Genomic DNA, 72,089 nt, shown 5'->3' on the forward strand with positions numbered 1-72,089 from the left:
CAACGACTGGAATTTGAGAGATGGCATCGAGTTCACCCTTCTCATTGAGAGAAAACAGATGGATGGTATCATCACGAGCGGCAAAGACAATTACATCCTCAGACGAATGTGTCAATTGAATCTACCTCGCAGCACAATCAAGATGCGCCTTGTGCTTAGAAAGCCAATCCATTCCGAGAATAAGATCAATATCCGAGTTACCAAGGACCACTGGAGAGGATAGAAACTTGTAGTCGCCCAACGTGATAGAGACATCGGGAGCAATCAAACTAGAAGTCAAAAGCTTGCCGGGAGAAACAACTTGCATGACTTTGGGCATGACCTCAGTATCAACATTGTGCTTCGATGCAAATGGGCATGACAAGAAAGAATGCGATGCACCAGTATCAAAAAGTACTTTCGCAGGAACATCGTTAACAGGAAGGTTACCCATGATGACATCCGACGAGTCCTCTGCCTGAACTGCATTCATCAAGTTGACCTTGGCGTGCTTGGGGTTATGCTTGACCACAGCTGTACTTGCCGATCTCACAGGAGGAGGAGGAGGGAGATGCCTCTGATTGAAGCATTTGTTGGCATAGTGACCCTTCTGTTGGCACTTGTTGCACGTGACCTCTGAAAGCGGACGGTGATACAGAGCACTCGATCTTGGAGCTTGAGACGAAGTCTTGTTCTAAAAGCCAGGGTTGGGGGGGGGGGAAGATCCACTGCCACCTTTGCTCTTCTGCTGAAAAGGCTGACGGAACGAAGGAGGAGGAAGCCAATACTTCTGCTGCTTGGCCACTTGGGTAGAGGAACAAGGAGTAGCATCTCTGACTCGTTTCTTGGAAGCATCACACTTCAGTTGAGCAGCCTCTTGCTTCAATGCCATGTTGTAGAACTCATCGTACCTCAAGGGCTCAAAGAGAACAAGAGCTAGCTGGATTTCCTCTCTGAGACCACCCCTGAACTAGTATATCATGCTCTTCTCGTCAGGGACGTCCTGCTTAGCAAAGCGGGCGAGCTTCTGAAACAACTTGTTGTAGTCATAGACAGACATAGAGCCTTGCTTCAGGTCGCGGAATTCCTCGCGCTTGCTTTCAACCTCGCTTTGAGGAATATGATGAGCTTTGAAGTCTTGACGGAATTCATCCCAGGTAATCTCACGGCCTCCTCTAGAATTTTTGTACTGCTGAAACCATTCTGCAGCTTGGTCTTTGAGTTGGAAGGAAGCGAACTTGACAAAGTCCTCAGGCCTGACGTTACTGCACTCGAAATGCTTGCACAAGTCCACGAGCCAATCGTCAGCATCAGTTGCCTCAACACAATTGCTGAAAGTCTTTGGCTGGTTAGCAAGGAACTGGTTGAGTGTAGCAAAGCGATTCTGATTGTTGCCTTGGTTGCCTTGGTTCGCTTGGTTGCGCTCTTGAAGAATTTGCATGATCAACTGCGTATTTGCATTGGTAGCGGCCATCACAGCTTGCCATGCCTCCGGAGGAGGAGGTGGTGGTGGCGGATCAGGATTTGGAGTCGTGTGCGTTGGAGGAGCCATCCTGAAGAGGTTGACATCCATTAGCACATTGACAGATAAAATTGAAGCTGAATCAAGCGGGTAGAAATTGCAACATATCGTATTCACATCCGAACGAAATGAACGAATGCATTCCAACTGAAATGATCACATATCCATAAATTGAGAAGCCACTTAGAATTTTACGTAGAGGAATAAAATCAACAAGGTACGGAGCAAGAATGAGTACTCGGTAAAGATCACCCAATCTCAAACCAAATATCCGTGGAAGAAGAACTAGAGCTACAAGAATTCCCACCTATGAAACTCCTGAACCTTTCCGGTTATGCAATCAGGTGTCGGGGATACAGGGGAAGCATAATATCCCACCCAAATCTAGCAAATCCTACATCCAGCTGTATCCATCCTTCAACACATAACCGAGAAAACCTCGGTAATCGTCTACCTCAACCTTCGAAAAGCATCCGTTATACAAGTTATGGCAATACTCTCGAACTCCCGCCCCAGTACTGGGTGGCGTCGAGGTTATCTCACCAACAACTGCATAAAAGAGATTTTCGATGTCGGCGAACTAAACTCAGGTATTCCAGAACTGCAACGATAAAATTGTGACAACAACACCTCGGAGCTCAACTCTCCGGGACACTGCCACAACCCCTAAATGACAGGAGGCACCAAGAACAATGTTCTCGTCACAAATCGACCGGAACGATTTCAAGATACCCGTGTGATCCTAAAAAAAATTTAGTGAAATTTGAGAAGAGAAGAGTCAAAAATCTACGTCAGGATGCCTTACCAGAGCGATGAGGGGACTGGGGAGTAAAAAGAATTCCTAAACTCTCCGATATATAATTCCTAAATGACTCAAAACATTTTTCTAGACTCAACAGTGGCAGCTAATTCGATCAAGCAATGGGGCTCCTAAGGTCGGGGAAGGCTCTGATTACCAACTTGTAACGCCCTCAATGCGGCTATATCTCCTACGTGTCAAAGCACGACTTAGAGGCATAACCGCATTGAAAGCAATGTCACAAGTAAGGTAATCTTCACAACAACCCATGTAAAATAGATAATAAGGGGAAAGGTACGTAGTTGGCTTACACTCGCACACTCGCCACGTCACACAAAGTACATAAATAGCATTACATCATCCAATACAATCATGATCCGACTACGGTACCAAAATAAAAGATCAACCCCAAAAAGCGACATGGTCCCGATCGCCCCAACCGGGCACCACTACTGATCATCAGGGAAAGAAACATAGTAACGGCGGGAGTCTTTGTCGAACTCCCACTTGAGCTCAGGCACATCATCTGGAACGGAATCATCGGGCCCTGCATCTGGTTTGGAAGTAATCTGTGAGCCACGGGGACTCAGCAATCTCGCACCCTCGCGATCAAGACTATTTAAGCTTATAGGTAAGGCAAGGTAATATGTGGAGCTGCAGCAAGCGACTAGCATATATGGTGGCTAACCTGTTCGCAAAAGAGAGCGAGAAGACAAGGCAAAGCACGAACGAGTAACTATAGAATATCCTACGGCAAACATTACTCCAACACCGTGTTCACTTCCCGGACTCCGCCGAGAAGAGACCATCACGGTAACACACACCGTTGATTCATTTTAATTAAGTTAAGGTTCAAGTTATCTACAACCGGACATTAACAAATTCCCATCTGCCATAACCGCGGGCACGGCTTTCGAAAGTTCAAATCCCTGCAGGGGAGTCCCAACTTAGCCCATGACAAGCTCTCACGGTCAACGAAGGATAGACCTTCTCCCGAGACATTCCGATCAGACTCGGTATCTCGGTTCTACAAGACACTTCGACAGGTTAAAACAAATCCAGCAACACCGCCCGAATGTGCCGACAAATCCCGATAGGAGCTGCACATATCTCGTTCTCAGGGCACACTCAGATGAGACATCCTACGAGTAAAACCAACCCTCAAGTTGCCCCGAGGTGGCCCCGCAGTCTACTCGGTCGGACCAACACTCAGAGGAGCACTGGCCCGGGGTTAAATAAGATGACCCTCGGGCTACGGAAACCCAAGGGAAAAAGAGGCTAGGTGGCAAATGGTAAAACCAAGGTTGGGCATTGCTGGAGGAGTTTTATTCAAGGCGAACTGTCAAGGGGTTCCCATTATAACCCAACCGCGTAAGGAACGCAAAATCCGGGAACATAACACCGATATGACGGAAACTAGGGCGGCAAGAGTGGAACAAAACACTAGGCAAAAGGCCGAGCCTTCCACCCTTTACCAAGTATATAGATGCATTAAGATAACAAGATAATATAGTGATATCCCAACAAAAATAATGTTCCAACAAGGAACGATCTCCAATCTTCACCTGCAACTAGCAACGCTATAAGAGGGGCTGAGCAAAGCGGTAACATAGCCAATCAACGGTTTGCTAGGACATGGTGGGTTAGAGGTTTGACATGGCAATTTGGGAGGCATGATAAGCAAGTGGTAGGCATCATAGCATAGGCATAGCAAAAGAGCGAGCATCTAGCAAAGCAAAGATAGAAGTGATTTCGAGGGTATGATCATCTTGCCTGCAAAGTTGTCAGAGTTGACTGGATCCTCGAAAGCAAACTCAACGGGCTCCTCGTTAGCGAACTCGTCTCCTGGCTCTACCCAAACAAGACAAACAAGCAAAAGGAACACAATCAACCACGTGCAAATGCTCGAACAACATGATGCAAACATGGTATGCTATGCGGGATGCGATATGTGGCGATATGTGATGCATATGCAAGATTTGACAAGGAAGGATTGAACCTGGCCTCAACTTGGAAATCCAAGTATGCCACTGGAAAGGTGAGGTTATTTCGTTTGAAATCGATATAAAGAACACCGGAATCGGAGGCACGGTTTGGAAATGGCAAGCAAAACAAATATGGCACCGGTCTGCGATAAACAGCAAGTAGCCATCTAAATGCATCAAGTTAAATATGCTACAGCACCCAAACATGACAACAAAATACATGGAAGGGATCCACTCATGATGCTTGACAAAAGATGAACACTGAGCTACGGCCAATTCATCCATTAACAGGTTCAAACAAGCATGGCAAAAGTGCAATTGATAAACAGGTTTCAGACTTACTGAAATTAACACAAGCCTGGAATTTCAGATCAGGTAGCACACTTTGGAGCACGAAAACTATGTGCTACAGGAACTTAACATGGCAAAGCAAGGCATGACATGGAGCTACTCAAAGAGCTTAACAAAAGTCCCTTAGTGACCTTGAGCCAAAAGGGATCAGAAAATACAATTGCAAGCATGTGAACATGGCAAAAACACAAACAGGTTACAGACTTAGAGAAAAACTGGAACATGCAAATATCTTAACGAGTAGGCATGTTCACGAGCTCGATGCACTCACTACAGAGCAAGGCATGACAATATAAGCATACACCCATCAAGAATACATATTATATAAGCTATACATGGCAAGAACAACAACATAGCATGCACGGATCAACAACAACATCCTCGGCAAAATTGCTAACAAGTAGACAATCTGCCAGGATTCACGAAATAGCAAATGTAGAGCTCGATTGACTCAAGCTAGGGTGCTCCATAATTGCAAACAAATACATGGATGGATAGAGCACCACAATATAATCAAATCATCCTCAAAAGAGGCACGGATCACTAGGAAACAACATGAACATATGGCATATTGATAAAAACAGATCAAGGACTTGGAAAAATTCTAAGTCCCTGAAATCAGCATTAATGAATGCACTATTTTGCAAGCTTGTGCTAGTCACCACACATATCACAAAAATACATGGATAGCACCTCTGTAAAGATGACAAAGCATATAACAAAACTCATGTAGAGCTCAGGAGCATATCATGCACACATTAATCATTGCAAAAATGACAAATAGCTATTTGGTGCAGCAGATCTGACAAATAACTCAAATAGCTCTCTTCCAACAGCATTTCAGGCACCAAGATGGACTCAAATGAAAATGATGCAATGAGATGAAATGATGTACTCTCTGAGACGAACATTTTGATATGCTACACGCCCAAAACGGAGCTACGGATGCGGAGATATAGCATGACAAAGTATGTTAAAAATTCTGGGAGTTAGGAGAAAAAGTCAACCGGGTGGATCTAGGGTTTCACTGTAGCTGACGCGCTCCCGATCCGATGCGCGGCGAATCTCTCCGGAGAAGCTGCGTGGGCCGCCGGAGTTGACGGGGGCGGCCGGATCCGGGCGAGGGGGAGGCGAGGGCGAGGCCGGTCGGCACCGGGTGCGGAACGGTGGCGAGCGGGGCCGGCGGAGGCGACGAGGGGCGTCGGGGCGCGGCGGGTCACCGGCGATGGCGACGGTGGCCGGCGCGGGCTCCTCGCTAGAGCTGGAGGCGACGGGCGGCAAGAGTCTTGCGGAGGCAGCGGGGAAGACCCGCGGGGCAACCGGGCCGGGAGGGCCCCGCCTGGGCCCGGGCGGGCCAGCGGCGCGGAGGCGGCGAAATGGGCACCGCGGGGACACGTGGCATGCCCTTATTGGGCGAGGGCGGCGGCGGTGAAATGTCCGGCCGGAACGGACATTGTCCGGCGGCTGGAGGGGAATTTTTCTAGGGTTTGGAAGAGGAGATCCGAGATTTTCGAGGAGGGGCTATTTATAGGCATAGGTGGAGCTAGGAGAGTCCAAATGAGGTGCGGTTTTCGGCCACGCGATCGTGATCGAACGCTCTAGATGATGGAGAGGGTTTTGGTGGGTTTTGGGCCAAATTGGAGGGGTGTTGGGCTGCAACACACACGAGGCCTTCTCGGTCCCTCGGTTAACCGTTGGAGCATCAAACGAAGTCCAAATGGTACGAAACTTGACACGCGGTCTACCGGTAGTAAACCAAGGACGCTTAGCAAGTCTCGGTCCAATCCGGAAATGTTTAACCCCCACACTCGAAAGGAAGGTAGAAAGGACCACCGGAGGAGATAGGAGCGCCGGAATGCAAAACGGACAACGGGGAAAATGCTCGGATGCATGAGACGAACACGTATGCAAATGCAATGCACATGATGACATGATATGAGATGCATGACAATGACAACAACACAAGGAGACAAAAACCCGAATCCGAGAAAATAAAACAACTTAGCGCCGGAAACCGCAAGAGTTGGAGTACATATAAGGTAAATTACATCCGGGGTGTTACACCGACAACATTATTTCAGCGTATGAATGTCTGCATTTTATGAAGTGAAACAGAGCCAAAAGTAACAGTTTTGCTGCACTGAAACTAGATATGATGAAGGCATATGATCGTGTAGAATGGAGTTACCTTAGATCAATCATGGAGAAGCTGGGCTTCGCTGCACCGTGGGTGCAAGTAATCATGAATATGGTGAGCTCAGTGTCTTTTTCGGTTATGTTTAATGGCGTCAAGTCAGAAGTGCTTCACCCAACACGAGGTATCTGACAGGGAGATCCTATCTCTCCATACCTCTTTCTGTTAGCAGTGGAGGGCCTTTCGTGCGTCTTAAAATCTCAGATTCAGCCGTCCCAGCTCAGTGGCATTAAGGTGGCACCATCGGCTCCGGCGGTGAACCACCTTTTATTCGCGGACGACAGCCTGTTGTTTTTTAGGGCGAGTGTTAATGGAGCGGAAGAGGTTTCAAACCTATTGGATAGATATTGCATGGCTTCGGGGCAGCGCATCAACAGAGATAAGTCCTCAATTTTCTTCAGTAGGGGCTGTCCGGAAATAGTTCGCAATGTTGTTAAGGGATACCTACATGTCCCTAATGAATCTTTGAGTGACAGATATTTGGGCCTGCCCATAGATGTTGGACACTCCAAGAAAGGAACTTTCAAATACTTAAGTGATAGAGTGTGGGACAAGGTTAAAGGATGGATGAGTAAATGTCTCTCGGCTTGTGGAAAGGACGTTCTCATTAAATCAGTGGCCCAGGCAATACTTGTGTTTTCGATGTCTTGCTTTAAGTTGCCAAGGGGTTTGTGTGACCACATTAAGTCAACCATACGGAAATTTTGGTGGGGATGCAAGCAAGGTGAACGGAAACCAGCATGGGTCTCTTGGGACTTGATGACCAGACCAAAGAACTTGGGTGGTCTCGGGTTCAAAGATCTTGAGGTTTTCAATTTAGATCTATTGGCAAGACAGGCTTGGATATTGATGCAAGAACCAGACACCCTAAGTGCAAGGATTTCGAAGGGAGCTTACTTTCCAGAAAGTAATATTCTTGAAGCGGAGTTGGGTTCTAGGCCTTCCCAAATTTGGAGGGCGATCATCGAAGGATGTGATCTGCTCAAGCAAGGGGTAATTAGACGGATTGGCAATGGTCAAAGCACGAACATCTGGACAGACAACTGGATCCCGAAGGAAACTACGCCAATACTGTTTTTTTTCCTGGTGGCGACCACCGAGAATGGTTTCAGAGCTGTTGTCTCCGGCAACAGCAGGGTGCGACGAAGCTTTGGTGAGTTCGGTCTTCTTACCCATAGATGCGAATGCAATACTAAAGATACCCACATGCACTAATAATACAGATGACTTTTGGGCTTGGTACCCGGACAAGAAAGGGAAATTCTCAGTGGCTTCGGCATATAAGTTCTTACTCAAAACGAAACTGCAGCGAGAGGATTGGTTAGAAGGACGATGTGGATCATCTAACACTCACAGGGATGAAAAAACTTGGAGTTCTTTGTGGAAGTTGAAGGTACCGTCTAAAGTTCGTATCTTTTTATGGCGACTTGCACACCACTCATTTCCTACCACTGATGTCCTGAATAAGCGAAATATGTCAGTACAGGATGTTTGCCCGCTTTGTGGGTGTCAAGACTCATGGAGGCATGCCCTCGTCTCTTGCACTATGTCTAGGTGCATATGGGCGCTGACCGACGGCGGTCTTGTCTCTCGCATGACAGCAAATGCAGAACCTAATGCTAGACTTTGGCTTTTTGAGCTCAGCGACGAACTTGATCAGGCGAGCTTCACAAGGATGGCTGTCACTTTGTGGTCAATCTGGTACGCTAGACGCAAGGCAGTGTATGAGTCGTTGTTCCAGAGCCCTCAGCAAACCATTCACTTTGTGGACAATTTTCTTTCTGAACTGGGTCAACTTGAAAGCGGACAGGGACGTAGGGAGGAAAGAGCACCACCTCCGGCTCAGCCTAAACGCTGGCTACCACCACCCAATGGTTCTGTGAAGATTAATGTAGATGCTGCTGTTGTGAGATCACAACGTGGAGGAGCAGTTGCGGCATTGTGCAGAGATCAAACGGGCCAATATTTGGTATCTTCGGTTGTGGTCTTCCGAGGGATCAATGACCCTTTAATCCTGGAGACGTTTGCATGTCGTGAAGCATTACCGCTAGCAGATGACTTGGCCGTTCAAAATATTTGTGTTGCATCAGATTGCCAAGAAGCGGTGAATGATATTACAAAGGGGACAGGAGGTCCAAATGCGGCTATAGTACATGAAATTATAAGCCGTTGTAATAGTTTCAATTCCAGTTCCTTTATTTTTGAACGTAGGAACTTTAATTTTGAGGCTCATAATCCTGTCAAGTTTGCTTGTAACTTAGGCGTAGGTAGGCATGTGTGGTTGGGAAATCCTCATGACCCAAACCTTGTACCTGTGACCATGGTTTTGGATGAATAAATATGGCGAGATCTCTCTCAAAAAAAACCTAGGGCTTGGAGGGGCTGTTTACCACGCCCCTCCACCTATATATAGAGGGGAGGGGATGTCCCAAGAGGACACACCAAGCCCTTGGCGCCCCTCTCTCTCCCGTTACTTCGTAGTTCCACTGCCTCATACTGGAGACGCTTAGCAAAGCGTTGTCGGTGCTCCACCACCACCATCATCACCATGTCGTCGTATTGGTTGTGATCCCATCTACTTCTCTTCTCCCTCTTGTTGGATCAACAAGGAGGATACATCATTGAGCCACATGTGTGCTAAACTCGGAGGTGCCGTCCGTTCAGCACTAGATCGGTTGGATCGTGATCGGATCGCGAAGCGTATGACTACATCAACCGCGTTATATATGCTTCCGCTTAGCGATCTACAAGGGTATGTGGATGCTCTCCCATTCTCATAGCTATGCATCTCTATGAATAGATCTTGTGTATGCTTTTTTGTTTTTCATGCAACGTTCCCAACAGATTAGCTCATGATTGTCTACCGTCATGGGAGCAGCTTCTTCATCGCCAGGTCCCGACTAGAACGGAATGTTGTTTCTGCGATAGACCAAAGAGTGTGGAGCACGCGCTTCTGTTCTGCCCCCATGCGCGGGCGGTCTGGGATATGATTAGGGAGTGCTTCGATATTAAGCTCTGTCGATCGTCTTTTGCATCTCCTAAACAGTGGCTCTTTGACTTTCTCTATAGCTGTCCCGATCAGGAAGCGACAATCTTGATTGTCTCGATTTGGCACATATGGGAGGCTCGGAGTGCTGGAAGGAATGAATCTGCTGCTCCTCATCCGAGGCACACGGCGGCTAGGACCCGAGCTTACATAGAGTCAATCTTCCAACACCAGTACAAACATGTGCCCGCACTTAGGCGTGAGACTTCTACGTCAAGCCCTCTTTGGTCTCCGCCGCTGCAGGGCTACGATGGTTGCTTTCTCAGATGCTGCTATTTCGGTGGAACCGAACAAATCTGGGATTGGTGTGGTGATTTTGGATCATCTGGGTCATTGTGTGGCGACTTGCTCTGAACCTGTGAAAGGTGTGTTGGATCCTGAAGTGGCCGAGGCCATGACGCTCCGGCGAGCTGTCCGTTTGGCAATGAAGGAAGAATTTGCCGATGTGCTTTTCAAGTCAGACTGTCTCTCGGTGGTGCAGCGCATGAAATCTCCAGCCTTGGATCGTTCCATGGTGGGATCTGTTTTGGCTGAGGTCAAGGTATTGGCAAATGGCCTCCACTCTGCGTCGTTCTTGCATGTGCGTCGCCATCTTCATGTTTTAGCTCATGTCTTAGCTAGATCAAGCTTGTTTTCTACTAGTCTTTGTATTTCTCATTCTGCTCCGGATTGCATTCTGGAGATTCTTTATAAGTTTGTTACTTCATCAATAAAGGCCGACGTTCTCCCTAAAAAAACACAAAATCTTACATACGACACCCCACCTGGCAGCCCAAAGCGCGCCAGTATCGTTCAATCGTTCCCTCTTGTCTGTCACACACACACTCTCTCCCATCAGGCTCCTGAGCCTGAGCCTGAGCCGGAGCCAAGCCGCGCGAGGATCGTCTGATATCCCTCACCACTCAGCAGGGCTCACGCTCCACCCCACTCGCATCAATCGCGCATCACACTTACCCGTGGACCCCGCACCCAATTCACCGCGCAGTTACTTTACCCCCATCACCGCCCGTGTCAACAGCCCACTATATATGACGCCTCTGGCGAGCCTCCGTCGCGCCCTCCCCCTTTCAAGTCTCCCCCCTGCCCACAGACAGACACGGAGAGATCGAAGCAGAGTGGAGGCTCCATACGCCGTCCGCCAACAGGAGCAAGCTCTCTAGAATGGCGGTGCTGCTGCGCCCGGCGGCGATCGCCGGCGGCCGGCAGGTGTGGCCGGTGGCGGAGGAGCAGGCCGACGCCGCGGCGGCGGCCTCCCAGCGGCTCGTGGAGGCGGTGGCGCGCGGCGACTCGAGGGAGGCGGGCGAGCTGCTCGCGTCCGGGCGCGCCGACGTGAACTACGCCGGGGTGGTGTGGCTCGACGCGCGGCGGGTGGCGGAGGCGGCGCTGCGGGAGGGCGCCGCCGCCGAGCTGCGCGCGTCGCGCGAGGAGATCCGCGCCGACGTCTCCCCGCTCTTCCTCGCCGCCGGCAATGGGGACGTCGCGCTCGTCCGCGCGCTGCTCGTGAGTGCTTTGCTCCCCCCCTCCCTGCTTCGTCGTTTTGGGGCTTGCTCTGCTGCCGTTTCGCGTGTCCTGTGTCCCGTCTGCTGGGCGGTTTGGACAACAATCGCGCATGCTGCTTTTCGGCCGGTTTGATGCGTTTAGCCATGAATGCGAGCTCCGATTTGGCTTATCATGGCAAGCGTTTTATCGAGAATTTGTAGTACTATCAAGCACGAAGACACATTTTTGTCCTTATAAATAGTCTAGGAAAGGAAACATGGTGAGCGTGCGCTGCTCAAAATTTGAAGTGCCATAGGGGCGTAGGCCGGCCTTAGCCTAGCTAGCTCCATTCCTCCCACAGCATATAGAATCGCTTTACCTTTACCGAGCCGGTGAAGATTTTCAAACACATTTTTCGAATGGTCTCAGCGGGCGCTGGCAACTCACGGATGTACTACTACAAGTACAACACACTGTCTGTATCTCATACGCAGTACCCGATAGATAGAAGGTTGGCCATCTACTTCCATTCCATTCCAAATGAAAAGCTTTGTGCTCATCATAGTTCAGTGTACTGTATAAATGCACGCGCCAGGACAAATCCCATTTTTGGTTTAGTACGCGCTTGGCTTGGCCCCTCCTAGTAATCACATCCTACCCTCCAAAGTGGAGTTATATTAGACATAAAGGACAGTCATTACGAGATATTTTCCGGACCCAATCATGTGTTCCCTCGCCAGTCTTCACTTGAGGAACACACCCATTTCTCTGCAATTAGTTTCTGGAAGAGGGGCTACCAAGGAGTACTAGTAGTACCAGCCCGCATGGCCGCGATGGGGACCATGCTGCTTTGCGTTTGCAGTTCCTCTTTAATGCGTGTACGGACACATTTTGTTGTCTTGCCATGATAGAAATTGTGAAGCGGATGGGGGCATGGAGCCGCCCATGGAGCTCAGCTCACGCAGGGAAGCTTCCTGGACAAGCCCCGTCTAGTAGGAGCATGTCCTAGATATACCGTATATGTGCATCCATCGAGGTCTAGACATACCGTACAAAAATACATCCATACACACATACGGTTTGGCATGTTACTGGTACAGCACATTGCGCTACAAAAATGTAGTAGTAGTAGTAAAAAAGTGGCGTCTCCTCGCAAAGAAAAATACGGCGTCTTGGCACCCTCCATTGTGCTCCTCAAGGTTGGTCTAGAAGGCAGGCCTTGTGACTACTCTGCATGTGCTGCTGCGTAGAAGAGATGCAATGGAGTATTTTACAGACGATTTGGGGGACAGGGGTAGATGGGTTTGACTTTAACCCTGACCCATCCACGCTTTGTTTACTGCTGCCGATAATATAATGAATCAACTGCTGGAGCGTTTGATGGTGCTCCAGCAGTGCTGCTAATCAAGTTGTGTACTACTAGAGGCAAGAGAAGAGCTCAACCTCAACGCTTTGGTAGAAATCAATATATTCCCCCCTCGTGAGCGCGGTCGGGTTTGGTATCACGTGACCCCCAGAGTCCCAGCAGAGTCCGTGTCTCTGTCTTGTGTAGCGCACACTCCAGTAATCCTCAGATTTGTTGGATCCCATGCTACTCTGCCTTGGCCTTCGGTTGCCACCTGGGCCTAATCACTGATCACGGCCTCACGTGCCCCTCACGCGTAATCATGCAACATCGTTCTACTCTACTCTACGAGTGTGCCTCCACCTCCGAGATCCATGATCCATCTACGTGGCTTGCAGTGTCCGGCCGGCTGATCCGCCGGCGTCATGGGGCGGCCCGATGCGCCATGCCAATGCCATTGAATGGGACTGGCAGGGGAGTAGGTTGCGACTGACGGGGCCGAGCACGAGCACGTACCCCGGCCGGCCATGACATGCCATGCCATGTACTAGTAGTTTTTGCCTCGCAGGCAAAGCGCACGGCGCATGTGTACCGGCACTCTCCCCTGATCTCTGCCAAGGCCAATAAATGCCATCGCCGGGGACAGGAGTCCCATGGCCGGCGTGTGGCCCTCGTCCGTCCCAGAGCGCATGCTTTGCTGCAGCATCTCGTGCGTTTGGAGCTCTTCGTTTGGCTGGCTAGCATGGAACGGGGATGCGGCCGCGCGTGCTGCACCATCTCGGTCTGCTGGGTCTTCCGGATCGGACAATTTAGGGCTGAACCTCTCGTGTGTTTTTAAGCGTGAAGCCGATCCCAAGACCTGTTGCTAGCACAGCCGATCGAGCTCAACCGGGCCGGCATGGCTTATGCCGGCAATGGCAACAACAGTAGCCGGTTTCATCCACGATCGGAGAGGATGGGGCCGCATCGGCTCGCCCAGCGGAACCACATGATCCGCATCTGCCATCTGCACAGGCAGGCAGGCCGCCGATCCAATACGTCCAAACCGCCCCAGCTGTATTTGATCACGCCATGAAACCTAGCCCCTTGAGAGGCTGAGCCCCAAGCCGGCCGGCAAGTAGGCCAAGGGCTCTGGAAGTAGGCGATCCTTCTCCGTGGCAGCGCCAAGGTCCTCGCCATTAAAGATACCAACGCAACACGCATGTGTGTGACAGAAACCGTCCCAGTGCAATGCATCACGATCACATGCCCGATCGCATCGCAATCGCTCGGCCTCTGCATGGCTCCCCTGAGCCGGCACGGGGGAGAGGAGCCGGAGGAGGTATCGGTACGGTACGGAGAGCTCACCCACGTACCCTGTCGTGCTCCTTGTCTCGTAGCCATGGTCTGCCTGCCCCCTCTGCCACCGGCCAGCTGTACCCCCCCTCTCATCACTCATGGCTAGCCAGCTACGCGCACTTGGCGCCCATGCACAGCCGCGGGCACGTCCTTCCTTGTCCTGCCGCGCCTGCCTCTCCTCGTGTACGTGTATCCGGTGGTGGCCTCCACTGTGCCTGTGCGCCATTCATGGTGACATGGGGAGACCATGCACTGTTAGGAACATCACCTCGGCTCAGTGCACCGGTGCAATGCATTAATGTTAGCGACGCGCAGTGCTGGAATATGGTGTAGGTTTCCTTGAGGTTGATACAGGGAGGTCTTGTTACACAGTGAGTGGATGGTTAAACTGGACATCTGACGTGACTTTTGATGCTTAACATCGATGCTCACAGCATCTTTCATTGCTGAACGGAACCGTTGTTCATGCATTCATTATGTTCGATTTTGTAGTAGAAAGTGAAATGAAAAACACGATGGGAAGCACTGTTTGTCTGTAATCGAGCAGCGCTTGACCAGAGCAAATGCGCAAGCCTGGATATTTTCTCGGTAGGTGTGGCCATCTTGAAAGCTACTACTGCTACATGCAGCAACGCTGGGCTGACACAGAGGTAATGAGGCCACAAACATAAAAGATTTGATATCTCGATAAGGTGAAGAGCGACGCCATCACCTGCAGAATTTTGACCAGCTTCCCTCTTCCAGTAGGAGGTCCCTTCTGTTCTCCTGCATAAATGAATCCTGGCATAGTGCCAATGCAACAGTACCTGCACAGCGCAGGCTCGCCGGCCAGCAGTCCACATATTGGTCACCACATCACCGACCTGACCGGACATAGTACGAGCAACAGCGACATTTGCTACCCGGCCAGCTATGGCTCCGAGTCCCGATGGGCATCGCCCTTGCCCCTCTTCTGGTAGTAGTACGTACGTTGTTGGACCATCTTCATCTTTACCTTCCGTGCAGTGAAAGCGAAATTAGAAGTAGGCCTTATGCACATTTTGTTTCAGGAATTCAACTGGCTTCGAGGAACTTTTTTACACAGCTCGATCCATGAACTTAATTATTCCCGTGATTATTAGTAGTTGTTGCAGGTTCGTTCTAATTACTTTGCAAGTTTCTGATGGTTCGTTCATGTGTGGCGTGCAGGCAAAGGGGGCGGACGTGAACGGGAAGGTGTTCCGTGGGTACCCGGCGACGGCAGCGGCGCGGGAGGGGCGCGCGGAGGTGGCGGAGCTGCTGGTGCGGGCCGGTGCGTCGCAGCCGGCCTGCGAGGAGGCCATCGTGGAGGCGGCGCTGCAGGGGCAGGCTGCCCTGGCGGCCATCTTCATGCGCTCCGACCTCGTCCGCCCGCGCGTCGCCGTGCACGCGCTCGTGTCTGCTGCTACTCGCGGCTTCGTCGACGTGGTCGACACGCTCGTCAAGGTATGCCCAGATGTTACATTTCTTTTCTTCTATCTTCTGGGCTTTTACCTGCGGCTTCGACTACATGGGCCCAAGTATTACATGGCTTCTGGCAAAACGGTTTAGCACCAACATATGGGCTTGGGCTTCAACTGCTAGCGAAGTGTTGTCGTAGGGCTCAGGGCTGGGACGGCGTGGGCGCCGCGCGACGAGCCGCAGCATGGGGCGTCGTAGTCTTTAGTCCCACCTCGCTACTTTAGAGAAACTGTGACCGGTTTATAAGGCGAAGGGTAGCACACACCACCGTGTTCGTAAAAAGGAGAGACGGTTGGCATCTCCCCTGACAGGGACGGGAACGGCCTTCGGGCTTTCCTCTAGCACACTGCGGTTAAGGCTACCCGCTTCGGCGGATCTAACCCAATTTTTTTTTGCCGATTTATTTGTTTTTTAGAAAACAATTTGAATAAGATGTTTTTTAAAGTTTTCTACCCATGATTTTTTAACTAACTACTACTACAATGTTCTCGAATATCATCTGATTCTCTCGTTGCAGTGTGGGGCTGATCCAAACGCGACCTCCCGGGTGCTTCTGCGTTCTCTCAAGCCATCACTGCACCTCAACGTCGACTGCACAGCGCTCTTTGCCGCGATCGTGAGCCGGCAAGTCGCCGTGGTTCGTCAGCTACTTCAGGTGTGCACCGCTACATCCACAATCTCTTTTCGCTGTCGCTGCATTTGAGTTTTGACACCATTCTGCGCGTCTTCTCCAGGCTGGTGTGAAGAGGGACACCAAGGTGAGGCTTGGAGCGTGGTCCTGGGACGCGGCCACCGGGGAAGAGCTGCGCGTCGGCGCGGGTCTCGCGGAGCCCTACGATGCGGCCTGGTGCGCCGTGGAGTACTACGAGTCCACCGGCTCCATCCTCCGCATGCTCCTGCAGAACGGGTACTCGTCGGGCGCCACGCACCTTGGCCGGACGCTGCTCCACCACGCCATCCTCTGCGGCAGCGTCGGCGCCGTCGAGACGCTGCTGGCTTCTGGCGCGGAATGCGAAGCTCCCGTGAGGACGTCCCGCAGCGGCAGGTTCAGGCCTGTTCACTTGGCCGCGCGCCTCGGCCAGCCGGAGATCCTGCAGACGCTCACGGACAAGGGCTGCGACGTCAACGCCAGGGCTGAGGCTGGCGATGTCGCCATCATCCTGGCTGCGCGCCACAAGCAAGAGGACTGCCTCAGGGTTCTCGTGTCAGCCGGAGCGGACGTCGCGCTGTTGAACTTGGCAGGCGAGTCCGCGGCTTCCGTCGCCTCTTCGGGCGGCTGGAAGGCGGGCTTCGAACGCGCCGTTCTTGGCGCGATTCGGTCCGGAACCATCCCTCTGTCCAGCGATCGGCACGTGTTCTCGCCCATGATGTTCACGGCACGATGCGGCGATGCCGCCGCGCTGGAGGTGCTGCTCGCCCAGCCCGGCGTGGACGTGGACGAGCAGGACGCTGACGGGTGCTCGCCCATAATGGCCGCCGCCAAGGAGGGCAACGTTGACGCCTTCCGCGCCCTCGTCTTCGCCGGCGCCAACGTGAGGCTGTGCAACAAGCGTGGCGAGACGGCTATCGGGCTCGCGCAGCAGAGCAAGAAGAGGGACCTCTTCGAGCAGGTCATGCTGGAGTTCGCGCTGGAGAAGGGCATGCCGGCAGGCGGGTTCTACGCCCTGCACTGCGCGTCCCGGCGCGGCGACAGCGCGGCCGTGCATCACCTGGCGAGCACGGGCTACGACGTCAACATGCCGGACGGCGACGGCTACACTCCGCTCATGCTGGCCGCGAGAGAAGGCCATGCAACCGTGTGCGAGCTCCTGATCTCCCATGGCGCCCGGTGCGACATCCAGACCCCGCGGGGCGAGACGGCGCTCTCCCTCGCGCGGTCGGCTTTGGCCACCGCGGCGTTCAACAAGGCCGAGGACGTGATCATGGACGAGCTGGGCCGGCAGCTGGTGCTGGCGGGCGCGCGCGTCGTCAAGCACACCAAGGGCGGGCGCGGGAGGCCGCACGGCAAGTCGCTGCGGATGGTCGCCGCCGCCGGCGTGCTCCGGTGGGGCGGGTCGAGCCGGCGCAACGTGATGTGCGTGGAGGCCGAGGTCGGGGGCAGCTCGGCGTTCCAGCGGCACCGGCAGAGGAAGGGCCGCCGAGGGGACGACGCGTACGCGCCGGGGCTGTTCCGCGTGGTCACGGCGACGGGGAAGGAGGTGCACTTCGTGTGCCAGGGCGGGGAGGAGGCGGCGGAGCTGTGGGTGCGGGGCATCAGGGCGCTCACTAGGGCGGTGTTCGGCAAGCGGGGGAACTAGGTAGCGGCATGGCCTTCGCTCCGTGTAGGCTTTGGCTTTGGTAGCTTGCAGCAAGCGTGCCTGACGTGCCTGTAAAGAGTAGGGGACATTAGAGCAGCGAGTTGATGCGTGGAGTTTGGGGTGTGCTGGCCTTCTGCTCGAAGGCTTTGCCGGGTTGCCATGATGTTTTTGGTTCAGGGCCTGTAGTTTGTACAGCTTTGGTGTATGTTTTTGGCCAAGTTGCTTTGGCTATGCTTGTAGTTGGCTTTCACTCTCACTATCTTCGAGAAGTTCGCCCTTTCATCACGCCTATGGCTCTATTCTTGATTCTTCTCTTCCCCAGTTTTTGCACACACAAAAAAATAATACCGAATGCCGTTTCTTAGCAGAAGTGATCTATTGCTCAAGATTATGCGACCTGGAGGAAATCGACACGACTTATGATAATGTAAAAAATGATCTTACATTTTGGAATATATTTTGAGACGGAAGTAGTTGTGGTTGGAAAAGAGGTCAATGTTGGCTCCAGGTCGAAGAATTGACCAAGTTCATCAAGTCGAGAAAGGGCTAGGAAAGGGTTTAAATGATCTTATATTTTGATTTTGGGATGGAGGGAGTAGCATTTTAGTCCACGAAAACATACCAAAAGCGACCTATTGATCAAGATTATGTGGGTAATCACAGCTAGTAACAGATAAGACTCCGACAGACGGCCAGGCATAGTACAACGGCTGAACAGGAGAAACCATAATGGGCACACTAAATCAGTTTTCATTCTCAAGTATCAATTCGTGGCTACCTACACCATAATCAAAGTTGCATCACCAACACCTGCCAGCTTGTCCTGGCTATCACATTGTTTTGAATTGCTAACAATATGGCTACAATGCCACAAGGTAAAACTATTATCTTTGATATGGCTGCGGCACCTCAGTGGCTCAACATCACTGGCATCGAAGTTGTGTAAGGTAAACGAAGGAAGGAACATCAGCTAGATGGACAGGTTCAGCTTCCAGAGATTTCCTTCTCCTTGGCCTTGCACATATCATCTGCCGACTTGATGAACTTCTTGGTCAATTCTTCGACCTGGAGGAAACATAATGTGTAAGATATTTACTACCACACAACATATTCCCTTTGAGAACATTGTTCAGTACTCACTTCTTTCTCGAGTCGCTTTATATCATCCTTTGGCATGCTAGATGAAGATTTCTTTATTGTATCAAGTGCCTGGAAACACAAGGGAAATGCATATATATAATGTAATAATACGAAAGGGCATAAGAGAATCGAAATTGAATCCTAATATTTCAGAGAAACATGAGTAGTCGTGAGGATCAAATGCTAGGACAAGCCGTATATTCAGAAAATACTACAGCATGACAGTGAACATTATACACAAGGAAAACTGTAGAGTAAGAATACAATTATATAGATCAATTTAGTAGTCTTCAGCACCGTTCCCTTCATGAGGTCATAATACTGTCGCATGGTTTTCTAATTCTAACTCTTATAATAGGCCAGAGGACAAGTGGAGTAAGCGCACCCTCTTTCAACAGATATCATATGAGAAATACTACATCATAAAATTCATAGCTCTCTCCTAAATGCAAGTCCCAAAAGAAAACATATACCCGGTGACAATTGCCTGAATGAACCATACAGTGACACTACAAATATCCAACTAAGCCTTCAAAACATCGATCATCATAAATTGAAGAAACGAGAGTAATGTAAAATTACCTTTTGGCGTGCTCTTCTAATACTTTGCTTGAAATCCTCAGCAGATTTAGTAACAACCTTACACATTGCCTATATTCAAGACCAGAAAATTCATTAGTAGTTTCAAGAATAAAAGTGAGATTTAAGCTTAGTTAATCTTACCTGCATAGTCTCTTTCGTCAATCTGCACAGGGACAAATTAAATTAGAAGGCGCAAACAAATTTAAGACCAGAAAGTGCATGTAGTAAAAAAGATGATAAATATGAGTGCAACTTATCGCAAGTTTGTGGACAGTAGTGGACCTAGAAAGTACTCCCTCCGTTCACAAATATAAGATGTTTGGATATTTCAATATGGACTACATACTGACTGAAATGAGCAAACAAATACACTAAAACATGTCTATATACATCCGATTCACAAAAAAGTTAGAACATATTATATTTGTGAATGGAGGGAGTAACTCTTAAATCACTTACAGGTAAGCACAGACCTACGATAAACAATAACAGTAACATTACAATTTACACTTACGGAGGTACAGCTGCAATAATCCTACTGCCGTCAGGGGTTGGATTGATGCCCAATGGAGATGAAGCGATTGCATTCTCAATAGACTTCATTGTCTGTACAACAATTGGTTAGAATCAGTCACAAGAAGTTTAAGAAGTTAAAATCATTGTGCTAAATAACATTTGTAGGGCCTGCAGTAGCATTAGTGGGCACCATTTCTTCGACGCAGAATTCATAGTATATCGCTTGCCAGACCGCTACATCACTAGAGCATATGTCTATTTTTCCCCCACGCGTCGCAGTGACTATCTTGTCATGCTAATAACTTATAGGGATAAGTATATTTTTCATCCCTGAACTCTAGCAAAAGTTCAGAAATCGTCCCTCAACTCCAAAACCACCAAAACTCAGTCCCTCAACTAATTAAACTGGATACTTTTCATCCCTGGTAACGCTTAAGGTGGTTATAGTATGACATGGACCCTGGTTTCGACTAAAATGGGCCATGTAGCCTGGTTTTGACTACTAGCGGGCACCCTGCCGGCTCGCTCTCTCTCATTTTTTGATCCCCTTTCTCACTCACAAAACAGAGCGGGCGGCGGTGGCGATTTAGGCAGCGGCGGTCTGGCCCGGTGGCGACCTAGGCAGGGCGGTGGCTGTCTGCTGCGTACCTGGGCACGGCACGCGGCGCTCTTGACCCATGAGACCAAGTGATGGCGACGGCGACTTGGGCAGGGGCGCACGGCGAATTGTGGAGCCAGTTCAAGCAGATGGCGTCCTCGGCAAGTTCAAGCCGCAGCTGTACGAGTTGTTGATGCAGAAGGATGAGCTGCTGCTGGAGAAGACTGTTGACTTACAAGTGCAGAAGAAGAGGAATGTGATGCAGTTTGTTGTATTGATGTGTTTCATCACAGCAGTTGTGTACGCTTTCATGATGTATATGTAGGCAATTGAGTACTAATTTGTAGATAAGTCGGTGAGAACTTGAAGTGGTATGTAATCTGACTATGCTAATTTGTCATGGAAAATTCTGTTTGCTGCCACATTGCATGGCAATTGAATGTCCAGCAATTGAGCAATCTGACTATGTGTTGACAGTAATGGTACGCATTAGAAGTGGCTGTGGCAGGAGTGCTCTGCATAGAGCTTGACCATGTGTGCGCGCATGAGTTTCTTTCTTCATCCTGGGCAACTCCAACATATGTTCAGCATTTCATTGATAATATATTTTGTCCCAAAACTGGACAGTCCGACAAGGTCTGAACAAAGAAAGTGTATGCCATAGTTTGAATTGAATAAATTGTAGAGAACATAGCTTAACAAAATCTGAATATAACTGAAAATAGTCTAGACATTTCAGAGCGTTGTACTGAATTTAGTTGGACATAGTCTGGACCGAATATAGCTGAACATAGTCTGAACCGAATATAGCTGAACAAGCTCTATGTCAGACTAAAACCACCTTAAGTGTTACCAGGGACGAAAAGTATCCGGTTTAATTAGTTGAGGGACTGAGTTTTAGTGGTTTTGGAGTTGAGGGACTTATAAATAACTCATTAAGGTTAGGACCAAACATAGCACACACATTTTTCCCCGAACACGAAAGCATACATGAAATTATGGCATTGCGGGCTCCTGCACGTGATGCACCGAAGTGGTATCAAAATGTATTAATTTGTCAGATTTACTATCTATATAATGAAGAAAGGCTCTTACATTAGGATCATAGGGCATCACTGATAGGGTATGCGAATCTAGGACAGAAACAACAGCAATACGACTCAGTCCAACTTTAACATCCCCAGTTTCCACCATGATGTGGTCAAGCATGCCTGCAGAATACATCGGTTACATCAACAGCATTGGCCAGCAGAAACAATGACACAATGAAGATGCAAATCATAATTATACCAGGAGAAGCTCTCCCTGTCCGAAGTTTACTCAGCTCTCGCGACAGCGCAACGACGGCAGTGTCCATTTGTGCAGTCGCGGCCGATTTGACAGTCGGCCCGATATCAGGAGCGGCCTCAACGGTATCACTTCGACTATCATTCTCTAGGCAATGACCAAGAAGCAAGAATATCAAGTCTCTGATTACATCCCTATAATGATCCATCCCACAAGGTAATTGCAGTGCACTGATTTAAGAATTACGGAATCGAATAGAGAAGACCTAACAAGGAACAAACAAAACATAGTGGCCTTCTACCAAACAGCATCTAAGGGGCAAGGTGAGTCGAGGAGGGCGGGTGCGGCAACTTACTCGATTTCTTCCCTTTCGCGAAGCCCCTCCGGATCTCAAGGAGGAAAAAGTGCGTGGTGGGCAGGTTTCTTGCGGCGGCAAGGGATCCGGCGGTCGGTAGGCGGTGGACGGAGGTGGAAGCAGAGGAGGCGGCGGCGGCGCGCAGGGTGCGGGCGGCGACTGCGGCGCCTCGCCGCAGGAGGAGCGCCATGAGGGTTCTGACAAGAAGGGGTCTATAGAGGACTCGGGGTTCTACGGGCTCCGTCGGCAAGCGGCGGCGGCGGCGGAGGCGAGAAGGGTTTTGTACTTTCGATGGGTTTTACTGCTTTGGGGGAGAAATACAGGCTTCGACCACTGCCCTCTTAGGCCCTTAGTTGGACCAGCCCACTCGTGTGAAGTAACTGGCCTCGTTGATTCCCAGGATTCTCAAAAGAGGGAAATACATTTCCCTAAAAAAAGGAAAAATACACGATCACGATGAAATGTTCATTTGAAGCAAAGAGTATTTCACAGAAGAAACAAATAAGTTCTAAAAAGAGATTGAAGTGGTTGCTGGATTTCCTATAACATATAGTACAAATGATTCCTTAGGAAAAACAATCCTATATAAGATTTAATCCTATAATTAAACGACCAACATAGCAAAGTTCCTAAAGATTCTAATCCTCCAAAAATTCTATGAAATTCCTTTGATTCAAAGGAGCCCAAAGTATGTTGTGTCATTAACCATAGCTTGCCATCTATGGAGTTAAAGACAATATATTCCTACACTGAAAACATTAAATTCGAAATTTGTTTGACACTTTTGCAGAAAAACACAGAAAAAAAACCGAGATTTAAACCCGTTTTTCTGGTCCCTCCCGAAAAAAAATCGAAATTGAGAAAAAAAATGTTCAGACCCCATGCAACGTGTATTTTGACTTAATTAATTGTTCGGATAGACATATAGTAAAGTATATATCTATAATTTGTGCAACCAATAGTAAGTAGTATAATGGTTAGGATCCCACTCGTGCAACGTAATTTATCGAGTTCGAAACCTGAATAGCTCACTGTTTTTGATTATGTTCAGTTAGCTGACGTGGAGAGTTAACGGTAAATAACGGAAATGTAGTCAAATGTATACCTCGAGTACAAGTTTATGCACCAAAAATGTAATTAGCTCATAATAATAATACTAAGTAGTCCGCGACGTCAGCAGTCACCACTACCTCCGACGAAATGGTGGTATAGGTAGTGGCGGAGCTTGATGAAGATTGGTGAGGGGGCAAAGACAACTTATGCATAAACTCTAAGAAACCATGGATATTTAAATCAATAATCAAGAATACACTTAAGACTTTTTATAAAGTATGAGGGGAGGGGGGAGGGGGCTATGCCCCCCCTTGCCCTCATGAAACTCCGCCATTGGGTATAGGTGATGGACATGACAATGGCGAGTGTTAACAGAACCATCACATACTCCCTCCATTCCGTAATGTAGTGCTTCCTCTATCTCCATGCTTTAATTTTGACCGGAGATTTAACTACCAAGACCGATTGTGGCGGGAGCAAAAATTATATCAGTGAATTCGTATTCGAAAGAAGTTTTCAATTATATATTTTTTTCTCCCGCCGCAGATGGTCTCGTTGGTTAAATTTATGGTCAAAGTTGGACCTCGGAAAGCGCGGACGCACTATATTTTGGAATGGAGGGAGTACCATTCAAGCCTGGGATCTGCGAGAAGAAGAACTCAACGATGTCGTAGATGGCAATGTACAGTGTCGTGGAAGAACTTCTGCAATGACCCATGTGCCCTTCCTTGTGGAAGCATCCCGCCTCCTTGATCGCTCTGTTCATCGGCAACACATATGAAATCCAGCAAAAAGGGCATGAAGATTGGCAAGATACAACAGGTAGCAAGTCGTGGTGGAGTCTGAATTAGTTTAGTTCCTTACAACATACTGACGGAGGCGACGATGGTAATGCCGATGGCGAAGCCGACTAGGTTGACGAACTAAATGGAGCCGCAGAGCTTCACCATGGACCCACCAAGGGCGGTGCTTTCATGACCTGGCCCACATCTGGTCGTCGGCCCAAGGCTACCGGCCCAAGGCTACCGGAGGAAACAGACGTTTGGCCCGGGAGCTGGAGTCCCAAAAGCTGGCACAAAGCAAGGGAACTAAGGAACAAATAGGCACGAAGACGTCAGCTCCTAATCGGCATTGTTGGCGCCGGTTGCATCCTCGCCAGTTCCCCCCTGGTCCCTCGATCGATCCCCGTTGACTTTGGAAAAGGAAAAGAAAAAGGGGGGGGGATCAGGAATTAAAAAATGTTCATGGATGTACAAAAATCACAAACTTCAAAAAAGTTCACGAATTTGAGGAAAAAATCAATAATTTTGGAAAAAGAAATTGAAAAAAATATTGGAAAGAGGTTAATCAAATTTGGAAAAGTTCATAGATCTTGAAAAAAGTTTATCATTTTTAAAAAATTCATCAAATTTGAAAAAATGTTCAAAAACTTGAAAAAATCATCGATCTTGAAAAATTTCATCGAATATGAAAAAAAATCAAAATTGAAAATTCATTGATATTGGAAAAAATCATTGATTTTGCAAAAAGTTCATCTAATTTGGGGAAAAAATCATCGTATCTGAAAAACGTACATCAAATTTGGAAAAGTTCATCAATTTTGAAAAAAAAATCTTTGAGTTTGAAAAAAAATCATCAATTTTGAAAAGAAAAATCACACATTTAGCAAAAGGAAAAAGGAAAAAACAAACAAAGAAAAGAAAAAAGCCGAACGAAACCGTTCCAAGAAAAAACAAAAAAACTGTAAGGAAACACAAAGATGAGGTGGCTGAGTTGGTTAGCGCGGCGTGCATATCTACTACCCCTATAAAAGCACGAAAGGGCGGAGAACCAGTTCATCTTATCCATCAAATCGTGTGATATGACGATCTACATTGCTCCAACGTACTAAACATGTTTTATGCTTTAATTACCCACCATGCCATTAGCCTGGCCGCTATCCTCTACTGCCTCTTTCAAAGTAAAACAAAACTGCTGCCTCCCGCTAACTAGCCACTAATCCAATGCACGCACACATCACGCACGTTCTCCCCTGAAAACTAATCTCACTCAAATCACGTCCCCTCGATCTCGATACGATCTGTCTTGGCAAAACGCCTTCGCCACCAGGACGTCCTACCGGGTCGGCTGCCGCTTCAGCCGGAGGGCGCCGGAAGGGCATGTAGCGCCGCCCGCCGGGAGATGTTGTGGCCGTGTATGAGGACCAGCTGCCGCGGGAGTGGTCGTGTCCGCTGGCAGCCACGCCGGAGGGCGCCATTCGCCGCATCGCCTCCTTGATGTCGGCCAAGAGAGCTCAGGCGCCGCTTGCCAGTGCGGCGACGGAGGTCCTTCCGGTCTCCACGGGGCGCGCATGGCGTCCTCCCCAAGGCGGGAGCAAACGCCATCACAAGGGCCTCTGGAACAGCACCAGTACACGTATATATCAAGACATCGAGTTCTTCTCTTTTCTGTTTCGCAAAGATTGCAACTGACACTGTTGTATGTGGTTTTACCTGCAAGTGAAGCTCTGATCCCTTTGTTGGAGTTCATGGAGATGAATGTGTAAGCGCAGTACGGGGTCAACCTTGACAGGGAGGTGCTGGAGATCTTACAAGCTGAATCCAAGACCAAGCAGGTAATAGATTTATAGTAACGTCATACCTGTTAAATTAACCTACTTTTGATGGATCGTTGGTTCATATCTAGGGGATATCAGGATGGATTGGAGTGTTTGTCTCCATTGAATTTTCTGCTGTTTCTGTTGATTTGAACCCTGAAATTGATGCATTTTGTTACCATTATGAAAATAGAAACCGAAGACTGGAGCACAAACTAGCTAGCTTCTTCGTGCATGCTGCTACCTGCTAGCTAGCGACTACAGTTTGCAAATTATGGCCTTGCACTCTGTTTGTGTGATGCCTGCATATGTACGAAATGCATGCACTTGCTTGCTGAGTTGCACTCGAGGCGTATTGATTATAAGCCCACACATACAGATTGAAGAATGGCATGAAATGTTACCGTCTGTTGGTGATAGTGCTTTGCATGATTTTAGGACTTAGTGGATACACTGATCTAAATTTGATAAATGTTTCTTATTTAGTTTTTGTTTCAAACGCATGCTTTAATTGATAAACACTGTTACTGAGGAAGGTCTTGTTCCAAATGCACATGCCTTCCATGTTTAACTCTGAACAGAATGAACTGCACTTGCTACAAAACAGACTGAACTGAATGTATAGAAACATGTACAGGTTCCCCTATCCCGCTCGCCCCTCCGGCTGATGCATGTCCTCCCCAACAATGGTTCGGCCACCCGAGCACGGATCCAACATCTAGCACGTGAATCCTCGCCGTCCCCATCCTCAACGAAGCTACAGGGAGCAGATTTTGCGGAATCTACCATTTTGTGTTACATTTGTTGCCATCCAAATATTTTGCACAGACACCTTAAATTTTGCTACGTGTGAGCTATGCTAATTTAAATTTACATGACATTTTAATTTCATATTTTGAATTAAGATGCCATGAGTTGTGTTAGCTCTACTCCACTTTGTCATTTCTTGATGTTTGGATTGGCCATATCTTAATGTCCATCATTGCTAACATTAGGAATTATATGCACATGAAGCTGAATTACAACATAGAAGACTTTGATGAAGATATACATTGTATATTTAGAAAAGATATGTAAGTCCTTTTATGTTCCCTCAGTAGTTATTCAAGGTACCAAATTTATGAAATTTCAATTGATCAAGGGAGCATTGGTCTAATTTAAAAAAAGATTAGTGGCTTATTTTGTTCACGTATATTTAGATGGGGCGGAGAAAATTTCTTGCTGAGCTTTTATTGTGTGTTGCACGTCCAAACTTATGTAATTAAAACTGTTGTGTTTTTAGTTAGGAATAGATGTATCCCGCTGGCATGAAACTATTTTCAATCTTCAAAACGAGTATTAGTAGAGATGTGCGTTGCACGTGCAAGATTACTAGTAACAAGGAAGTCGCAGTTTGAATCACGCCCACGCACGCAGGTGTTTTGCTTGTTAAAAAATAGGGAAAAAAGAAAGATTGGCAGCCCAACTAGACGCGGGCACGAGCGCCTGTTTGCGAAAACAATAGAAACGTGACCATTTCTCTCTTTCTCTCTGTATCTCTCCCTCCCCTGATATTCCTCCTATATAAATTGGAATTGACAAGCGAGTGCATCACACTTGGTATGAGTAGTCTCGTCGATCAACCTCAGGAGAAGAGTGACCCGTTAGTCCATTTGTGGTTGGCGGCGACCTAGCATTTCTGCCGTAATTCCTATCTCTCGGTAGGAACTCCAGATCTCGGAGTCAATCTGGCGCCCAAGAGGAAGGGGCCTACGGTGGTGGACGCGAGAATTATGGCAACGATGGAAACCGTAGAACAACACGCCTCGGAGACCAACGCCAAGCTCGATGACATCGTGCTCCAACTGCCAGCCACGCCCTCAAGAAGGCCTCTCCAAACGTTTTTTCTGCGCTGATATCGAAAAAACGGTCCAGTCGTGCCTCCAGGACCCGATTTTCGCCGGCCTGAGCCGAAAACAGCGCCGGCGGATCCAGGCCGAACCCGGCACGCTGGGGGGCGCCGGGGCGAACTGTTTTGGCGCGAAAAAGCCGCGGGCCAGCCGCGTCAGGGACACGGCGGCTCGTCTCCCCCCAACTGCCTCGGTTCCCGCGGGGAATCAATGGCAAGGCTGCCGCCGGTCAGCCTTGCCATTGATTCCTCACGGGCGGCGCGTCTCGGTACGGCGCGCCGACGCCTCCCCTCCCTCGCACGCGTACACACGGGCGCGGAGCGGCTATAAAAGCCGGCGGTTCTCGCCGGTGCCCACACCAGACTCGTCCCTCGCCGCCGCCCAACCCCTCTCTCTCCGTCTCCGTCTTCCTCTCCCGAGCGCCACCGGCAGCCCCTCTCTCTCCTCTCTACCACCGCCGAGCCCGTTGCCATGGCAGAGCGCTTCCCCGGAGACGAGGCGGCGGCGAACGGCTTCGGCCGCCGTTCGCTCCGCGAACAGGAGTCCTGGCTCCTGTTCCAGGCGAATATGCCGGCACCGCCGGACATGCGCGTCGGGCCGCCGGGGTGGCGGCTCAGCGACGGGGGAGTGCTCGTTCCCTCGTTACCCGACGCCGTGGCGAAGCCCACGTACTTCGCCGAGGAGGCCGAGGTCGTGCGCGCCTCCCTGACCGACGACAAGCGCTCCCTTCCCCAGTACGCCGCCGGCAATCACGCGGCTTGGGCGGCGTACTTCCAGCACCGCCAGCAGCAGCGCCTGGCCTCCACCAACGACGCGCCGGTGGTCGGCGGCGTGAAGAACAGCGTGGGGCGCCACCTGTGGTGGGGCGTCCCGGGCCGCACGCTGGAGGGCGTGCTGACGCACCTCGACGGCGGCAACAACCCGCCGTTGACCTATCCTGCGACGGGGGCCGCCCCGTCGCAACACCGACGCGCATGGGCGCCAAGGAGGTTCGCCTCCTCCTCGTCTTCCTCCTCTCGCTCATCTTCCCACTCCTCCGGTTCCCCGGCGCTTCTCGGCGTCAAGGCCGAGCCCGCGGCGGAGACGCCGGAGACGCCAATCGGTCGGCGCACTCGCAGCGTCGGCATCGTCATCAACGAGGGCGGCCGGCGCGCCCCCTCCTCGTCGGCTCCTCCGCGCTTCGTCAAGCCGAAGATGGAGTCGGGGCTGGCGCCGGTGGAGGCGGAGTTCGACGACGACGACGTGGCCCTAGAATGGGCGCGCCAGGACTCCATTACGATGGAGAAGGCGTGCCGGGAGAAGGAGAAGGAACGCCAGCGCGCCGCCCTGCGCCGCTTCGAGGAGCGCCGACGCGGCCGCGTTGAAGACGGGGTCGTCGTCTTATGCGACAGCGACAACGACGACGACGACGACGCGCCGCCGCCAGTCCGCCATGGTGACCCCGGGCAGGGGTCCAGCAGGGGCGCCCGCGTTAAGGAGGAGAAGGCCGACGACGACGATGGCGGCGACGACTTCAGCCCTTTTTTTAGATTAGGGTAATGTAATGAAAATGCGCGAATTTCACCAAAATTTGCCATGTTTGGCCGAAATTTAACTAGTTTTTATCATAACTTCGCCGAACGGTCCTTTTCTTTTAAATACGCGCCTGGGGGCGGCCCTGGGGGCCGACGGCTGGGGACCGACTCGCCCCCAGGGCCATTTTTTGCGCCGGCTCACCCCCAGGCGGCGCTTTTAGACGCCCCTTGGGGGGCCAACGACTGGAGATGCCCTCACAGACTGGATGTAGACGATGGATTCGAAGTCGAAGACACTGGCCGCATCGGGCCCCTCCTACAACTACACGCGGAGGACGTGTCCTTGCATCTGGGGGCACTCGAGTTAGCCTCCCAGCGACCAGCCGATCCAGCGCCATGCCTCCCACCGTCGTCATGCACGCTGATAGAGCTGATCGTCCCAACAGGCATGACAGGCTACATCTTCCAAGGGGGCAATTCTGGGGAATCCTCGATTCCCCGATCTTCCTCCGGCTAACGGTATGCCTACGGATATGTCTCCAACGTATCTATAATTTATAAAGTATTCATGCTATATTTACATGAGTTCTATATGGTTTTGGTGCATTTTTATACTATTTTCATGGACTAACATATTAATCTAGTGGCCAGTGTTAGTTGTTGTTTTCTGGTTGTTTTTTGTTTCCAGAAAATCCATACCAAACGAAGTCCAAACACGATGAAAATTTTTGATGATTTTTTTTCTGAAAGGCAAGAGACTCAAGAAGTTTCGGGGGAGCACCAGAAGACTCATAGGGGCCCACAAGGCAGGGGCGCACCCTAGTGCCTTGTGGGCCCCCCGTGACCCCTCCTGGCGTGATTCCAGCGCTGAAAATTCTTATATATTGGAAAAAACCGAAAGTTAACCTAGAACTTCTCATCCGTCGCCGCAAACCTCTGTTCCTAAGCGATCTCATATGGAGGCCTTTCCTGGTACTCTGTCGGAGGGTGAAGCCATCACTAGAGGCCATCTTCAGCATCCCCGCGGCCTCCATGATGGTGAAGGAGTAGTTCACCCTTGGGGCTGATGCTATGTAGCAGTAGCTATGTGTTTGATCTCTCGCTCTCTCGTGTTCTTGATTTGGCAAGATCTTGATGTACCATGAGCTTTGTTAATATAGTTAGATCATACGGTGTTCTTTCATTTCTATATTTTGCCGTGATAATTGAGTCATACTCTTTGAAGTTTTTTGTGTTGGATTGAATATTATGAATCTGAAATTGTTTGATTCATATCAAATAATTAACTCGCGGATACTCGTGGTAACATTGGGGTATCAAAGATGACATTAGAGTTGATTGATGTGTATCATATGGTTCTATTGTAGTATGATCTCTAGGGCTATTTGTGTCACTTAGGGATGGCTCAATAGATTGATTGGAAAGATAACTTTGGGTGGTTTTGCTAGCTACAATAATTTCATCTTATTGTTGATAAGAACTTTGAAGTGACTCTTTATCGCACGTTGAGGGATTATTATGCGATTCAATTATGTTAGTACTATTGAGAAATCACAATAGTGTAAGTATGAACCCTAGGCCTTGTTTCCAAGCATTGTAATACCGCTGTGCTCATTTTTATCACTTGCTACCTTGCTGTTTTTATCATTTTAGATTACAAAAATCTATATTTACTATCCATATTATACTTGTATCACCATCTCTTCACCAAACTAGTGCATCTATACAATTTACCATTGTACTGTGTGTGTTGCGGACATAAGAGATTTCTTGTACTCCCTCTATTCACTTTTATAAGACGTTTTAGACAGCTCAAATTGAATTGTTTTGGGTGTTATCTTAAATGTCTAAACGGTCTTATAAAAGTGAATGGAGGGAGTAATTAATTGCATGATTGCTTGAGAGAGGCCATCTTCATCCTACACCTTCATGGATTGATAAACTTTAGGCCATCCACTCGAGGGAAATTTGTTGTTGTCCAAAACTCTGCGTTTGGAGGCCCAATAAAGCCTACAAGAATATAAAGCTGTATAGTAGACATCACCTACTCATGACCATCATCTGTTCGATACCGAGCCTCCCTCTAGCGAGCGCCATAGTCACTACACACATCATCCTCACGTTGGAAGTATACGTAAAATTGATTTTCCTAAGTTTGATGGGGACGATTATCAAGTGCAGCTAGATAATTGTGAGCTCTATTTTGAGATTTATGGGGTTTCGGAGCAAATGAAGGTGAAATTCGTCACTCTAAATTAAGTAGGCAATGCTGCGCTCCACCTCAAATTAGTCCAGAATGGTATGAAATTTCACTTGTGGGAGGAGCCGTGCACTGTAGTTCGCTGTAGGTGAGGCAAAGATAGGCATCAATTTCATATGCGCCAACTATTGGTGCTCACACAAGTAGGATTAGTTAAGGAGTTTTTTCGAAAAGGGGGATTAATTAAGGAGTACACCACAAAATTTGGCATCATGCGTCATCACATTCTCTTAGTTGATCCCAGTACTCATGAAGTGTTATTTGTTGAGCATTATTTTGCTAGGCTATGTCCCGACATTCATTTTGCTGTTAATTTTCATCGTCCTGAGGATATCGATACTACAAGCTACCTGGCTTTGTTTCAGGAAGTGGAATTGCAGAACAAGAAGCTCATGGGGTCTCTGAAGATCTCTGGGCATTCATCCTACAAACACTCTACTGCTACGGCTTTAGAAAAGAACAAGCAAAGTTGCGGTTACTGATGAGAACCACAAGATGTCGAGAAACTTGAAGCACTGAGAGCCTGTCACAAAGCCAAGAATATATGTTTCAAGTGTGGAGATATGTAGTCACAGGACCACAAATGCCTCGATAAAGGCCCAATTCATGTCATGGAGGAATTGCTAGAAATACTATACTTCAATGATCTGCCTGATCCACAACACCTCACAGATTCAAGTTCTGACGAAGAAGTGATGTTGTTGTCATGCTCTTCCACGGCTGCTACACCGGTCAATAGACGTACTATGCGCCTGCGCAGTATGCAAGCATTATGTGCTCATATTAGTGGACTCAGGGGCAAATTATTCTTTCATTGACTCCAAATTGGTTAATACTCTACAATTTCAGTCCCAAGAGATGCCGCCAGCCCGGTATGTTATTGTATAGGAGGTGACACTTTGACAGGTTCCCGGATTATTCCTCAATTTTCTTGGTGGACTCAAGGTTATACTTTTAGTCAGGATGCTAAGGTGTTGTCCTTAGGGTGGTATGACCTGATCCTTGGGGGTGACTGCTTGGAAGATCATAGCCCTATGTGGGTTCATTGGCGCCAACGTTCGATGCGTTTCACACATGAAGGGCGACGTCTTGCTTTGCAAGGTATACGAGACAAAAAGATACCTTGTAAATCGTGACTGCAAAGAAACTTCGCGGGCTGATTCGCCGAGGAGCTGTACAACATGGGATTCGGATCCAAGAACTGCAGCAGGATCAAGGTGAGGATCTTATGACCATGGACAATAATGATTCTGCATCTCTGGATACTATGGCTTGCATTTCATAGTTACTAGAGGAGTACAGGGATTTGTTTCAGGCTCCCACTGCCTTACCTCCTCGTTGGCCGCAAGATTATAAGATCAATTTGGTTCCAGGCGCTCAACCTATTAGTGCACACCCCTACCATTGCACTCCACATAAAAAGGATGGAATCAAATGACAGATTCAAGAGATGCTGCGCAATTGTACAATCCGTCTAAGTTCGAGTCCTTTTGCCTCTCCGGTGTTGTTGGTGTGTAAGAATGATGGCTCATGGAGGTTTTGTGTGGACTATCAGTTGTCAAGCCCATTGTGGATGAGCTGTCAGGTGCTCAATGGTTCACCAAACTATATTTACTGCCAGGGTACCATCAGATTCGACTCACTGAAGGGGAGGAGTATAAAACAACCTTTTGCATGCACCAGGGACTATATGAATTCATGGTTATGCCTTTTAGATTGTCGGAAACCCCTGCTACCTTCCAGGGAGTGATGAACTTTGTCTTCGACTAAGTGCAAAGGAGTGTTGATGTTTATGGACAACATACTAGTGTACAACATGTCTCTGGAGGAACATGTCCAACAACTTAGAGTTGTTTTCTCCATATTAAGGGAAAACAAATTGGTCATCAAATTATCCAAGTGTGCCTTTGCTCAGCCCAGATTGGAGTATTTGGCTCATGTTCAATGCACAAGGGGTATCGGCATATCCCAAGAAAATTCAGGCGGTGCAAGCTTGGTCAGTGCCTGCTAATCTCAAGGAACTGCATGGATTTTTAGGTCTCACCGGGCATTATCGCAAATTCATTTGAAATTTGTTTGACACTTTTGAAGAAAAACACGGAAAAATCTAAGATTTAAACCCATTTTTCTGGTCCCTCATGAAAAAACCAAAATTGAGAAAAAGAATTGTTCAAACCCCATGCAGCGTGTATTTTCACTTAATCAATTGTTCGGATAGACAATATAGTAAAGTATCTATCTATAACTTGTACAACAAATAGTAAGTACTAGTATAATGATGCGAACCAACCTGTGGTTGGATGGTTAGAAGGACTGTGGTATCCCCAGCCCACCAGAGTTCAAGTCCTGGTGCTCGCATATATTCTTGGATTTATTTCAAGATTTTTGGTGATGCGCATTCAGTGAGAGGAGAGGTAATGTATCGAGCCACATCGTTGGCCATGTCCCAAAGCCGTGAGGATGTTGTCCGGCGTCGTGTCGCCGAATGCCATGTACGCCATGCATCCGCATAACAGGTAGATCACCGTAGTCACCGCCACGCAAACCGTCGTCACCTTCTTCATCACCTTCGCCTTCGACGGCGCCGCCGCCTTCAAGGTGTCCTGCAGTAGTAGTTATGTATGTAAGGAACAAATTAGCAAACACATCCCCATCCGAGTACAACAATAAGCAAATTAACAAAGACATGACAAGTCATTAATTAAGCAAATCGAGATATCTGGACTTGCTTGGATCTCGTGCTGGACGATGGAGAAGGTGTAGGCGTATGCCATGTTTCCAAACGCCTAAAGACTGCATCACCACGATATTGCCGATGATGCCGCCGATGAGGCTGCCCTGCAGTCCCCCCTTCACTAAAATTTTGTTGCAATGTCATCAATAAATTCCTTTCATTCAACATTTGACGAGTCTAATTATCACAATAATTTACCTAGACCACATACCTTTGGTCTGCGCAACACCGAGGGAGATTCTGATGGTGGTATAGGCAGTGGCGGAGCTTGATGAAGATACATTTAAAAAAATTCCTAGAGTATGGGGGGGGCATGGCCCCCTGCCCCTCATGAAGCTCCGCCACTGGGTATAGGTGAAGGACATGACGGCGGCGAGGGTTAACAACCATCACATACCATCTAGGTCTGAGATCTGCGAGAAGATCTAAACGATGCCGTAGATGGCAATGTACAGTCTCGTGGAAGAACTTCTGCAATGGCCCATGTACCCTTCCTTGTGGAAGCATCCCGCCTCTTTGATCGCTCTGTTCGTCAACAACACATACTAAATCCAGCAAAGAGGGCATGAAGATTGACAAGATACAAAAGGTAGCAAGTCGTGGTGGAGTGTGATTTAGTTTAGTTCCTTACAACATACTGACGGAGGCGGCGATGATAATGCCGATGGCGAAGCTGAAGCCGACTAGGTTGGCAAACTGAATGGAGCCGCACAACTTCACCATGAGCCAAAGTCGAATCCTGATTAGTGCACTGTTTTGGTTATGTTCAGCTCTTCAGGTACCACAGACCCACACGCAAGCATGGAACATGGCCCCGAAGCTCGATGTAAGCGAAGATAGGCTAGGAAATCACCTCGTAGGTGCCGACCAGGTGGAAGGCCATAGCGTTGGCCATGTCCACCAGCTAGAAGAGCTCATAGAAGGCAAAGCCGTGAGGATGTTGTCCGACGTCGTGTTGACGAACGCCATGTACCCCATGCATCCACACAACAGGTAGATCACCGTAGTCACTGCCACGCTCACCGTCGTCGCCTTCTTCATCACCTTCGCCTCTGACGGCGCCACCGCCTTCAAGGTGTCCTGCAGTAGTAATTATGTATGTAAGGAACAAATCAACAAACACACCGCCATCCGGGTACAACAATAAGCAAATTAACAAAGACATGACAAGTCATTAATTAAGCAAATCGAGATATCTGGAATTGCTTGGATCTCGTGCTGGACGGTGGAGAAGGCGTAGGCGTATGCCATGTTTCCAAACGCCTAAAGATTGCATCACCGCGATATTGCCGATGACGCCGCCGGTGAGGCTGCCCTGTAGTCCCCCCTTCACTGAAATTTTGTTGCAATGTCGTCAATAAATTCCCTTCATTCAACATTCGACGAGTCTAATTATCACAATAATTTACCCAGACCACATACCTTTGGTCTGCGCAACGCCGAGGGATATTATGATAGTGGTATAGGCAGTAGCGGAGCTTGATGAAGATTGTTGATATGGCTAATTAGAGTTGGGGGAGCGAAGAAGACAAATTATGCATAAACTCTGAGAAATCATGGATATTTAACACAATAATTAGGGATACACTTAAAAAAATTCCTAGAGTATGGGGGGAGGGGGGCATGGCCCCCTGCCCCTCATGAAGCTCCGCCACTGGGTATAGGTGAAGGACATGACGGTGGCGAGGGTTAACAACCATCACATACCATCCAGGCCTGGGATCTGCAAGAAGATCTAAATGATGCCGTAGATGGCAATGAACAGTCTCATGGAAGAACTTCTGCAATGGCCCATGTACCCTTCCTTGTGGAAGCATCCCGCCTCTTTGATCGCTCTGTTCGTCAACAACACATACTAAATCCAGCGAAAAGGGCATGAAGATTGACAAGATACAAAAGGTAGCAAGTCTGGTGGAATGTGATTTAGTTTAGTTCCTTACAGCATACTGACAGAGGCGGCGATGGTAATGCCGATGGCGAAGCCGAAGCCGACTAGGTTGACAAACTGAATGAAGCTGCACAACTTCACCATGGACCCACCAAGGGTGGTGTTGTCATGACCTGGCCCACATTTGGTCATCGGCCCAAGACTACCAGAAGAAACAAACGTTTGGCCCGGGAGCCGGAGTCCCAAAAGCTGGCACAAAGCAAGCGAGCGAACAAAAAAATAGGCACAAAGATGGCAGCTCCTAATCAGCGCTGTTGGCGCCGGTTGCCGATCCTGGCGCTCACACATGCACGATTGTGGACCGACCCAGATTGCTCAATCGCATCCTCGCGAGTTCCCCCTGGCCGCTCGATCGGTTTGGACTAGTGGCTGTTGACTTTGGAAAAAGAAAAAGAAAAAATATAAAAAGGAAAAAAAATGGGAATTCAAAAATGTTCACGGATGTAAAAAAGTACAAACTTCAAAAAGTTCACAAATTTGAGAAAAAATCAATGGTTTTGGAAAACGTTCATCGAATTTGAAAAAAGGTTAATCAAATCTGAAAAAATCATAAATCTTGAAAAACAAATTCATCGATTTTTTTAAAAGTTCATCCATTTGAAAAAAGATCAACAAATTTAAAAACAAAATCATCGATCTTGAAAAAAGTTCATCAAATTTGAAAAATAGTTCATCAAATTTGAAAAAAGATCGTCGATCTTAGAAAGCGTTCATCAAATGTGAAAAAAGGTTAATCAATTTTGAAAAAGTTCATCGAATTTGAAAAAAGTTCATCATATCTGAAAACAGTACATCAAATCTGAAAAAGTTCATCAATTTTTTTAAAAAATAATCATCAAGTTTGAAAAAAAGTTCATTAATTCTAAAAAAAGTTCACGTATTTAGAAAAAAGAAAAAAAAGCCGTTCCAAGAAAAAAGAAAAAGCCGAACGAAACCGTTCCAGAAGAAAGAAAAAAGAAAGAAGAAAACAAATAAAAAGTTGTAAGCAAACTCAAAGACGAGGTGGCTGAATTGGTTAGCACAACGAGCATGTAACCAGGAAGTCGTGGTGTGAATCACGCCCACACACGCAGGTTTTTTGCTCGTTAAAAAACAGGCAAAAAAGAAAGATGGACGGCCCAACTAGACGCGCGTGCAAGTGCCCGTTTGCGAAAACAATAAAACGGGCTTCTGAAGCGCCAAATAAGGAATGCCCATGAAGGTAGCGTGAGGCGTCGTTGAGTTTCGATAGAACTAGACCATTTTCACCTTTCTCTCTGTATCTCTCCCTCCATTGATCTGCGTCCTCTATAAATTGGAATTAGCAAGAGTACATCACACTTGGTATGAGTAGTCTCGCCGATCAACCTCAGGGGAAGAGTGACCCGTTAGTCCATTTGTGGTTGGCGGCGACCTAGTGTTACTGCCGTAATTCCTATCTCTCGGCAGGAACCGCAGATCTCAGAGTCAATCTGGCGCCCAAGAGGAAGGGGCCTACAGTGGTAGTGGCGAGAATTGTGGTGGCGATGGAGACCATAGATCAGCACGCCTCTGAGACCAACGCCAAGTTCGACGGCATTGTGTCGCAACTGTAAGGGCTCATAGCCTAGATGCAGACGTTGGATTCGACGTCGAAGACGCTCGCCCTATCGGCCTCCCTCCTGCAACTACATGTGGAGGACGCATCCTCGCATCTGGGAGCGCTCTAATTAGCCTCCTTGCGACCAGCGGATCTAGCCGGTTCTAGCGCCACGCCTCCCACAATCATCATTTCAGTGTATCAGGTAGTTTTTTTTAATTCAAACATACGATCACTCTTAGATGAGAGAGGATCTCCAAGAGTCTCAACAGGTAAATCTTTCTCTAATAATAATAAAGAAAAATTTTACCGTCATCCGGCAGATCATAGTGGCCGCGTCCGTCACCTTCGATACATGACACGCGTCCAATGGCTTGCATGCTGTTCTTTATTGAATACGCTTCCGAAACAAAGGCTATGTTTCAGAAACATATGCGGTGTTGCAATGACTTAACGGGTCTAGTTTCGCAACAAAACCTTTATTGCGGAAATTTTCTGCAACAAGACCTCAGTTGCAGAAAAAGTTGCAACAAAACCCTAGTTATAAATTATTATTATTTTGTAACAAAACGAACCGTTGCAAAAAAATTCTGCAACAAGACCTATGTTGCAGAAATAATTCTGCAACAAGATATGTGTTGCAGTACTGGAGACGCGCTCAACTCACTTGATGCGGCAAATCCGACGGCTCGCGAGCCAGCTGATCTTTTAAAGATACCAGCCAGCGGACGCGTAGCACTTCCCTAATCTATCCCTAATCTAATAATAAAGTACAGATTGACTCCGTGAATTCACCGTCACAATACGCTTTCTTCTTGTAAATTTACGCTTTCACCAATTTATAAAATATATAAGCGAGGTGGTACTAATTCGGGGAACCACTTCGTGTGCATCAAACGATCCAAACAATACCCGCCCGTGCGCTTCGGCCCAGTAAATCAGGCCCACATGCCCGTTTGCAGCCCAACAAATAATGGCGCAACCACCCGAGCTAGCTCTCCCTCTCCTCCCGATCTCAGCCGCCACGAGGCGACCGACCCCGGCGACGCTCGATCCGGTGCTGCACCGGCCGCCGGTCGACGCCGGCGAGGATTTGTGCCCTCTCCCGACCCACGTCTCTCTCTCGCGAAATAGGATTGGGCGCCGCCGCCGTTTTCCTGGTTGAAGGCGGTCAGAGCGCCGCACGGGAGGCCTTTGTCGAGCGAAGCCCTGGATCACGGCGTTCCCGCGGAGGGACAGGGCGGCGGATTCGAGGATGGGCGCGGCAGGCGAAGCTCTGCCCTCCTTTGTCTTCTCCCATCGAGCGCTGGATCGAAGAAGCATCAGCTCCCCCCACCTCCATCCCGTCTCCTCTCCTACATCGGCCACACCACGCCGCGCTCGTGGAGCGGAGTCACAGAAGCACGACGCCGACTGCGGCGGAGTGAGGAGAGCTCGTCCGGTCGTCTTGTCCCTCCAAGGTAGGATCAGGCCCAACCTCCACGCCACCAGCTCCACCCCATATCTCTTGCCTTTCAGGTTAGTTTCAGGTCCGCTTAAAAGTTTCAGGTTAGCTCATCTAAAAAGCAGTTTCAGGTTAGTCTGCGTAATTTAGTTACAAGTGTTATTTGGTTGACTGTCGTTGTTACTTATCCGATCTGAATCTAAAGGTTCCATATTTCTGACAAAACAATGGCTGATTTGCTAACTGTAGAGCGCAAGCTAAATGATACAGGCTCTGCTGTGAAAACCAACGGGTCTCTTCTTTTACAAGCTTTTGCTACAGTTGAATTACTCAATATGTGTGTGTGTTTTATATCATCTGGTGATCAAGTTTTAATGTATCTTGATGAAATGTAGACCTTTGTAACATATTTGCACCTTTGGAGTAACATATGATGTCCTTTATCAGTATGGCTGATCCTTTGCCCTTATTTCCTTTACTTGTTGATATGTGTCTGCTGGAACAAGCTGGTTCAATGGTGCCTTCAGCAAAGTCGTCGAGGCTGGTCATGTTGCCGGCTCAAGAACCAACAGAAAAGTTCCAGATAGTTTTGTCAAATATATCAACCAAAGTAAGTCAATAATAAATTTTACTCGGTAAACTAATGACCAGAAAGATAATCAGTGCCATTAAAGACATGTAAAAACACTAAAGAGCTGCATTCTGCACTTATTGTGTAGTCCAAACTGCGATGAAGCAGAACTTTATTTGCATTATGGTCAATAGGCATGCCCAGTAAACATACCTTTGAAACATCCTCTTGCTGCTGCCAGTGCACACATGATTCTCAAGTTTGGGAGCTAACCGATCATAATTCTAGGGTTAGGTGCTACTCTCTTCCCCTGAACATTAGCAAGCTAACATCATATTCTTGCCTGCAGATAGTAGAGCCAGTCCTGATCCCTGATTAGAATTCAATCATTTAGATAAACTCCCAATTAAGAGATAAACACCCAGCAAGGAATAGGGACCTGCTGTCATTGCTTGAGCTTGTTGAGTTTGTTCTTGGAGCTCCTCTTCCTCGGGAAAATCTGTTGGAAACCTTGAGCAAGCATCTAATGTTGGCTGTGTCATCAAGCTTTGGCTTGTAACTGTGTATTTCTCTCCTTCTCATCTTCTTCTTTGAGGAGGTTTATTTTCAGGGAGTCTTGACAGATTTGGTAGAGGATCCAAATTTTCTTTAGAATTTTAGAACCACTATCCTTTTTAGTGTCGGTGTTCAATTGATTATAGATGATAGTGACATTTTGGACCATGGTCCTGGTTCGGTGTGGTTTCATGATTGTCATACAGTACACTAAATTTTCTGAGTATTGTACAAGCCTGAGTAAATATGGGTCGAGGTAATCTAACCTTATACTACATATTCAATTAACACACGTTCTTATTGAAAAAGATATACCAAATACCATTTTGTAATGGATAGCACACTTTTAAATAATGGACATAACAATTAACGCTTTCCTTGTAGTGAAGAACAACTGTGTTTGCACATACAATTTTCACTTAATTTGAGGACATGTCCAATTTTTCTCCCGTTGCAACGCACGGGCATATGTACTATATAGTATAATAATAGAACTTTGCACATACAATTTTCACTTAATTTGAGGACATGTCCAATTTTTCTCCCGTTGCAACGCACGGGCATATGTACTATATAGTATAATAATAAAACACGGGTTGAGTCTCTCGGATTCACTGTCGTGTCCTTTTACACAAAGGCCCCTGTGATTTTTAGGATTTAAAGCCACCGTCCCTACTTTAGTTAGTCCAAAAAAACATTTCGTCTTTTTTATTTTTATTACAGCAGCAGAGGACGAGCGGGAGGCAGCGCTCAGCGGCTGAGGATCAGTAGCAGAGAAGCGGCAACAGCGCCACGACGCGTCGCAAAGAGGAGGATCCAAGGCGCGGCCATGGCAGCATGTGCAGCTAGAAAGAGAGAGAGATGCGTGGGAGCTCGAGGTGACCGAAAGGAGCGAACAGAATGAAAGGGCCCAAGCAAGGCAAGCCCGGGCCGGGCGTCAGAGCAGAGGAAGAAAGGGGCACCAGCCGGTAGCACGTCGTGCACGACGGACACCGCCGCCACCGGCGCTTCGCTCGACGGACCCAAGCAGGGCAAGCCCGGGCCGGGCGTCAGAGCAGAGGAAGAAAGGGGCACTGGCCGGTAGCACGTCGTGCACGACGGACACCGCCGCCACCGGCGCTTCGCTCGACGGACCCAAGCAGGGCAAGCCCGGGCCGGGCGTCAGAGCAGAGGAAGAAAGGGGCACTGGCCGGTAGCACGTCGTGCACGACGGACACCGCCGCCACCGGCGCTTCGCTCGACGGACCCAAGCAGGGCAAGCCCGGGCCGGGCGTCAGAGCAGAGGAAGAAAGGGGCACCGGCCGGCAGCACGTCGTGCACGACGGACACCGCCACCACCGGCGCTTCGCTCGACGGACCCAAGCAAGGCAAGTCTGGGCGTCAGAGCAGAGGAAGAAAGGGGACGGACAGCACTGCCACCGGCGGTTCGCTCGACGGACCCGCGATGTGCCAAAGAGCGGGAGAGAGGAGCGGGGGAGCCACGAGGCTAGATCTCGGCGTGACCCAGTCCTACTTTGCCTCCTAGCTACTGTGCACACCGGCCTGACCCCGTCCCTCGCCGGCCCCGACGTCCTCCTCTCCTGGCCTAGGCCGGAGACCCCCGCGGCCGCACATCTAGGAGTGGAGCGTCGGCGCGGAGAGGTATGTGGTCGCCAAGTTCAGAGGCACGCACGCTCGATCCGTGCTTGTTTGGTTGTGGAGGGGGGAGAAGAGAGGAACACACGGCGACTGGGGTGGCTGTCTTTGGCTTGAGCACGGGCGCGTAGGCGTAGGAGGGAACTGGGGGCGGGGCGGAGAAGATAAGAGAGCAGCGCTGCTGGGTTCTGGGTGACGATGGACGAGGAGCAGCGTCGTGGATAAGGGCCACGAAGGAAGGAGATAGCTCTCTCGGTGCTTTTTTGGATGTGAGAAAGATGGAGCGAGAGAAGGGAGATGGATGCAGATGCATCTCAGTGGAGATGAATGGTGATGGTTTGATGGGTGTTACGTGTCGGTCGCTAGGCCCCAATATTGTTTTTGTCAGCCATTAATATTTCTTGCGTTCGGGTCAACACTTAATAGTGTAAAAAATATTGTGAATGAAATATAATCTTCCAAATATAACAAACCTTCCATTAAAAAAACTACATTCCCAAAATCACTAGAATTCATTTTGTTTAAAAAATAATTAGAATTCAAATCTTTTGATAATTTGATAAAATGCTTTAAATGAATTATTAAACTCTCGAAGAGTATGTAAGGGCATCTCCAACGCCGACCCTAAAAAAGCCGGCAACCATCCAGACCTCATGGTCCGGGCGTGTTTTGCCGGTCCGTGTCGGTCCGCCGACAGGTCCGAACTTACTTTCTCCCGCAATCCAAAAATAAACTACAGGCTTTGCGGGCGTCCGGACATCTGCCACCCACGATTCTATCTGCCATGGCTCACCCAAACCCTCCTCTTTCCCATGTCTCCCGCCAGAAGTGGTCAGCGCCGCTCCAGAGCACAGATGCTGCATTTATGTCGGCTCGGAGCGACGCGACCTCTCACTGGAACTCTCGCATTTGAAAGTGCGTTATATCGACTAGAGGGGGGGGTGAATAGGCAATTTTTATGAAAGTCTTTAAAACGTGGAAGTTATGAAGACAAACGATAGAAATAAACCTATTACCATGCAGCGGAAGGTAGACTACACTAGACAAGCCATAGTCAAGTATTCAATGAAGTGAAAGCACAATGACTTAATAGCAGCAATGTAGTAAGGATCAGGTAGGAAGATATTATGAAGCCATACAGAACATGCAGTCACTCAGTGAAGACAAAAGATAGTGCAAACATACAATGACTTCACAAGGAGCAATAGTAAGTAAAGGGAAGGGAAGATGAAACCAATGACTCGTTGAAGACAATGATTTGTTGGACCAGTTCCAGTTGATGTGACAACTGTACGTCTGGTTGGGGCGGCTAGGTATTCAAACCTTAGGACACACAGTCCCGGACACCCAGTCCTGAACACGCAGCTCAAGACACCCAGCCCTCACCGTATTCCCCTTGAGCTAAGGTCACACAGACCTCGCCCAATCACTCTGGTAAGTCTTCAAGGTAGACTCCCAAACCTTCACAGACTTCGTTCACCAGCAATCCACAATGTCTCTTGGATGCTCAGAACGCGACGCCTAACCGGCTGGAGGATGCACAGTCCTCAAGTGTAATAAGTCTTCAGATCACACAGACAAGAAGACTTAAGTGATGCCCAAATCTCTCTGGCTCTGGGTGGTTAGGGCTTTATCCTCGCAAGGAATTCTCTCTCAAAGGCTTCGAGGTGGGTTGCTCTCAAACGACAAAAGCCGTACTCTCAATCTGAGCAGCCAACCGTTTATGGTTGTGGGGGGTGGGCTATTTATAGCCACTTGGCAACCTGACCTGATTTGTCCAAAATGACCCTGGGTCACTAAGGAACTGACACGTGTTCCAACGGTGAGATTTCAAACTCACACGGCAACTTTACTTGGGCTACAAGCAAAGCTGACTTGTCCGACTCTGGACAAGATTCGCTCTCATAGTCTTCACTCGAAGACATAGGTTTTTGGTTAGGCATCACTTCAGTCAGTCTGACTGGTTCTCTTGGACCCCACTTAACAGTACGGTGGTTCCTATGACTCAACACAAAAGAAAAATAACTACGAAAGATCTAAGTCTTCGAGCTCCATAGGCTTCATGTGGTGTCTTCTCTTGTCATAGTCTTCAAATGTGAATATCTTCATATACCACCTTTGACTTCAATGTCTTCATACATTTTTAGGGGTCATCTCTGGTAGGAAAACCGAATCAATGAGGGACTTCTACCTGTGTTATCCTGCAATTCTCACAAACACATTAGTCCCTCAACTAGGTTTGTCGTCAATACTCCAAAACCAACTAGGGGTGGCACTAGATGCACTTACAATCTCCCCCTTTTTGGTGATTGATGACAAACTAGTTGAAGTTTTCAACGGGGATTATAATCTGTGAAATTGTAAAGGATAAGGAATTGTCTTCATAAGTTGCAAGGGCTCCCCCTGAAGATGTGCATATAGGTAATTTGCTTTTGGAATGCAAATGCACATGGCAGGTTGTACTTGTGGAGATCCACTTCAACTTATGATGACAATCCACTATGCATGTGAAAGTATATGAAGATAATGACATGCATAATGGAAAATGGACGTCTGCAGAATGATCTAAGTGCAGAATTTATCGTCGCACATGCGGAATTTATCATCACAAAACAAAGTGGCAGATAAGTAGCAGATGACCATCGAGTTTAAGTGTTACAACTCAAAGAACCAAATGTAGCAAAACGAGAGTTGTAAGCACGAAGCAAAATATAAAGCACCCGCCCATATGGACCCGCTTGAAGACTATCAACCTCATATGCTTCTTCCCCTTTTGTCAGTAAGGACCAAAATGGTTTGAAGACATAGAGCATCTACTCGTTCCCATGCGGAGTAGGTGAAGTAGCAGGGTCGTTGGTGGTGTTTGGCGGTGCTGAAGAGCTTGGAGCAGAGTTGACGCGTGCTGAAGGAGGTGGTGGTGAAGTAGCATCATCTTCATCCTCGATAACTCTGGCAGTCACTGTTGCAGCAGATGAAGAGAACTCAGAGTCTTCAAGGGGTGGAGTTCCTAGCAGCACAGCTCTTCGAGGAGGTGTGGAGTCAAACTTGAATCGCTCAGTGAAGCCATCCTCTTGGAGATCATCTTCAGAACACATCATAGTTAGCCCTTTCCATGTACGGCGACAGGTTTCATGGGCAACGAAAGCATTCTTGGAGGCAAGATTGCGAATGCGATTAACTTCCACCAAGAGGTTTTCATCTGACGCTTCAGCCAGTCATGATGCCTATCCTGTTTCTGATGAAGAGCCACAAGAAGCTCTCAGTCGTTGAGAACACGAGTGCGCTTCTTGGGTCTTGGAGCAGTTGTACTATCAGTGGCTTCAGTAGACGCAGGGTGTGGTGCACGTGTAGTGCCAGCTAAAGGATACACCCGAGTGACTGCTTCAACTCCTTCAATGTTCTATGAGAAACTCTGATGCTCTGCATTCTGAAGACTTAGAGGTTCCTTTGCAGGCTCAGGATAGATGGCTTTAGTAGAGATATCCACATCAGGCAGAAAAATCCTATGATTGCGAGCAGATGGCTGATATGAGATATCGGAGTGAAATTTAATTAGCCGCATTACCCATGGAGTGTAGAACTTCAAGCCAAACAGATCAGAGCCCGATGCAGCAAGTTGGCGGATGAATAAGTCCTGCGCATAGAAGCATTTTCCATGAAGAATATAGAAGACCAAAGTCTTCATTGCACCCTCAAGCTTGGCATTTGGAGAGTGCCCTTTGATGGGCCAGAGAGTTCGCCTGACGATGTGATAGATGGTTCGTGGCAGATACTCAAGGTCTTCAACGAAGAACTCTGTTGGATAAGCAGCATCTTGGGGCAATGGCTTCATCATGCTGAGCATCTGACTCATATCAGGTTCCGGCCTCTTAAAGATGCTCTCAATAGCTTCACTATGCAGCTGACAGCCATGCTCGTAGAGATCACCAGGAGTGGGAAAACCAGTGAGCTCAATGATGTCAAATGCATTGGCTTCATGATGAACATTTCCAGTCATCCACTCCAGGAACCAAGTCTTCGGATCTCTGTTGTACCCGCGGATATGAAGTGTGGCATAGAATTGGAGCAGCAGCTCTTCATTCCAATGCTCTTGGTCAGTAACGAACGGCAGCAGTCCAACTTCCTTGAAGCAATCCAAAGCTTCTTCCAGACAAGGCAGACCAGCTATGGCTTCAATGTCAAGGCGCTTGTGTGGGAAGATGCGACCTTGGTTGTAAAGAATGCATGAGTAATAGCTTCGCTGAGGATAGCTCCAGAACCGATCAGATGATATCCTTTCCCTTGAGTAGGGGTTCCTGGAGCTATCGAAGAATGTGTTGTCTGCCCTGAAGCCATTGATATTGAAGGAGCCAGGTGCTGATGCAGGACCTGGGAACCTTGGCAATCTTGGGATTGGCTTCTGTACCTGAGGCATGTGCTCAACATGATAGTCGAACTGTGGACCGGTAGCAGACTCAGGAACAGAAGTGACGGGATCGGTGGCTTTGTTGTCTTCTTTTTCCGTTGGGGAGGGATCCACATTAGCTTCATTTGTGGTTGTGGCAGCCGCAAGATTTTCAAGCACGTTCTCCTTGAGAACTGCTTCTTGGTGGGACAGTGGAGTGGCAACTTGTGGGACTTCATCTTCCGTGGCTGATGCAGCCGGATTGTCTTCAGCAGAGACTTGAGGCCTTGGACCTTTGCAAAGTCTGCGCAACGCGGGCGACGCCTGTGGAGTTGGAGTGGGTTGGGCCTCATAGTCTTCTTCCTATTGTGGGCGATCTGCCCATGAAGCATCTTGTGCAATTGGCGTCAGTGGACGACCAATGCTAATGAGTTTGCTGTTCTGAGGAAGGACTGCACCATCTTCTACATTGTCATGTTGACCAATGTCTTCAGCAGCGATGGGATCAGCTGCTGGAAAGTCTTCAGCTTCATGAGCCTCTGTGGAAGCAGGCTCATGGGTAGTCAGTTGGCATTCATGGCGTTCAGCTTCAGGATAGACCATAAAAATGGGTTCAACTATCAAGGGCTCTGTGGGAGCTGCACAATCTTTCTTGGTCTTCCTCTTCTTGGAGGGGGTAGTTGGAGAGGCTTCAGAATGTTTCCTCTTCCTGGATTCAGCCTCAGCAGTCCTTTTCTTCTTGAGCTCTGAAGCTGTTGACCGGCTTTTTGGCTTTGAGCCAGTCATTTTAGTTGTGAAGACAATAGGAACTGCTTCCTGCCTTGGTGCGTCAGGTTCAGCCGTAGCAGGCTTCTTCTTCTTCTTTGTGGCCATCCTGGGGTCGATGCCAGGACGCCCAAGGGCCTTGCGCTTCTCAGCCTCATTGTAGGCTTTCACACATCTGTCAGCCAGAGTCTTCATGCGCTCACGTGAACCCTGAGCATCTGCACGTTTCTTTACAAAGGCTTCCTTGAGCTCGTGCATCATACTCTTGAAGTTCTTCACTTCCTGCACGCTGAGCTTGGCCATATGCTTCTTGAACTGAGCCTTTTCATAGTCAATCTTTTGCTTCAGTTCAACAATGCGCTGGGCAATAGCGAGTTCTGAAGCAATGGCGCCTTGGAAGGCGACACTGAGGCCAATTGGTAGCTGCAGATCTTCAAAGCTGATGTTTGGCGTGTCAAACCACTCGTCAATGAAGTTGTGGATGATGGTCACATCAAAGAGAGGCAGGTCATTGAAGATTTCTGCTTCTTCTTTGCTCTTGATGAGTTGCTCAAGAGCGTCATCTGCTAGATCTTCATCACTTGACAGATCAATGTCGTCATTGCGCAGAATGGCAGCAGCAGTTAGCTCTTGTCCGGTGTGAGGCAGAGGCATCTTGACTTTCTAGGGCTTGGAGTTGCGAGATAAGTTTTCGGACTGCACACTGTCTTCAGGAGGTGCAGTTGCCAGTGGCTTCGCCCTTGAGATTTTTGTTGAGGGGGCAGGCTTTGAAGCTTTAGGCTTCTTCATCTTCTTTGTCTTCGGCGCTGCAGGAGCTTCTTCTGATTCAGCGTCAGCTGCAGGCTCATTCACTGCAGTACCTTGAACTAAGATGCGGGTGATGAGGCCTTCAAGGTTGGAGAAAGGACCGATGACATTGGGTTCTGCATCTCGTGTGCCATCTGCCCTTGGTGCTGAGGGACCAGGGTTGAAGTCTAACCCCAAAGTCTTCTTGTTCTGCTTCGCTGAGTTCTGGGCAAACTAGAAGTTGCGCTTGAACAGATTGTCGTCACGACACCATAGTAGTGACGATGGGTGTGCATCAGCTGGCTGTGGCCCACGGACCATGCAGGGATAGAAGCCTTGAGCAATGGCTTCATCTCTGGACCTGGGTAGAAGATTCTTGTATTGGTTGTCTCCCCACAGTCTCTTGATGGCATTTTTCTCAGCATATTCTTGGGTTACAAATCGGTATTTGAACCATTGTTCTGCCCAATATCTTCGAATCCATTGGATTCGGGTCTTGCGCTGATTGTAATCCTCTTCAGGATCTGTCTTGTACAGTTCTGAGAGTTCATCTGGCAGATCTCTGGATGTTTCTCCACGATGCTTTCTGCCACCCTTCCTTGCTGCTTTCTCTGAAGCCATAAACTTTAACTTGAAAGGCTTCAACACGTTCAAAGGCTTCAAAGGTTTTCGCTTGCTGGACCAATAGGAACTGGCTTCGGGAGAATTAATGTGATGCTGTAAGAATTCTGCAAATGAATGCAGACTATGAGAACCAAAGGATTCTCCCATGGACATGTACCTGTGACAGCATTAAGGTGCGAGGGAAGGGGAAGAGGTCATATGCATTCTCAGAAGATTTTGAAGATAAATCAGTTTAGAAGACATTGGCCTCATTTTGCGAAGACATTCACTCATAGATAAGGAGTTGGTTCCAGATTTGTATGAATCCACAGATCAGTACAAGTGAGGAATCTAACTACTTTGTAAAGCATAAGTGAATATACTAGGCATGTTATGAGATGCAGTATGAGAGAGATCTAACTTGTGTGAATAGAAACTGCTTGTGGTAGAAAGTGACAAATCCATAGGATCAACGGTGCTGTAAAAAGGAAGTTTTATTTACCACACTAAGAACTGCTAGACGAAGTGGAAGATGAGGCTGAGCAGTTCGATCTTCCGTGCCCTAACTTGGCGACGGAGGACACCTACGGCGACGGCGGAGAGGACGATGTCCGCGGTCGGCGTGAAGACGGCGTCGGAGAGGTCGCGGCAGCGAAGCGCTTCGTCACCGGCGTCATCGAGGGCTAGCGGTGGCGCTAGGGTTCGTGCGAGAGTGGAAGAAGAGATAATGACCGCTGTGAAGTGTGTATTTATAGGTACATGGGCGGCACTGCGCTATTACATAGGTGCCCCTGGCGATTCACATCTAAGGAACACGTGGCCATTATGCGGAATTTTGGGGTTTGTTCCACGTCCCACGCACGCCTTGATTGTCGGGTGGTCGTTCCTACTTCATGTCGAGGAATGAGCATTGAAAATGGACTTAATGGTTATCTCTGTATCTTCTGCTGACAAGGACACACAGAAGACATTCGACAGTTTCAATAGAATGCATATGATTTGGAGAGATAGAATTTGAGATAGAAAGCATAGAGAGGTTAGGGTCCGATCACATTCACTTAGTTCAAAAGATTCAACAATGAAGACATAGCTATAAGTGAATGTTGTAGAGGACAGAACACTAATATATATATAATCAACATAGTGAAGATAATCATGAAGATATGTTGAGATCGAAGCCAAACCAAATGTGAAGACATTGCAAGGTAACGCCATGAGTGAAACACTTCAAAATAGAACATTTGGTGGTGGCGTTACCCACCGTATAGGAAGTATTAGACCCAGACACGGCGCACAATTATCGTGGCGCTCCGAAGTCAAATTCCACATTAATGTATTCACACTTAGAATGTATGTCTTCATTGATTGAAGATATACTTTACTTCGTGTGTTGCACATCTAAGTCATCAATATGCATAAGGGTTAGGATGTGTGCCTGATCACATGACATTTGAGGATTCCAGGATATTTAGCTCACACCGTAACTTGCAAAATCTCTTCTCATCCAAGGGTTTGGTGAAGATATCTGCCAATTGCTCTTCAGTGTTGACGTGTATGATATCAATATCTTCCTTCACAACATGATCTCTGAGAAAGTGATGACGAATTTCAATGTGCTTTGTCTTCGAGTGCTGAACTGGGTTGTTGGCGATCTTGATGGCGCTTTCGTTGTCGCAGTAAAGTGGCACTTGCTTCAGATGAATGCCATAGTCCTTGAGTGTTTGCTTCATCCACAGAAGCTGAGCGCAGCAAGATCCAGCAGCAATGTATTCAGATTCAGCAGTGGAGAGAGATACACAGTTCTGCTTCTTTGAAGACCAACATACAAGTGATCGTCCCAGAAAGTGACATGTGCCTGATGTAGACTTGCGATCAACTTTGTCACCAGCATAATCAGCATCCGAGAATCCAACCAGATCAAACTCTGAGCCCTTTGGATACCATAATCCTAGAGTTGGGGTGTGAGCCAAATATCGAAGAATTCGCTTCACAGCTAAGTGATGCGACTGCTTTGGTGCCGCTTGAAATCGAGCACACATGCAAACACTAAGCATAATATCTGGCCTAGATGCACATAGATAAAGTAAAGAACCAATCATGGAGCGGTATACCTTTTGATCAAACTCTTTACCATTGTCGTCGGGACCCAGATGATGTTTGGCTGGCATTGGTGTTGTGAAGCCTTTGCAGTCTTGCATACCGAACTTCTTCAGGCAATCTTTGAGATACTTCTCTTGAGATATGAAGATGCCGTTGCGTTGTTGTCGTATTTGAAGACTGAGGAAGAACTTCAGCTCTCCCATCATGGACATCTGATATTGCTCTTGCATCATATATCCAAACTCTTCACTGTACTTCTGATTGGTGCAGCCGAAGATAATGTCATCTACATATATTTGGCACACAAACAGTTCACCATCATATGTCTTCGTGAAGAGAGTGGGGTCTAGGGAACCAGGTATGAAGCCTTTGCTCTTCAGGAAGTATTTGAGTGTGTCATACCAGGCCCGAGGGGCTTGTTTGAGGCCATACAGTGCCTTGTTGAGCTTGTATACCATGTCAGGATGTTTTGGATCTTCAAAGCCAGGTGGTTGTGCAACATACACTTCTTCTTCAATCTTGCCATTGAGAAAAACACTCTTCACATCCATTTGATATAGAAGTATGTTGTGATGATTTGCATAGGCCAGCAGTATGCGTATGGCTTCAAGTCTAGCCACAGGAGCAAATGTTTCATCGAAGTCAATGCCTTCCACTTGAGTATATCCTTGAGCAACGAGACGAGCTTTGTTTCTGACAACTTGACCATGCTCATCTTGCTTGTTGCGGTATATCCATTTGGTGTCTATTATATTGTGCTTCCGTGGATCAGGACGCTTAACTAGTTCCTATACATTATTCAGCTCAAACTGTTGAAGCTCTTCTTGCATAGCTTGAATCCATTCAGGTTCCATGAAGGCTTCTTCAACTTTCTTGGGTTCTGTTATTGAGACGAATGCGAAGTGCCCACAGAAATTTGCTAGCTGAGTTGCCCTTGAACGAGTGAGTGGACCGGGTGCATTGATGCTATCAATTATTCTTACAATTTGCACTTCATTGGCAACGCGAGGATGTACAGGGCGAAGACTTTGCTCTTGCTGATCATTGTCGTTGTTAGAAGGAATGTCTTCAGGCTGATCATTGTCTTTATGTTGATCAGGTGCTGAGATGATAAGTTCTTCTTCAGGATGAGCTTTAGAAGGTATAATTTCTCCCGTTCCCATTAGCTTGATTGATTCACTGGATGGAACTTCATCTAGCACATTTGCCAGTTGCTCTCTTTGTGAACCATTGGTCTCATCGAACCGCACATCCACTGTTTCAACCACTTTGTAATGAAAGAGATTGAAGACTCTGTAGGAGTGCGAATCCTTTCCATATCCAAGCATAAAACCCTCATGTGCTTTTGGTGCAAACTTTGAGGTGTGATGTGGGTCCTTGATCCAGCACCTTGCGCCAAATACTCTGAAGTAACTGACATTTGGCTTCTTGCCAGTAAGGAGCTCATAAGATGTCTTGTTCAGAAGCTTGTGAAGATGTCACTTCTGATGTGCTTTATCTTGGCGCCATAATTGTTCGTAGCTCGATTGGCAAACGTCTGAAGACATCCTGCACTTCAGTCTTGTAAAGGATTATGTGCACCCAAGTGTATCTAGAGTAATCATCAACAATAACGAAGCCATAGAGGCATGCAGTAGTAGTAAGAGTTGAGTAGTGAGTGGGACCGAAAAGATCCATGTGAAGCAGTTCGAAGGGTCGAGTAGTGGTCATGATTTTCTTCGAAGGATGTTTGGCCCTCGTCATCTTCCCTGCTTCATAGGCACCGCATAAGTGGTCTTTCTTGAACTTGACGCCCTCGATGCCTATGACATGCTTCTTCTTCGCAAGGGTGTGGAGGTTCCTCATGCCAGCATGCCCAAGCCTCCGATGCCAGAGCCAGCATTCTGAAGCTTTTGCTAGAAGACATACGGCAAGCTGTGGTCCTGCTGAGAAATCTACCACGTACAAATCATCTTTTCGATACCCTTCAAACACTAGAGACTTGTCAGATTCCATTAGAACAAGGCAACGATATTTTCCAAATATTACGATCATGTTCAAATCGCAAAGCATTGAGACAGACATTAAGTTGAAGCCAAGGGATTCAACAAGCATGACTTTATCCATGTGTTGATCCCTTGAGATTGCAACTCTACCTAGACCCAATACCTTACTTTTACCAGTGTCAGCAAATGTGATGTGGCTCTTGTCGGATGGACGTAAGGTTGAGTCCATAAGAAGGCTTCTTTTGCCAGTCATGTGATTTGTACACCCACTATCAATAATCCATTCTGAAGACGCTGGTGTCGTACCCTACAGTGCAGTTAGGGGGATAGGCTTCACCGAAGAGCATTGTGAAGCAAAAACATTTGACGAACCAATGGGTTATGAAAGCTTAGATCCAGATTAGGACTAATAGGGAGAGTAGCAAGCGATTCAGGAACGAAGTACATAGTAAGACCATTCGGGCATTTGATCTTGCGCCCTACAAGATGTTTAAGGTCCCCAGCAATGGCGTCAGACGATTTTGGTTTTCTGCTGGAGACCTTTCCCTGCAAAAGAGAGTTAAGCTTTCTTAGCCACCCACATCTTCAAGGGTGGCTTAGAAGCAATAAGTCTAAGTGCAGCATCTGAGAACTTTGGCTTTGGAGCCCTAGCAAACAGTCTTGCAGGCGGACAATAGTACTCATAAGAATAAGCAGAATAGTGCTTGTTCTTATAAACATGGCGGTTTGATAAACCGCTCTCATATTCATATGCCTGAGTATGATTTCCCTGCAAAACATTTGCGTCAGTGCGCCTCAGGTGAGTCCTCTGTCTGTATGAAGCCTTTGGACCGTATGAAGCCTTTGGTCTGAGGTTTGTCTTCTTCACGTGAGGTGTCATGATGACATTCACAGGAAGACTCTCCAGACACCTTTTCGGAACCCAGATCTTCTTCATAGGCAGTCCATTCCTGCAGTTAGTACCAATGTACCTGGCAAACACTTCACCATTCTGATTCTTAAACAGTATATAGTTTGCATCAAAGGATTCATCAATGATAATGGGGTTAGCACAAGTGAAGCCAGATAGATTGGATGGATCTGCTGAAGGATCCTTTGCAGCAACCCACATGGTTTTGGGGTACTGCTCAGGTTTCCAGTAAGAGCCATCAGCATTCATTTTCCTTACAACCCAACACCCTCTTTCCCTCGGGTTTCGGTTCAGAATCTGCTTTTTGAGGACATCACATAGTGTCTGATGCCCTTTAAGACTTTTGTACATCCCTGTTTCAAGAAATGTCTTCAACCTAGCATTCTCATCAGCAATAGCAGTGGTATCCTCAGCAGAGGGGTTAGTTACCACATCAACAGTTGAAGATATTGCAACAGTAGTAGCAGTAGAACATTCAGCAACAGAAGTAGCATTATCACGCTCAATGCATTTAAGACATGGTGGTTCAAATCCTTCCTGAGCGGGACTAATCTGTTTGGAGTGAAGTGACTCATTTTCCTTTTGAAGATCTTCATGTACCGCTCTCAATTTCTCAAGATCTTGCTTCCTTTGAAGATAATCATAGGAAAGCTTTTCATGAGTTGTTGAGAGAGTTTCATGACGACTTTCAAGTTCCTGATACTTAACGTGAAGATTTTTTATGTCTTCAATTAAGGATTCAGATCGAGTCATTTCAGCACCTAACAGATCATCGCTTATGTCTAACAGTTTTTGAATATGTTCCATAGCTTTCTGCTGTTCAGTTGCAATTTTAGCAAGTGTTTTGTAGCTGGGTTTTGAATCACAATCAGAGTCATCGTCACTAGATGTTTGATAGTGAGCAGTGCGTGTGTTTACCTTGGCACCGCGAGCCATGAAGCAGTAGGTAGAAGCGGAGTAGTCCTTGTCATTTGCATAGGTGTCGGTAACGAGGTCATTGTCTTCAGTATTGAAGATGGACTTGGCAACGTATGTTGTAGCCAGACTTGCGACGCCTGAATCAGACTCCTCCTTAGACTCCACCTCCGCCTCCTCAGAAGCGGACTCCTCCTCCGAGTCCATTTCTTTGCCAACAAACGCACGTGCCTTGCCAGATGAGCTCTTCTTGTGTGATGAAGACTTTGAGGAAGACTTGGACGAAGACTTTGAGTATTTCTTCTTCTTCTTGTCGTCAGAGTCATATTCCTTGCTCTTCTTCTTCTTTTTGTTCTCATTGTCCCACTGTGGACACTCATAGATGAAGTGGCCAGGTTTCTTGCACTTTTGACATGTTTTCTTCTTGTAGTCATGAGCAGAAGCTTCATCATTCCTTGAGCTTGATCGGGAAGACTTTCTAAGGCCTTTCTTCTTGGTGAATTTTTGGAACTTCTTCACAAGCATAGCAAGTTCTCTTCCAATGTCTTCAGGATCACCAGAACTGCTGTCAGATTCTTCTTCAGATGAGGAGACAGCTTTTGCCTTCAAGGCACGAGTTCGCCCATAGTTTGGACCGTAGATATCTCTTTTCTCAGAAAGCTGAAACTCATGTGTGTTGAGCGCCTCAAGTATGTCAGATGGATCGAGTGTCTTGAAATCAGGACGTTCTTGAATCATCAGGGCTAGGATGTCAAACGAACTATCAAGTGATCTCAGTAGTGTCTTCACGACTTCATGTTTGGTGATCTCAGTAGCGCCGAGGGCTTGAAGCTCATTTGTGATGTTAGTGAGTCGGTCAAAAGTGTGCTAGACATTCTCATTGTCATTTCGCTTGAAGCGGTTTAAGAGGTTGCGAAGGACACTGATTCTCTAATCTCTCTGGGTTGAGATGCCTTCATTGACCTTGGAGAGCCAGTCCCAGACCAGCTTAGATGTCTTCAAAGCACTCACACGGCCATACTGTCCTTTGGTCGAGTGACCACAGATGATATTCTTGGCAGTAGAGTCCAGTTGAACAAATTTCTTGACATCAGCAGCAGTGACACCTTCTCCAGCCTTGGGAACGCCGTTTTCGATGACATACCATAGGTCGACATCAATGGCTTCAAGATGCATGCGCATCTTATTCTTCCAGTAGGGATATTCAGTTCCATCGAAGACGGGGCACGCAGCGGAGACTTTAATTATCCTTGCAGTCGACATAGCTAAAACTCCAGGTGGTTAAACCGAATCGCACAAAACAAGGGAGCACCTTGCTCTGATACCAATTGAAAGTGCGTTATATCAACTAGAGGGGGGGTGAATAGGCGATTTTTATGAAAGTCTTCAAAACGTGGAAGTTATGAAGACAAACGATAGAAATAACCTATTACCATGCAGCGGAAGGTAGACTACACTAGGCAAGCCATAGTCAAGTATTCAATGAAGTGAAAGCACATTGACTTAATAGCAGCAATGTAGTAAGGATCAGGTAGGAAGATATTATGAAGCCATACAGAACATGCAGTCACTCAGTGAAGACAAAAGATAGTGCAAACATACAATGACTTCACAAGGAGCAACAGTAAGTAAAGGGAAGGGAAGATGAAACCAGTGACTCGATGAAGACAATGATTTGTTGGACCAGTTCTAGTTGCTGTGACAACTGTACGTCTGGTTGGGGCGGCTAGGTATTTAAACCTTAGGACACACAGTCCCGGACACCCAGTCCTGAACACGCAGCTCGGGACACCCAGTCCTCACCGTATTCCCCTTGAGATAAGGTCACACATACCTCGCCCAATCACTCTGGTAAGTCTTCAAGGTAGACTCCCAAACCTTCATAGACTTCGTTCACCGGCAATCCACAATGTCTCTTGGATGCTCAGAACGCGACGCCTAACCGGCTGGAGGATGCACAGTCCTCAAGTGTAATAAGTCTTCAGATCACACAGACAAGAAGACTTAAGTGATGCCCAATTCTCTCTGGCTTTGGGTGGTTAGGGCTTTATCCTTGCAAGGAATTCTTTCTCAAAGGCTTTGAGGTGGGTTGCTCTCAAACGACAAAAGCCGTACTCTCAATCTGAGCAGCCAACCGTTTATGGTTGTGGGGGGTGGGCTATTTATAGCCACTTGGCAACCCGACCTGATTTGTCCGAAATGACCCTGGGTCACTAAGGAACTGACACGTGTTCCAACGGTCAGATTTCAAACTCACACGGCAACTTTACTTGGGCTACAAGCAAAGCTGACTTGTCCGACTCTGGACAAGATTCGCTCTCATAGTCTTCACTCGAAGACATAGGTTTTTGGTTAGGCATCACTTCAGTCAGTCTGACTGGTTCTCTTGGACCCCACTTAACAGTATGGTGGTTCCTATGACTCAACACAAAAGAAAAAGAACTACGAAAGATCTAAGTCTTCGAGCTCCATAGGCTTCATGTGGTGTCTTCTCTTGTCATAGTCTTCAAATGTGAATATCTTCATATACCACCTTTGACTTCAATGTCTTCATACATTTTTAGGGGTCATCTCTGGTAGGAAAACCGAATCAATGAGGGACTTCTACCTGTGTTATCCTGCAATTCTCACAAACACATTAGTCCCTCAACTAGGTTTGTCGTCAATACTCCAAAACCAACTAGGGGTGGCACTAGATGCACTTACAAACTCCGCCCATGAGCCGATGGAGTTGGGTGGCAACCCCTTCAACCAAGTGCGAGCTGTTCCATCCAACATCATAGTGAAGTATTTGGCCATTGCCGCGTCACTGACCTCCAATAACTCCATGGCCATCTCGTAACTTTCAATCCATGCTCCGGGATGCAGGTCGGTTGTGTAATTAGGTACCTTACGAGGCCCCTTAAAGTCCTTTGGCAAACGCTCATTACGTAGAGCCGGCGCCAGATAAGGGACACCTCCCGTCCTTGTGGCCACACCTGCTTCAACAAAGGTCACTAGATAAACCGGAAAAGCTTGGTGAGCCGCCAGCTCAGCTGCCTATTGAACCGCCTGCTCAGCCTCTTGACGGATCCTCTCCTGGTCCACCAAGTTAAGAGCTCCACCCTGGGCCGGGTCATGCCCGCGTGGTTGGTTACGGCGGTGGGCATTGCTTGACATGGCCGCTGAGTCCATATGCCTGCTATAGCTCGGGCCCCGGCTCGAGCCAGGGGTTGAATGGATTCTGTCTCGACTATAAGAGTATGCATCCTATTGTGCCAGAGCCATCTGAAGAAGTTCTCTGACCCTTGATTATTCAATCACTGTTGGAGAGTCGCCTTCCATCGGGAGAGCCGCCAAATGAGCCGACGTAGCAATAAGATTCTCCAAAGGGTTAGAAAAGTGGCCCGGTGGTATTGGTGTGTAATGAGGCGGAGCAGTATTCACACGGGGGGTTCCATGGCCCACGGTTGAACCGGCGCCCCGGTCCCGGGTGTTGTGATCCGGTTTGCCTCCGGCGGGTTACTGGGACCAGCCCCAGGTGTGTGGAAGAGGTTCCTAGGATCATAAGTCAGAGGCAGACGTGATTGAGCCTTTTGGTGCCTTCTCCTCATGACCTCATTTGATGCGTTTAGATCCACCGAGAGCCGGAAAGTCTCTACTTGAAGCTGCTGAGCGCGAGCATCTAGAGCCGCCCGCTCTGCAGCCATCCTTATGTCCTCCGCTGCAATTCTCCTTAGCTTGTGCTACCTCCCCACATAACCGTGCCACCTCTGCATCGTGCTGAGCCTTATCTGCCGGCTCAACCACGGCGGTCAACAAGGTCGTCATCCTATCCATGAGATCCATCAGCACCTGAGCCGGTGGGCGCACGGGGTCTCCGGTCCCGGCTGCTGCTGATCCGGTGGTTACCGCTGCCACGGCCGTGGAATTCTGACCGGGTTGAGTGCCAGCCGTGTAGACCCCGGCTCTATTCGGCGGCTCAGAGGGGTCCGGAATACTGTTGCCATTGGAACAGCCCCCAAGCACGTCATCATGTAGTTGATACAATGAATCCATCTCACCTTGGACGACTCGCCGTCAGAGTGGACAGCCATCTCGCCGCCATCCACAGATCCTTCAGAAAGCTCCCCTCCATGGATGCAACCTACGAAGGCACGCCTTACGGCCGGCTGAGTCCGGCCGGGTCTCGCACGGTGAGCCGTTTCGATGAGGTCGGTGCAGACGTCCGTCTCAGTGCCCGGCTCGCCAATCCGGCCGATGAAGACGTGGATTCCGCCGAAGGGGACCCGGTACCCGTACTCGATTGAGCCGGCCTCGGGGCCCCAGCCTGTGTCGTTGATGTAGAGCTTGCCGCGACGACTCTTGGTCATCCGGCCCATAGCGTATCCCTTGAGCCCTTCGAAGCTGCCCTTCAAGAACTCAAATCCACCGTCCACTGGCCCCATGGTGGGTGCCAACTGTGGTGGAACTATCACGGCAGATGTCCTAGTGAAAGGACTTAGTCGTGGAGCCATCGCAACTAGGAATCTTAAAGGGGTTAATCGGGACAAAGGACACAAGAGGTTTATACTGGTTCGGCCCCTTGCGGTGAAGGTAAAGCCTAGTCCAGTTGTTGTGGTATTGCTAGGTTTCGATGACCAAGGAGCGAAATACGCTAGCTTGGCTCTCGATCTGTTGTTTCTTGCCCTAAGCCGCCGCCGGGTCATCCCCTTATATACACGGGTTGACGCCTGGCGGCCTACAGAGTCCCGGCCGGCTCATACAACGTGTCCGACTCGGTAACTTCTTTTACATGCCTTACTTTACAAGTCTTACTCATACATGGCGGTTTACAATTATGGGCCTTAAGTTGCCTCTAGGCTTGGGCCTGCTACAAGTCTTATAATGAACCGTCGCCTTGTATACTCGTCGGGCTTCTTTGAGTAACCCGCCATTAAGATTGACCCGGCCCCTCCTGGGCGGGTCATACCTGATAGTTATATCCCCAACATAAAACAAGGGCAAAAGTGTTTGGAAAAGTAGATACGACGGAGATGTATCAACTCCCCCAAGCTTAAACCTTTGCTTGTCCTCAAGCAATTCAGTTGATAAACTGAAAGTGATAAAAAAAACTTTTACAAACTCTGTTTGCTCTTGTTGTTGTAAATATGTAAAGCCAGCATTCAAGTTTTCAGCAAAGATTATGAACTAACCATATTCACAATAACATTTACGTCTCATGTTTACTCATACCAATGGCATAATCAACTAGCAAGCAATAATAATAAATCCTGGATGACAACACTTTCTCAAAACAATCATAATATGATATAACAAGATGATATCTCGCCAACCCTTTCTGAGACCGCAAAACATAAATGCAGAGCACCTTTAAAGATCAAGGACTGACTAGACATTGTAATTCATGGTAAAAGAGAACTAGTCAAGTCATACTCAATGTAAACTAACAATAATGCATGCAAATGATAGCGGTCCTCTCCAACTAGTGCTTTTTAATAAGAGGATGATGACTCAGCATAAAACTAAATAGATAGGCCCTTCACAGAGGGAAGCAGGGATTTGTAGAGATGCCAGAGCTTGGTTTTGAAATAGAGATGAATAATATTTTGAGCGGTATACTTTCATTGTCAACATAACAACTGAGAGATCTCAATATCTTCCATGCTACACACATTATAGGCGGTTCCCAAGCAGAATGGTAAAGTTTATACTCCCCCACCACCAACAAGCATCAATCCATGGCTTGCCTGAAACAATGGGTTCCTCCAACTAACAACAATCCTGGGGGAGTTTTGTTTGCAATTATTTTGATTTGATTTGAGCATGGGACTGGGCATCCCGGTGACCAGCCATTTTCTCGTGAGTGAGGAGCGGAGTCCACTCCTCTTGAGAATAACCTGCCTAGCATGGAAGAGAAAGACAACCCTAGTTGATACATGAGCTATTCGAGCATATAAAACAGAATGTTTATTTGAAGGTTTAGAGTTTGGCACATACAAATTTACTTGGAATGGCAGGTAGATACCGTATATAGGTAGGTATGGTGGACTCATATGGAATAACTTTTGGGGTTTATGGAGTTGGATGCACAAGCAGTATTCCCGCTTAGTACAAGTGAAGGCTAGAAAGAGACTGGGAAGCGACCAGCTAGAGAGCGACAACAGTCATGAACATGCATTAAAATTAATCAACACTGAATGCAAGCATGAGTAGGATATAATTCACCATGAACATAAATATCGTAGAGGCTATGTTGATTTTGTTTCAACTACATGCATGAACATGTGCCAAGTCAAGCCACTCGAATCATTCAAAGGAGGATACCACCCAATCATACCACATCACAACCATTTTAATAGCATGTTGGCACGCAAGGTAAACCATTATAAACTCCTAGCTAATTAAGCATGGCATAAGCAACTATAATCTCTAATTATCATTGCAAACATGTTTCATTCATAACAGGCTGAATCAGGAACGATGAACTAATCATATTTACAAAAACAAGAGAGGTCGAGTTCATACCAGCTTTTCTCATCTCAATTAGTTCATCATATATCGTCATTATTGCCTTTCACTTGCACAACCGAATAGTGTGGACAATAATAATAGTGCACATGCATTGGACTAAGCTGGAATCTGCAAGCATTCAATTCAAGAGAGAAGACAAGGTAATATGGGCTCTCTGTTAGATCAACAATAATGCATATGAGAGCCACTTAACATTTTCATTATGGGCTTCTCCTCTCGACCCCCAAAGGAAAGAAAAGAAACAAAACTATTTACACGGGAAAGCTCCCAACAAGCAAAAGAAGAACGAGAAATCTTTTTGGGTTTTCTTTTAATTACTACTACTACAGGCATGGGAAGTAAACTAGCTAAAAGCTACAGCTTTTTTTGTTTTTTCTTAAGGTTTTCCAAACACACAAAAAGAAAATAAACTAGCATGGATGATACAATGAAAAAGTATGAGCACCGACAACTGGCATGAGTGTGTGAACATGAATGTAATGTCGGTGAGAAATATGTACTCCCCCAAGCTTAGGATTTTTGCCTAAGTTGGTATATGTCCATGGGTCAAAGCTGCTCTCTCCGGTGTACTAAGGAGGATCCTCGTGCTGCCGCTGGTTGGCGATTTCTTCTGGATTCCACTAATAAACAGATTGACAGTGAGGATCCAGTGGTGGCTCCGGCTCGGGCTCTGGAGCTGACGTCAGGCTCCGGTAGGCATGAATGGCCTCCGGAAGAACAAGGTACATGCCTGAAAATATGTTGAACAAAGAGGGCGCATGCAAGGTAATAAACTCACAATATTTTTTGTTAAATATCAATTTATATTTGAGTATCTTATTCTTATCCTTAACAAGAAACTCATGTGCTACCATACTCTTACAATCTAGAACAATAGGAGGCAACAACTTTTCCTCTTTCGCATAATGCCTGATAGGTATGTTAAAGTGTGCAGCAAGGCGCGAGGCAAAGATGCCTCCGAGGACGGGGCCCTTAGTACGGTTCAGATTTAACCGTTTAGCAACAATAGCGCCTAAGCTGAAAGTAGTATCATGAAACAAGGCATGGCGCAAAATAACAATACCAGGAGCACTAAGGTTTCCACAGTTCCCGCGACCAATTAAGCATCTACTAGCAAATATTGCAAAGTAACGTAGAACAGGAAAATGTATGCTAGTGATTCTTGCATCAGAAACTTTCCTCGTTTCCCCTACATCAATTCTATCAATAAATCCCTCCAAATCATTACGATGTGGTTCCTCTATGCTGCCCTCAAAGGGTATCAAACAGACCCGGCAAAAATCATAAAGTGACATCTCCTTATGCTCATCATATAAATAAAATTCCACCGAAGGTGGCGATCTTCTAGCATGGAAATGAAAGTTTTGCACAAAAATATTGGTGAGTAAGAGATACTGTTCACGCTGGTCGTGGAGGAAGGCGGTGAGGCCTTCATTCTCAGCCAAATAATAAAAATCTTCATAAATCCCGGCTTCTCTCAAGAACTCATCACAAGGCCATTCACACGACCGAACCTCCGCAGTACGAGGGAGACTATACTTGGGCTTCTTGTTCTCTTCACTTTGCTTATCCTTCGAGCTTCGGCTCGATGAACCCCTCAAAAATCTCTCCATCTTTTTCTGAAATTTTCTGAATTTTTTAGTAACTTAAAATAAAAGTGAACCAAACTCAACAAAGTTCATAGCAACTACTCCTACAAGTGCCTAGAGGCTATATCATGCATTAAAACTACTTTTGACCACATAAATTTGACATGCAAGCTCAAGAACAGGGTCACCTAAGCAGCAAAAATTTGCAATAAATAAAGCACTAGAACAAAAACTAATTGGACCATTGGAGGAGTCACATATCGAAGAAAAATCCCCCAAAGCAGTTTTGTGAATGGATCTTTGAGCAAGGAGATCAAAAAAGGCAGCAAGATGAGCTAGAACTCAGGTTTGAGTTGGCTAGTGATTTTTTCTAGGGCAAGACGAAGTGTGTGGGTGCAAGGATAAGTGGAGGAGACCCACCTGGGGTCCATGAGGCAGGGGGCGCGCCCTCCACCCTCGTGGACACATGGTGGGTCCCCCTGGTGTTCTCAGTGCCAGATATTCTCAAATATTCTAGAAAAAAATCATATTTCATTTTCGGGGCATTTGGAGAACTTTTATTTTCGGGGTATTTTTTATTGCAAGGATAATTCAGAAAACAGACAGAAAATACTTTGCTTTATTTAATATAAATAACAGAAAATAAAAAGAGGGTACACAAGGTTGTGCTTTCTAAATTCATCCATCTCATGCTCATCAAAAGGAATCCACTAACAAGGTTGATCAAGTCTTGTTAACAAACTCTTTTCGAATAACATGAAACCGGAGAATTTTTTAATAACACTAGGTTACCTCAACGGGGATATGCATGTCCCCAACAATAAGAATATCATATTTCTCCTTGACAGTAGGAAGAGGAAATTCAAAACCTCCAATAGTAATAGTTGGAATTTTTCCAATAGAATTGATGCTGTGGACTTGAGGTTGTTTCCTCGGAAAGTGTACCGTATGCTCATTACCATTAACATGAAAAGTGACATTGCCTTTGTTGCAATCAATAACAGCCCCTGCAGTATTCAAAAAGGGTCTACCAAGGGTAATCGACATACTATCGTCCTCGGGAATATCAAGAATAACAAAGTCCGTTAAAATAGTAACGTTTGCAACCACAGCAGGCACATCCTCACAAATACCGACAGGTATAGCAGTTGATTTACCAGCCATTTGCAAAGATATTTCGGTAGGTGTCAACTTATTCAAATCAAGTCCATGATGTAAAGAGAGAGGCATAACACTAGCACCGGCTCCAAGATCACATAAAGCAGTTTTAACATATCTTCTTTTAATAGAGCATGGTATAGTTGGTACTCCTGGATCTCCAAGTTTCTTTGGTATTCCACCCTTAAAAGTGTAATTAGCAAGCATGGTGGAAATTTCAGCTTCCGGTATTTTTATTTTATTAGTAACAATATCTTTCATTTATTTAGCATAAGGGTTCATTTTAAGCATATCAATCAAACGCATACGCAAAAAGATAGGTCCAATCATTTTAGCAAAGCGCTCAAAATCCTCATCATCCTTTTTCTTGGATGGCGAGGAGGAAAAGGCATGGGTTTCTGAACCCATGGTTCTCTTTCTTTACCGTGCTTCCTAGCAACAAAGTCTCTCTTATCATAACGTTGATTCTTTGATTGTGGGTTATCAAGATCAACAGCAGGTTCAATTTCTACATCATTATTATTGCTAGGTTGAGCATCAACATGAACATCATCATTAACATTATCACTAGGTTCATGTTCATCACCAGATTGTGTTTCAGCATGAGAAATAGAAATATCATTGGGATTCTCAGGTGTGTCAATAACAGGTTCACTAGAAGTATGCAAAGTCCTATCATTTTTCTTCTTCTTCTTAGAAGAACTAGGTGCATCAACATTAGTTCTCTGAGAATCTTGCTCAATTCTTTTAGGATGGCCCTCAGGATATAAAGGTTCCTGAGTCATTTTACCACCTCTAGTCATAACTCTAACAGCATTATCATTTTTCTTACTATTTAATTCATTGAGCAAATCATTCTGAGATTTAAGCAGTTGTTCTACTTGAGTGGTAACAATAGAAGCATGTTTACTAATAAGTTTAAGTTCACCTTTAACACTAGCCATATAATCACTTAAGTGTTCAAGCATATCAGCATTGTGTTTCAATTGTCTACCAACATAAGCATTGAAGTTTTCTTGCTTAACCATAAAGTCATCAAACTCATCCAAGCATTGGCTAACAAACTTAGTAAATGGGATTTCACATTTATCGAATCTATAGAGAGAATTTACCTTTACTACCTGTGTCGGGCTATTAAGACCATGTATTTCTTCAATAGGATGTAAATTCTTAACATCTTCAGCTTTAGTACCCTTTTCTTTCATGGATTTCTTTGCCTCTTGCATATCTTCAGGACTGAGAAATAGAACACCTCTCTTCTTCGGAGTTGGTTTAGGAATAGGCTGAGGAAGTGTCCAATTATTTTCATTAGTCAACATATTGTTCAATAGAATTTCAGCTTCATTCGGTGTTATTTCCCTGAAAACAGAACCTGCACAACTATCCAGGTAATCTTTGGAAGCATCGGTTAGTCCATTATAAAAGATATCAAGTATTTCATTTTTCTTAAGAGGATGATCAGGCAAAGCATTAAGTAATTGGAGAAGCCTCCCCCAAGCTTGTGGGAGACTCTCTTCTTCAATTTGCACAAAATTATATATATCCCTTAAAGCAACTTGTTTCTTATGAGCAGGGAAATATTTAGCAGAGAAGTAATAAATCATATCCTGGGGACTACGCGCACAACCAGGATCAAGAGAATTAAACCATGTTTTAGCATCACCCTTTAATGATAACGGAAACAACTTAAGGATAAAGTAATAGCGCGTTTTCTCATCATGAGTAAACAGGGTGGCTATATCATTTAATTTAGTAAGATGTGCCACAATAGTTTCAGATTCATAGCCATAAAAAGGATCAGATTCAACCAAAATAATTAACTCAGGATCGACAGAGAAATCATAATCCTTATCGGTAATAAAGATAGGTGAAGTAGCAAAAGAAGGGTCATATTTCATTCTAGCATTCAATGACTTTTCTTTAAGCTTAGCTAATAATTTCTTAAGATCAGATCTATCATTGCAAGCTAAGAAGTCTCTAGCAGTTTTTTCATCCATAACATATCCTTCAGGCACAACAGGAAATTCATATCTAGGGGGAGAATCTTCATCATCACTTTCATCAATATTATCAGTTTCAATAATTTCGTTCTCTCTAGCCCTAGCAAGTTGTTCATCAAGAAATTCACCTAGTGGCACAGTAGTATCAAGCATATAAGTAGTTTCATCATAAGTATCATGCAAAGCAGAAGTAGCATCATCAATAACATGCGACATATCAGAACGAATAGCAGGTGTAGGTGTCACAAGTTTATTCAAACAGAAGGTGAATCAAGTGCAGAGCTAGATGGCAGTTCCTTACCTCCCCTCGTAGTTGAGGGAAAAATCTTGATTCTTTGATCTTTCAAGTTCTTCATAGTGATAAGCAGATATAAATCCCAAGTGACTCAAAGAATAGAGCTATGCTCCCCAACAACGGCGCCAAAAAATAGTCTTGATAACCCACAAGTATAGGGGATTGCAACAGTTTTCGAGGGTAGAGTATTCAACCCAAATTTATTGATTCGACACAAGGGGAGCCAAAGAATATTCTCAAGTATTAGCAGCTGAGTTGTCAATTCAACCACACTTGGAAACTTAATATCTGCAGCAAGGTATTTAGTAGCAAATTAATATGATAGTAGTGGTAACGGTGGCAAAAGTAACGGTAGCAGTTTTGGTTTTATAGTGATTGTAACAGTAACAACGGAAAAGTAAATAAGAGAACAACAATATATGAAAAGCTCGTAGGCATTGGATTAGTGATGGAGAATTATGTCGGATGCGATCAATCATGCAACAGTTATAACATAGGGTGACACAGAACTAGCTCCAGTTCATCAATATAATGTAGGCATGTATTCCGAATATAGTCATACGTGCTTATGGAAAAGAACTTGCATGACATCTTTTGTCCTACCCTCCTGTGACAGCGGGGTCCTATTGGAAACTAAGGGATATTAAGGCCTCCTTTGAATAGAGTACCGGACCAAATCATTAACACATAGTGAATACATGAACTCCTCAAACTACGGTCATCACCGGTAAGTGTCCAGATTATTGTCACTTCGGGGTTAACGGATCATAACACAAAATAGGTGACTATAGACTTGCAAGATAGGATCAAGAACTCACATATATTCATGAAAACATAATAGGTTCTGATCTGAAATCATGGCACTCGGGACCTAGTGACAAGCATTAAGCATAGCAAAGTCATAGCAACATCAATCTCAGAATATAGTGAATACTAGGGATCAAACCCTAACAAAACTAACTCGGTTACATGATAAATCTCATCAAACCCATCACCATCCAGCAAGCCTACGATGGAATTACTCACGCACAGCAGTGAGCATCATGAAATTGGTGATGGAGGAAGGTTGATGATGACGATGGCGACGGATCCCCCTCTCCGGAGCCCCGAACGGACTCCAGATCAACCCTCCCAAGAGAGTTTAGGGCTTGGCGGCGGTTCCGTATCGTAAAATGCGATGAATCCTTCTCCCTGATTTTTTTCTCCTCGAACACGAATATATTGAGTTGGAGTTGAGGTCGGTGGAGCGTTAGGGGGCCCATGAGGTAGGGGCACGCCCAGGGGGGTAGGCGTGCCCCCACCCTCGTGGACAGGGTATGGGCCCCCTGATGTGGATCTTTTCGCCAGTATTTTTATATATTCCAAAAATAATCTCCGTTGACTTTCAGGTCATTCCGAGAACTTTTATTTCTGCACCAAAATAACACCATGGCAATTCTGCTGAAAACAGCGTCAGTCCGGATTAGTTCCATTCAAATCATGCAAGTTAGAGTCCAAAACAAGGACAAAAGTGTTTGGAAAAGTAGATAGGACAGAGACGTATCAGAGACATCATAGATTGCACTATATCCAATAAAGTACGGTTATGATGTTCGAACACACCATTATGCTGTGGTGTTCCAAGTGGCATGAATTTGTGAAACTATTCCGCATTGTTTTAGTTGAAGACCAAACTCTTAACTCAAATATTCGTCTCCGCGATCAGATCGTAGAAACTTTATTTTCTTGTTACAATGATATTCCACTTCACTCTGAAATTCTTTGAACTTTTCAAATGTTTCAGACTTATGTTTCATCAAGTATATATACCCATATCTACTCAAATCATCTGTGAAGGTCAGAAAATAACGATATCTGTCGCGAGCCTCAACACTCATCGGATTGCATACATCAGTATGTATTATTTCCAATAAGTCAGTTGCTTGCTCCATTGTTCCGGAGAACGGAGTTTTAGTCATCTTGCCCACGAGGCATGGTTCGCAAGCATCAAATGATTCATAATCAAGTGATTCCAAAAGCCCATCAGCATGGAGTTTCTTCATGTGCTTTACACCAATATGACCTAAACGGCAGTACCACATATAAGTTGCACTATCATTATTAACTTTGCATCTTTTGGCTTCAATATTATGAATATGTGTGTCACTACGATCGAGATTCAATAAACCATTCACCTTGGGTGTATGACCTCAGAATGTTTTATTCATGTAAACAGAATAACGATTATTCTTTGACTTAAATGAATAACCGTATTGCAATAAACATGATCCAATCATATTATGCTCAACGCAAACACCAAATAACATTTATTTTAGGTTCAATGCTAATCCCGAAGGTAAAGGGAGTGTGCGATGGTGATCTTATTAACCTTGGAATCACTTCCAACTCACATCATCACCTCGCCCTTAACTAGTCTCTGTTAATTTTGCAACTCCCGTTTCGAGTTACTACTCATAGCAACTGTACCAGTGTCAAATACTGAGGGGTTGCTATAAACACTAGTAAAGTACACATCAATAACATGTATATCAAATATACTTTTGTTCACTTTGCCATCCTTCTTATCCGCCAAGTATCTAGGGCAGTTCCACTTCCAGTGACCATTTCCTTTGAAGTAGAAGCACTCAGTTCCAGGCTTGGGTCTAACTTTGGGATTTTTCATGGGAGCAGCAACTTGCTTGCTATTCTTCTTTGAAGTTCCTCTTTCTTTCCCATTGCCCTTTTCTTGAAACTAGTGGTCTTGTAAACCATCAACACTTGATGCTATTTCTTGATTTCTACCTTCGCCGATTTCAGCATCGCAAAGAGCTTGGGAATTACTTTCATCATCCCTTGCATATTATAGTTCATCACTAAGTTCTAGTAACTTTGGTGATAGTGACTAGAGAACTTTGTCAATTACTATCTTATCTGAAAGATTAACTCCCACTTGATTCAAGCAATTGTAGTCCCCAGACAATCTGAGCACATGCTCACTGGTTGAGTTATTCTCCTCCATCTTGTAGGCAAAGTACTGTCAGAGGTCTCCCACCTCTCAACACGGGCATGAGTATGAAATACCAATTTCAACTCTTAGAACATCTTATATGTTCCATGGCGTTCAAAACATTTTTGAAGTCCCGGTTCTAAGTCGTAAAGCATGGTGCACTAAACTAACCGAGCTTTGCCAAACGTTCATAACGTCTGCATCTACTCCTGCAATAGGTCTGTCACCTAGTGGTGCATCAAGGACGTATTACTTTTGTGCAACAATGAGGATAATCCTCATATCACGGAGCTAGTCCGCATCATTGCTACTAACATGTTTCAACGTAGTTTTCTCTAGGAACATATCATAAATAAAACGGGGAAGCTATACGCGAGCAATTGATCTACAACATAGATATGCAAATACTATCAGGACTAAGTTCATGATAAATTTAAGTTCAATTAATCATATTACTTAACAACTCCTACTTAGATAGACATCTCTCTAATCATCTAAGTGATCACGTGATCCATATCAACTAAACCATGTTTGATCATCATGTGAGATGGAGTAGTTTTCAATGGTGAACATCACTATGTTGATCATATCTACTATATGATTCACGCTCGACCTTTCGGTCTCAGTGTTCCGAGGCCATATCTGCATATGCTAGGCTCGTCAAGTTGAACCCGAGTATTCTGCATGTGCAAAACTGGCTTGCACCCGTTGTATGTGAACGTAGAGCTTATCACACCCGATCATCACATGGTGTCTCAGCACGAAGAACTGTCGCAACGGTGCATACTCAGGGAGAACACTTGTACCTTGAAATTTAGTGAGAGATCATCTTATAATGCTACCGCCGAACTAAGCAAAACAAGATGCATAAAGGATAAACATCACATGCAATCAAATATAAGTGATATGATATGGTCATCATCATCCTGTGCCTTTGATCTCCATCTCCAAAACACCGTCATGATCACCATCATCACCGTCTTGACACCTTGATCTCCATCGAAGCATCGTTGTCGTCTTGCCAACTATTGCTTCTACGACTATCGCTACCGCTTAGTGATAAAGTAAAGCAATTACATGGCGATTGCATTTCATACAATAAAGCGACAACCATATGGCTCCTGCCAGTTGCCGATAACTCTGTTACAAAACATGATCATCTCATACAATAAAATTTAGCATCATGTCTTGACCATATCACATCACAACATGCCCTACAAAAACAAGTTAGACGTCCTCTACTTTGTTGTTGCAAGTTTTACGTGGCTGCTACGGGCTGAGCAAGAACCTTCTTACCTATGCATCAAAAACCATAGCGCGATATAGTGATTGCTTTTTGATCTTCAAAAAGAACCCTGTTCATTGAATCTGATTCAACTAAAGTTGGGGAAACTGACACCCACCAGCCACCTGTGTGCGAAGCACGTCGGCAAAAATAGTCTCGCGTAAGCGTACACGTAATGTCAGTCTGAGCCGCTTCATCCAACAATACCGCTGAATCAAGAATCAACTAGTGACGGCAAGCAATATGTATATACCCACGCCCACAACTCCTTTGTGTTCTACTCGTGCATATAACATCTACGCATAGACCTGGCTCAGATGCCACTATTGGGGAATGCAGTATTTCAAAATTTTACCTATGATCACGCAAGATCTATCTAGGAGATGCATAGCAACGAGAGGGGGAGAGCATCTTCATACCCTTGAAGATCGCAAAGCGGAAGCGTTTATCAACGCGGTTGATGTAGTCGTACACCTTCACGATCCGTCCAGATCAAGTACCGAACGTACGGCACCTCCGCGTTCAGCACACGTTCAGCTCGATGACATCCTCGCCTTCTTGATCCAGCAAGACGGGCAAAGTAGTAGATGAGTTCCGGCAGCACAACGGCGTGGTGACGGTGTTGGTGAAGAACAATCTCCGTAGGGCTTCGCCTAAGCACTATGAAAACTATGACAGAGGATAAACTAGAGCGGACGGGGTTGCCGGCACACGGCTTGGTGTTTCTTGATGTGTCTTTGGTGCTAGCCCTGCCCCTCTATTTAAATGTTGAGCCCTAGGGTCGAAACTTGGAGCAAAAGCCTCCTCAAAGTCGGTTTTGCCCAAAAGGAAAGAGTCCCAGTCGGACTCCAAGACCAAACGCCACAATCCTTGGCGTCTAGCCCGGACGCCAGGGTCTCCAGCGTTTGGCTCCCCGGCCTCCACAAAACTCCTTTTGCACCGACCTAAAGCGTCGTGGGCTTCACCCCTTGGCCCAACCATATCATCCTATATATTAATCTTTACCTCCGGACCATTCCGGAGCTCCTCGTCATGTCTGTGATATCATCCGGGACTCCGAACAACATTCGGTCACCAACATACATAACTCATATAATACTATATCGTCAACGAACGTTAAGCGTGCGGACCCTACGGGTTCGAGAACTATGTAGACATGACCGAGACATCTCTCCGGTCAATAACCAATAGCGGAACCTAGATGCCCATATTGGCTCCTACATATTCTACGAAGATCTTTTATCGGTCGAACCACATAACAACATACGTTGTTCCCTTTGTCATCGGTATGTTACTTGCCCGAGATTCGATCGTCGGTATCTCAATACCTAGTTCAATCTCATTACCGGTAAGTCTCTTTACTCATTCCGTAATGCATCATCCCGCAACTAACTCATTAGTCACATTGCTTGCAAGGCTCATAGTGATGTGCATTACCGAGAGGGCCCAGAGATACCTCTCCGATAGACGAAGTGACAAATCCTAATCTCGATCTATGCCAACTCAACAAACACCATCGGAGACACCTGTAGAGCATCTTTATAATCATCCAGTTACGTTGTGACGTTTGATAGCACACAAGGTGTTCCTCCAGTATTCGGGAGTTGCATAATCTCATAGTCAGAGAACATGTATAAGTCATGAAGAAAGCAGTAGCAATAAAACTGAATGATCATTATGCTAAGCTAATGGATGGATCTTGTCCATCACATCATTCTCTAGTGATGTGATCCCGTTCATCAAATGACAACACATGTCCATGGCTA

General features: G+C 46.8%; 2 protein-coding genes and 1 non-coding gene across 3 annotated transcripts; 2 read left to right on the forward strand and 1 right to left on the reverse strand.

The window, feature by feature from the left end:
• Window positions 1-10,920: 10,920 nt before the first annotated feature.
• LOC125538811 (ankyrin-3) lies at window positions 10,921-18,099 on the forward strand. The gene is made up of 4 exons (XM_048702108.1): window positions 10,921-11,376; window positions 15,227-15,502; window positions 16,035-16,172; window positions 16,252-18,099. Exons 1-4 carry the CDS (start codon window positions 11,038-11,040, stop codon window positions 17,812-17,814), a joined length of 2,316 nt encoding a protein of 771 aa, XP_048558065.1. The 5' UTR covers window positions 10,921-11,037; the 3' UTR covers window positions 17,815-18,099.
• Window positions 15,787-15,909, forward strand: LOC125541954. Its single transcript, XR_007297744.1, has one exon. It is a non-coding gene; the product is annotated as a U6atac minor spliceosomal RNA (small nuclear RNA).
• Window positions 18,100-18,546: 447 nt separating the features above from the next.
• Window positions 18,547-22,615, reverse strand: LOC125538812 (ribosome-recycling factor). Its single transcript, XM_048702109.1, has 8 exons — window positions 22,293-22,615; window positions 21,941-22,084; window positions 21,746-21,861; window positions 20,051-20,142; window positions 19,678-19,699; window positions 19,537-19,605; window positions 18,955-19,023; window positions 18,547-18,879 (listed from the first exon to the last, which is right to left on the reverse strand). Exons 1-8 carry the CDS (start codon window positions 22,480-22,482, stop codon window positions 18,799-18,801), a joined length of 783 nt encoding a protein of 260 aa, XP_048558066.1. The 5' UTR covers window positions 22,483-22,615; the 3' UTR covers window positions 18,547-18,798.
• Window positions 22,616-72,089: the final 49,474 nt, after the last annotated feature.

This window comes from Triticum urartu, chromosome 2 (genome assembly GCF_003073215.2).
Source record: "Triticum urartu cultivar G1812 chromosome 2, Tu2.1, whole genome shotgun sequence".
In the NCBI taxonomy this organism is placed as follows: domain Eukaryota; kingdom Viridiplantae; phylum Streptophyta; class Magnoliopsida; order Poales; family Poaceae; genus Triticum; species Triticum urartu.

Bases quoted from the DNA above. Each gene is read 5' to 3' on its own strand.
- LOC125538811 (XM_048702108.1), top strand. From the start codon at position 11,038: ATGGCGGTGCTGCTGCGCCCGGCGGCGATCGCCGGCGGCCGGCAGGTG. The intron at 11,377-15,226 runs GTGAGTGCTTTG...TGTGGCGTGCAG, and splicing joins CGCTCGTCCGCGCGCTGCTC to GCAAAGGGGGCGGACGTGAA. The intron at 15,503-16,034 runs GTATGCCCAGAT...CTCTCGTTGCAG, and splicing joins TGGTCGACACGCTCGTCAAG to TGTGGGGCTGATCCAAACGC.
- LOC125538812 (XM_048702109.1), bottom strand. From the start codon at position 22,482: ATGGCGCTCCTCCTGCGGCGAGGCGCCGCAGTCGCCGCCCGCACCCTG. The intron at 21,862-21,940 runs GTATAATTATGA...TGTATTCTGCAG, and splicing joins GACAGGGAGAGCTTCTCCTG to GCATGCTTGACCACATCATG. The intron at 19,024-19,536 runs GTAATTTTACAT...TTGTGTTTCCAG, and splicing joins TTAGAAGAGCACGCCAAAAG to GCACTTGATACAATAAAGAA.